The sequence below is a fragment of the Quercus lobata genome, chromosome 3 (assembly GCF_001633185.2).
Source record: "Quercus lobata isolate SW786 chromosome 3, ValleyOak3.0 Primary Assembly, whole genome shotgun sequence".
NCBI lineage: Eukaryota > Viridiplantae > Streptophyta > Magnoliopsida > Fagales > Fagaceae > Quercus > Quercus lobata.
The window spans coordinates 1,236,612-1,299,142 of NC_044906.1; the positions used below are offsets into that span (position 1 = coordinate 1,236,612).

Genomic DNA, 62,531 nt, shown 5'->3' on the forward strand with positions numbered 1-62,531 from the left:
TTTCTTCTTCACAGACTCACTCCAATGGCCATTTTTTTCTTATTCTTCATTCTTTTTCTTTCTTTTCTTCTTCACAGAAACACCAAATATACTTTATCAAAAAAAAAAAAAAGAAACACATGGGTACCGATTTCTCAAACCCAGAAAATCAAACCCATAAACACATGAGTTAGATCATACACATTAACACAGAAACACAAAAAAACCCACAACATGTTCACCATGGGGTCTGACTCCTAGCCACGTGCTCAATATTTTCACAAACCCACAAGCATCCTTCGTGGCAGCCACCCTTTCTCTTGCACCGGCTGCTTATGATTTCACGAGCTCGACCTCCCTCGTCGAAGTTGTTTCTAGAGAAGATGAAGGGGAAAAGAGAAAAAAAAGAAAAAGAAAAAAAGGAGAGGAGGTTGATTTCACAAGCTCGACGCTCTTGATCCGTAGCTGTTCCACAAAGAAAAAAGAGAAGAGAAAAGTCTTTTTTGGGTCAATGTGTGGGGTCCACAAAACAGTAGAAATAATGAGTATGTTAAAGTAAAACAGTTGCCAAATGGGTGGGTATTAGGAAATTGGGGTAATTTTAAGTGATGAGTGACGAAAATTGTAAGTAAGGAGTGATGAGTGATAAAAAAAAAAAAAAAAACATAGGAACACAACCACAAACATGTTCACCATATGGATCTGACTCCATAGTCGCCTGTTGCTTTCATGATTTACATAACCCACAAACATCCTCCCGTGGCAACCACCCTCTCCCTCACCACCGCTGCTTTCATGATTTCACGAGCTTGACCTCCTTGTCGCAGCTGTTCTAGGAAAAGATGAAGGGAAAAAAAAGAAAAAAAGAAAAAAAAGGAGAGGTAGTTATTCACGAAGCTCACCTCTTTGATCCTGTAGATTGTTCCAGAGAGAGAAAAAAAAAAAAAAAAAAAAAAAAAAAAAAAAAAAAAAAAAAAGAGAAGTCTTCTTTGGGTCAATGTGTGGGTCCCACAAAACAGTAAAAATAATTGAGTAATGTTAAGTGAAAACAGTTGCCAAACGGGTGGGTATTAGGAAATTGGGGTATTTTAAGTGATGAGTGATGAGTGACGAGAATTGAGTGAGGAGTGATGAGTGATAAAAAAAAAAAAAAATTCAAACAGGGCCTTAATCTCCATGTAGGCATGCACAATATACCACCGAAAACCAAGGCTACTGACATATATGTCAACAAAAACAAACACTTTTGGCCGCTCAGGTTGACGTTAAGTTTGGCCTGGTTCGTGTTAAATCATAAATGATTGAGACCTAGCAAATAATGTGTTGAGATCTCAATCTATACCCAACCACCCAATTTTTTTCTACGCTAATTTACAATGGATTTGGCATCTATTCCATGCTAACACTTAGGGTTCGTTGGAGGAGTGGAATAATGGAAGCATAGAAAATGGTGAAATGATGAAAAAGTGAAAACTAAGGCTACGGATATATATGTCAAAGAAAACAAACACTTTTGGCCGCTCAGGTTGACGTTAAGTTTGGCCTAGTTCGAGTTAAATCATAAATGATTGAGACCTGGCAAATAATGTGTTGAGATCTCAATCTATACCCAACCACCCACTTTTTTCTCCGCTAATTTACAATGGATTTGGCATCTATTCCATGCTAACACTTAGGGTTTGTTGGAGGAGTGGAATAGTGAGAGCATAGAAAATGGTGAAATAATGAAAAAATTAGAGAATAGAAAAAAATTTTAATTTCTCTCATTTTTGTTTGGTTAAGAGTGGAAAAGTGAAGAGCTAGAAAAAGTAAGTTTGCATAAATTTACTCATATATCCTTGTTAAAAAATAATGGCCAATTAAAACAAATAAATGACAAACCACCAAAAAAAAAAATCACTCAATTCATTAAAAAATAAAAATCATGTAAAAAAAAATCATGTCTAGTTAAACAAAGAAAAGAAGAAGAAGAAGAAGAAGAAGAAGGCATTGCCTAAAAAAAAAAAAAAAGGGAGTCAACGTCCCCAAGACAGCACAAAAAAGAAAAAAAAAATGTTGTACATGGTCATTTTTGTCTATAGCCTCATTTTCTCTCCAATTTGAAGAGAAAATTTTTTGGTGGGCTTGGAGAGAAAACCTAGACCTTACCATTTATTTTCCTTCCTCCCTACTCAACCAAACACACTCCAAAAAGTTTTCCTTCCTATTTTCTCTCCAAAGTTTTTCATCCATTCTATTTCACCTTCAAACAAACACACCCTAAATTTAGGCCCAAAGCCCAATCCTGAAGACAATGGTTAAGGAGTTTTGAGTCTTTAGCTAGCGACTTCTTCCCTTCATCTTTCCTGTACATGTATCTGACCTAGTATTTACTCCAATACATTTTGGCTCATTTAATTACTACACTTATAAATAATAAATGAGCCTCTTTCATACTAATTCCCCCATATTTACATGTAAGTTGCCAAATTAGTTGCCAAATTTTTATTCATTTTAATTATTTAATATGAAAAAGGTACCACCACAAGTGAGGGTGGCATTACTTGGTGAAGGATGGATATGACCGAGATGAAGCATGAAACAGCCCAGTTCTTTGTTTTCCACTTTTATGCCTCTCTGCCTCCGACATCCCATTTTAGTATCTGTCATGAATTGGAACACCCCATAATGAGAGATAGCCTTTTCCCTTCTTTTTTTTTTTTTTTTTTTTTTTTTTTTTTTTTTTTCTCTCTCTGGAACAACTACAGGATCAAGAGGTCGAGCTTGTGAATCAACCTACCTCTCCTTTTTTTTCTTTTTTTCTTTTTTTCCCTTCATCTTTCTCTAGAACAGCTGCGACAAGGGAGGTCAAGCTCGTGAAATCATGAGCAGCGGTGGTGAGGGAGAGGGTGGTTGCCACGGAGGATGTTTGTGGGTTTGTGAAATCATGAAGCAACAGCGACTATGGAGTCAGATCCATGGTGAACATGTTTGTGGGTTTGTGTTTCTATGTTTTTTTTTTTTTTTTTTTTATCACTCATCACTCCTTACTCAATTTTCGTCACTCATCACTTAAAATACCCCAATTTCCTAATACCCACCCATTTGGCAACTGTTTTCACTTAACATTACTCAATTATTTCTACTGTTTTGTGGGACCCACACATTGACCCAAAGAAGACTTTTCTCTTCTTCTTTTTTTCTTTGGAACAGCTACGGGATCAAGAGGTCGAGCTTGTGAAATCAACCTACCTCTCCTTTTTTCTTTTTCTTTTTTTTCTTTTTTTCCCTTCATCTTTCTCTAGAACAACTGCGACGAGGGAGGTCGAGCTCGTGAAATCATAAGCAGCGGTGGCAAGAGAAAGGGTGGCTGCCACGAAGGATGCTTGTGGGTTTGTGAAATCATGAAGCAACAGTGGCTATGGAGTCAGACCCATGGTGAACATGTTTGTGGGTTTGTGTTTCTGTATTAGTGTGTTTGATCTAACTCATGTGTTTATGGGTTTGATTTTCTAGGCTTGAGAAATTGGTACCCATGTGTTTTTTTTTTTTTTTTTTTGATAAAGATATTTGGTGTTTCTGTGAAGAGGAAAAGAAAGAAAAAGAATGAAGAAGAAGAAAAAAAGGGCCATTGGAGTGAGTCTGTGAAGCAGAAAGAAAGAAAGAAAAAGAAAGAAGAAGAAAAAGGTGTGGCTGGTGTGACTTTGCACTAACAATGGGTCCCATGTATGTGGGTTTAATTACGAAAATGTCATTGAAAACTGAGTTATGGAAACTGAAAACACCTAACTCATCACTCAAAAATCAGAGAATTAAGTGACGAAAACAAAAACTAAACGGACTTCTCAGCCATGGGTTCCATCATTTTTGAGTTATGGGTGATGGAAACAGAGTTATGAGTTATAGAAACAGCAAATCCAAACAGCCCCTAAGGTACCTTTCATATATGAAGATAAAATCTTTTGGACCTTTATTTTTTTTTTTTTGAGAATCAAAATCTTTTGGACCTTTCACTTTTTTTTGAGAATCAAAATCTTTTGGACCTTTAATTTTTTTTTTTTGAGAATCAAAATCTTTTGGACCTAAATGGAACATTTCTGATTTCTCCATAAGCTATTTTTATTTAAAAAAAAAAAAACAATAGAAAACATGATTTTAATAACAAACCGCTTAATAATATTCCAGAAATAAAAATTTTAAAGAAAGGATGAGGCTGCTAGTACATCCACTTCTCTAAAATCAAAATTTCTAAGCAACAGACATATGCACACAATCTAAATAATAAAAAACAATCTATGTGAATAATAAGCAATATATATATATATATATATTTTTTTTTCATTAGAGATTTTTTACACAAGTATATGTCTTTTTTTTTTCCCTCGTGAAGTCAGGATTCCACTTATATATGAAAAAGGTTGCTAGTAGTTGGACTAACCTCAATTGCAACTTATGTCCTGAATTCTTTTTTTGCATGTGAGAATCTCACTCTAACCTAATTTAAATATATATATATATATATATATGTAACTTTCCTTCTTGGATACTTGAACTCTGACCCTTACCTCCCTCACCTCATAAAAATTTATATTTGTGGAGTGATTATCACGCTTAAAATGCATGGTAGTAATGTCATGAATTCTAATATGACACACTTTATAATTTTAATTCGTCTCATATGTACGTTTCTCGTACCAAACATAAAATTAACAAAATTTATGATCATTCACCAATCACTTTCATTCTTCTTTTAGATTCAATAGCAAATTGGCCTATCCTTTCTTTTATTTACCATTTTTGGCTACCAAAAGGTGATTTTTAAATAGTATTAAAGGTAATATTTTTCATACTTAAAAAATTCAACTTTTCAATGCAAAAATTTTCCGAAAAATATTGTTTCTTATTTTAAAAAAATTATTAGGCATTACTATTGAAGTGTAGATGATTTAATTAGTAAATTTAGTCTAGAGATTATATCCCCTGTTTTTTCTTAATAATTATAAAAAAAAAAAATATATATATATATATATATTTGGCAAAATAACCCTTTAAAAAAAACTTATTCGGCTAAGTATCCTTTTCGCCCTCTCATCTCTTCCACATAAGATTCCTATATGATTCTCAATCAGAATTGTATTTGGCAAAATTACCCTTTTTGTATTTAAAAAACATACAATTCTCAAGTTGGGACTCATCTTTTGAAGAGACAAATACCATGCTAATGTCTCGTTTGTTAAATATTTTGTTTATCACTCTATTTAGATATCGTCTCTTTAACCTGCTAGTAGCAACCCAAGGCTTCCCATGCATGTAGCAAGCTGCATGACTTATTGTTAGCATGCCATAGCTGCCCACATGTTGCAAGCCAAGGTTGATGACTGCCTGAAGGAAAGAGTCTAGAGAAAGATAATGAATCAATTGAAGCGATGCAGGATTGAATTTCAATGGATGGTAGGCTGGTAGTACCTACGGGTGAAGGTACGTTGTTGGATGGGGAGCCCCTAAAAATTTAAAATATTTCAATAATATGGGCTGAAACATTAGTTGGGCTCTTAAAATTTAATAGTTGGGACTCCAAAATTTAAAGGGTGACCCCTCCAAAATAATATTTTGAGTATCGGGTCTAGACTTTACATTTACATAGTACAAATTTTGTTTGTTGAAGTGATCCCAGCTAAATGACACTTTTACGGTTATACCATAAATCACTTGTTGGCTTTTCTTTTTTTCTTTTTTCTTTTTTTCTTTTTTTTTTTTATTTTATTTTAATACTTATGTGTGCAAAAGTGAAAGCATGCACTATGCAACAATAAAATTGTGGGGGGTAAAAGACCAGTAGGCCCATGTCGATGACTACATTGGGCCGAATGCCCAGCCTAAGGGAAAAAATCCCTCCTCGGTTACGGGGAGGAAAAGCCCCTCCTCGGCCACGGGAAGAGTCCTCCTCGGCAAAATGTAGCCGAGGATGAAGGAGATAACCTGCCACCGGTAGTGACCCTCCCTATCATCTCACGGAGCGGGAAAAGTACTAAAGTAGAAAAGGACAATGAAAGTGTTGAAAGGAAAGACTGTCATTATCGCATTCAATGTCTTGTGCCTGACACGACCATACCCCTCTCTCCTTACAACCACTCCCAACAATTGGAAAGAATGGCTGATGGGACAAGTACCTACCCTAGGGGCCCCATTCAGGAGGAAGGAAATTACTATAAAAAGGGAGTAAAGAGAGACAGAGAGGGGGGACAGGGCGGAGACCCCCCAACACGCCGGAGGCATCGAAAAAGGCTCCCTAGACTGTGACAAGGATCAGTCCTCTCTGATAAATCCAATCTGTCTCAACTTGATCGTAAAGAGCACCACGATGATCGTCGTTCATACGCTAAAACCTAGCTCTTTGACCAATTCTCTACAAATTTATTGTACCGGGCTCACAGGTCTAAAGTCTCATTCATTTTGGGCTTGGTCTGAAAAACGTGACCCTACAAAAACCTATGATGATGAGGTGGGTAGAAAAAAAGCTCACCCAAAACGTGTACTAGGCTTTAGTGATTTTTTATGTTCTCTCTCTCTTTTGTGCATGGTATTAAAAAAATAAACATTATTTGCTTAAATTTGCAATTTTTTGTTACTGGTTGATTAAGACTTAAGATAATTTTTTTAGTTGTGCTTAATGGCTCTTCTTCTATACAAGGTTTTCGAAATTAAATTTTATCTGTTTAAATTTGCAATTGTTTGTTTCTAGTTGATTAAGATTTAAGATAATTTTGTTATTATGCTTAATGCAATAGTTAAATATGGGAAGTGAAAGTCATACCATACAGGAATTATTAATTAAAATTAAAATTTTATGATTTTTTTTCAAGATTAATTTTTTAATCATTTTCTTAAAGACTAAGGAGATGATAATGGATGATTTTATTTAATGAAAGAACTTTTTCAAGCATTACTTTGGTGGGAGATGCTAAATTCTTCATTAATATATTTTGTACATCTTTATAGCAAAAAAATAATTTTTATATATTCATTGGAGTTTTAAAATATTATAATTTATTTAATTTGATAATATTATGACTAACATATGAATTCATAATTTGGCCCCTGTTGTGAAAATTTTTTACCATGCTCTTGGTGACAATAAAGTCCACTCTATTTGTTTCGATGGAAAACTTTATGTAAATATAGTTTTCCGTGTTTTCTAGTGTTTGGTAGTATAAAAAAAAAAAAAAAAATCAATGGAAAACTATCTTTGGTCAACAGAAAAATTATGGCTTATTTTTAGAGATTGTTTTCCACTAATTTTTTTTTTTTGGAGAACAATTCTATCTCATAGCAAACTAAATAAGGAAAATTAGGAGTTTTTTTTCAACTCATTTAAGGTTGTTACCAAATATAGGAAAATGAGATAGTTTTATAAAAAATATTTTTTGAAAAATGACTCATTTTCTAGAAAATATTAACGTCGAAACAAACAAAACCACATCACATATTTAAAACGTCTATGAAGTATTATACTCAAAGGTAGTAAATTTTCTATTAGTGTGTGGTTAGTCTTAAAATCTCAATAGTGTTAGCCAGAAGCAAACTTGTTGAAGTAGAAAAGCCAACACACATGAATTTTTGAAGGACGGTGAGAGATTAGCTGATTTTATTTTTTCAAAAAATGAGTTTCATGATTTGTTTAGGTGGAATTCACCTCTTCATTTAAATGAACAAAAAATTTTAAAATGACTACACAAGATTTAGTATTAAAGAACTAATCTCTTGTAGAGACAAGTGGGAATGGCAACGGGTTGGGTTCGGGCCGGGTTTTTCCATACCCGGACCCGACCCGCGGGCCAAGACCCACGGCCCGGACCCGACCCGTTTACTAAACGGGTTTTTTTTTGGGGCCCGGACCCGCCCCACCGAGCTCTGCGGGCCCCGTCCAGCTAGGCCAAATTTGAGCCTAATTCTAGGACCAAATCATGGCCCAATCACAATCAATTTTTTTTAAGGCCCAGATGCCAAAAATAGGCCCAACCAGCTTAAAATATGAAGGAAAAAAAAAAATCTCACACCAAATCAGCTTGTGTAAGATCTTGAGTATAAGTATATGCATTATGCCATAGTGTAAGATTTTTTTTCTTTTTTTTATTTTTTGTAAAAAAAAGAGGAAACAAATCAGTTCTTTTTTTTTTTTTCTCTTCTTTGTTAATACAGATTTTTCACCATAAAAAAATAAAAAATACAAATCACAATCCCAAACATAAACAAAAACACAAATCAGCTTGTTTTTTTTGGCTCTTCTCTGTTAATACATATTTTTTACTAAAAAAAAAAAAACACAAATCACAAACAGAAAACAAAATCAATAAATCTCTATTTCGATTCTTTCGTATCCAATATCGTCGTCGATGTCGCCAAGCGACATATGCGCCGCAGCGGTGTGCGCAGCTAAGGCTAGGTTGCATAGATCGTCGGAGGAAGACATTACTGTTTTGATTGACACCGATGACTAGATGAGTCTTACACAGATGACTAGATCGTTGAAGGATTTGGTGCGATCGGCTGTGCCTGGAGAGTGAGAGTGAGGCTGTGAGGGTGGGTGAGAGTGAGGCCGTGAGGGGGGCGACGACCATGCGTGAGACGGAGAATGAAAGGAAAGTGAGACGGAGTGTGACTGCTTGAGGTGTGAGGCCGTGAGACGGAGCGTGGCTACGTGAGGTGTGAGGCCATGTGCTGTGTGAGGCAGTGAGGGACGAGGGTGATGACTGAAGAGCTGTGAGCAGAAATGAGGGAGTGAGGGTGAAGAGGCTGGAGGCGTGAGCTGAAAAATAAGGGAGTTAGGGTTAGTCTTTATAGCTATATATATATAGGGGGGGTTTTTTAGTAATTTCATGGTAACCGAGTCTTATCCGGGTCGAGTTTCGGATTTTTTTAATAAAACCCGGACCCGACCCGGACCTGCTTCGGGTTTTTTTTTTTAAAACCCATACCCGACCCTATTCTTTATCGGGCCGGGTAAAATCTGGCCCATTAGGGTTGGGCCAGACCGGGTATCCACGGGTCGGATCTAAATTGCCATCCTTAGAGACAAGATCTAGAAAGGGTGGGTTTGAAGTTGGCTGGTTGGAAAGGGAAATTACTCTCTTCGAGTGGGAAGGAAATTCTCATTAAGGCGGTGGCCCAAGCCATCGCCACCTACATCATGAGCTATTTCCAACTTCCGAAAAGCCTTTGTGATGAGCTTGAAAGAATGATGAGGAATTTTTGGTGGGGGCAAAAAAAACAAGAGTCGAAAATTGCTTGGATTAGTTGGAGGAAGATGTGCAAGCCAAAATCTCTTGGGGGTTTGGGGTTTTGAAATTTGTAGGCTTTCAATCTAGCCCTTCTAGCTAAGCAAGCTTGGAGAATTCTCACAAATCCAAGCTCACTGGCAGCACGCATTCTCAGGGCAAAATATTTTCCCTATTGTGATGTGATTAGTGCTAACTTAGGCAGCAACCCCTCCTATACATGGAGAAGTATTCATAATAGCCTTGAGGTCCTTAGAAGGGGCACACGCTGGAGAGCCGAGAATGGTCGAAGGATACATATCTGGGATGATAAGTGGCTCGCAACCCCCTCGACCTTTAAAGTCATTTCCCCCTCTCGGATCACTGAAGACTTCCCCATGGTCTCCCTTCTCATTGACTCGGACATAAGGTGGTGGAAGGCCAATTCTGTTAGAGCTCTCTTCCTGCCTTTTGAAGTAGATACTATTCTCAAGATTCCCTTGAGCTACAATATGCCTGACGACAAAATCATTTGAATTAGGAATAAAAAAGGAGAATTCTCTGTTAAAAGCACTTATTTTATTGCTGTCAATCTCCTAGAATCACTTGAGGTTGCAGAGTGCTCTTCGGGTGACCCTAATTCCCCACTGTGGAGGAATCTTTGGAAGTTAGAGCTCCCGGAAAAAGTCAAAATCTTCGCTTGGAGAGCTTGATTAAATGGCCTGCCAACATTGGACAATATGCAGATGAGGGGTCTGTGCTCCAACTACACTTGCTCGGTCTGTGATGAGGAAGTTGAGTGCTTAACACATAGCTTAATAACTTGTGACTTTGCCTTCTCAGTTTGGACCCTTTGACAGGGCTACCCACTTAGTTTGCTGCTGGAAACTCGAGACTTCAAAAACCTTGCCTTCCATTTTCTTGCAAATTCCCCATTGCAGCGCCTGTTGCTTTTCTTTGCCATCTCCTGGGCGATTTGGCATGATAGGAATTTGCGATTCCATAATGAATGATGCCTTTTGCCCCTTCAAACGTGGGAGATGGCTCAAAGATTAGTAGACGACTTCCGTGGCGCCATTAAGATGGATTTCCCCCCTAAACAGCTCAATCAAATGAGCTAGTCTTCCCTACCTCCTGGTGTTTTCAAAGTAAATATTAATGGGGCGTGTTCCCTTGAAATGGGAGTGAATTCTAGGGTTGGGGTGGTTATTAGAGATATGTTTGGCAGGGTTATTGCAGCTCTTTATAAGTCTCTTCCATCGCAATTCCCAGTTGATTGGACGAAGCTTTATGCTTTAGAGCAAGGCATTATGTTGGCGCAGGAAATGGAACTCTCCCAAGTCATCTTTGAATCAGATGCTCTCTTGGCTATCCATGCTATTCACCAAGGCATTACTGGGGGTGAAGCTGGGCACTTGGTAGAAGATATTTTGCAGGCCAAGGCTTCCTTCTCTTGCTACTCTTTCAATCACTTGAAAAGGGACTACAATAGGGTTGCTCATAAGCTTGCTCAGTTCGCTAAGATCAACCATTGTACTCAAGTTTGGAAAGGTGTTTCCCCACCTTTTGTATCTCATCTGATTCTATCAGATTTAGAGCCTCCCACTTTGTATCCCTGCTGGAGGCTCTCTGTTGTAATCCTTTTCTTGTTTAATGAAATTGTTTTCCTCTCCCAAAAAAAAAAAAAATCTAGAAGAAGTTATTTTGCAAAATAAGTTGCAAACAAATAATTATAAAAGAATTATTAAGTAATATGACAAAAAATTTTCTAAGAACATTCACAATGAGCTCAACTTCCTTTTTATTTTATTTTATTTTTTTGTGGTGAACAAAACTCAATGTTTCTTGCTCTAATGAACTAATAAATGCCTCATCAATATTTTGGGGAGCAAAACTCAATTTTGCTTTGAACAAAATCAAACTGTGAAGATTTGATATAAAAGGATTGTTTAAAAAAATAAAATAAAGAAAGAATATTTTAATATAGTGGAGAAAATAGAGGCTCGTTTGATACGTGTGTTTAAACAATAGTTTTCAGTTTTTTTAGAAATACGTATGGATAAAAAAGTGTGTAAAAATACGGATAATATTGTTTAAAAACTGAAAATATGTATTTAAAATGATATACCAAACAATCTCAAAAAGTTTGTTGAAGGGGTGTACTAAAAAAAGATAGGTAATTAAAATAAAACATTAAAAAAAGGTTTTTTTTTTAAAATTTTTTTTTTATAGAAAAAATAAAAATAGGATTGGTAACAAAACTAACCTTGATAAATAATAGTAAATCCCATTAGATTGGACACGCTACAAATGTACTGAAGTTACCATTATACCCAAAATGAGTAGGTGTTGGAAAAGTCTAGAAGACCACACTGCCCTCATCACTACTACTCTGTCACTATAAATAGGATCATACCCATAAATACGGTCCACCAGATAGTCTCATTTGATTTGTGATCTCTCATCTCTACAATCTGATCATTTTCCACCGTTTCTAAGGGGTGTTCTGAGGTGAGCTCCTCTCATTTCCACTCCTAGTTTCTGAACATGGGCTTAGATTGTTCTTTCATGATCTGGGTTTTGGTTCTTTCATCTGTTTCATAAGGAAAAAAAGGATGCACATTTTCTTTTTTGTTTATAAAAAGGTTGTATTTTTCAGTTATTTCTCAAATTTGGCTTGATTTTTTTGCTTTAGATTTTGAAGATCTGCTCTTTGTTCTTACTTGTAAACCGGTTGATCTTTGTTTTGTTAAAAGATTTCTCTTTTGGTCAATGCTGTTGAGGAAGTTATATTTAAGGATCCTGTACTTAAATTTGGTGTCTTTTTTGTGGTTTTTTTTGTCCATGTTTGCGAATTTTTATGATGGTTCACAGATCGCTTCAGTTTTTGGTTTTGGTGAGTTAGATAATGATTTATGATGTTTTGATTATCTGTTTTGTTCTCTTAATTTTTAGTTAGATTATGTGTGTATGTGTGTGTGTGTATATTATACACTTTGTTGGGATGTTGAGAGATGAGAAGTTGAGAAAAATTAAGAGAATTTAAGATGGGTATTCTTATTTTGACCTAATATTTTAGCTTGTATCTACTTCATCCACTGTATCCATGGAAGTTTTTGTTGTCTACGGTTTAGGGTGTGGATGTAATAGAAATTGGACTAGATAAAGTAATCCATATGTGTAATATTTGTGCTCTACTGGGTTTTGAGAAGTAAAGAAAAACAGTGATTGTTCACCTCAAACGAGCCATATAATAGTTATTTGAGCTAAGTTTAGTTTTTGTTTTGTAATGCTATTTGTTGTATATATCAGCTTATTTGAGTTTATGGTTGTTCTGATTCTGCGAAAGCAAGTTGCTTTAGTTTCTAGAATACATGCAATAAACCTGTTTTCTATCTTTGAAAATATGTAACAAACTTTTAATTTTTATGAGACCATCAAATATTTTGTTTTATGTTTCATATGAAATCAGCGGCCAAGAAATAGATTATCAATTGCTGTTACCAATTACCAATGCTAAGCTGTCCGCCAATTTTGTTCTGGTGGCTACATATTATTTGATCCTTTAGGCATACATGTGGGTTTTATTTCCCTCAAGTAATTGGACATCATTACATAACCTGAACATGGTTAGAGTTGTCTAATATCTTTTTGAATGTTATTTTCCATTTCCTTGTGAAGGCATATAGTAATCAATTAAACATAGTCTTATTATTTCCCACAAGTAGTTGGCCCTCACTACATAACCTGGATGTAGTTGGAATAGTCTGATATCATTTTGACTCTTTTAATCTTTTTTTTTTTCCTTATCTTTAAGAAGGCATACTGTGACCAATTAAACATCTTTATCTTACATTACATCGATCCTTTTCTTTATTACTTGTAATATCTTTGCATATCTTCTGTGTTCCTTTTCTTTTCAATGGTTTTTGTATGTTTAATATCATATAGTTTTGATAAACTGTTTCATTTAGATCACATAGAACGATGGTGAAGGCTGTGGCTGTTCTTGGAGCTAGTCCAAATGTTTCTGGCACTATCTACTTCACCCAGGAAGGAGATGGTAACTTGAAATTCCTGTATTATTAATAAGGAAATGAAATTGCTATTTTCCTATTTAAATTAATAATTTTCATTCAAAATTTTTTCAGGACCAACTACAGTAACTGGAAATATTTCTGGTCTTAAACCTGGACTCCATGGCTTCCATGTGCACGCTCTTGGAGACACAACAAACGGTTGCATGTCAACTGGTATATTCCAATGATCATAATGTTTGTATATTTGTTTAGGGGAAAAGTAGAGGGATTACACTTTGTTCTGATCAAATGCCCTTGCGTGTTTATTTTTATTAATTTTTTTTTAATCTATCTGCTTGTAGGACCACATTTCAATCCTGCTAGCAAAGAGCATGGCGCTCCTGAAGATGAGAATCGTCATGCTGGTGATCTGGGAAACGTCAATGTTGGTGCTGATGGTATGTCTTGTACTTAATTCTTCAGTCTTAAAGTTGTTTATTGGGGGCTTGAAGTTCCATTAGATTCTGTGTTTTTAACTGATAAGAAGGGTTGAGATAGGAATGTATTTTGTATGACACATTTGGGGTACTAACATTCTCACTACATTGTTGTGGTACAGGCACAGTAAATTTCACAATCATTGACAAGCAGGTATGCTTCATTTTTCTAGTTGATTTTAGTGTGTGTATATATATATATATTTTTTATAGTTCCTGTTGACTTATGTATTTTATATCTTTGCAGATTCCCCTTTCTGGACCAAATTCCATTATTGGAAGGGCTGTTGTTGTCCACGCAGATCCAGATGATCTTGGCAAGGGTAACTATTTACTCACCTTGGAAACCATCCTAAGTGTTTTTTTCCCTCCTAGATAACCATTGATGACTTGACTGAGCTTTAATGACTTAGTGACTGTCAATTAAAAACTTGATCTGTGTATAAATTGTATCTTTCTGGAGTAAATAAGAAGTATGAATAGGTGCTTTTGTTTTCGTTTTGGGTTAATGGTTGCTATGTCAAGCAAGACATCTAAAAATTTTGGGTAAATATTAGGAACCTGAAGTTTTGATAATCCCTTTGCCCATCCTCTCTTTCAAACTGAAAGTTAAATAATACTACTCTCAAGTTATATCTGAAGAAAAGGAGACTACTCTCAAGTTATTGACATTCAAGTAAAAATTAGCATTGAGCTGGACATGGAAACATGTTCCAGAGAGGAGGGTAGGTGACGCTGATAACCCACCTCTTAATGATTTTATTTGAAACCTCTGAATTGTTTTCTGATATTGACTTTTGTAAATGAAGTTTTGCCTTTCCCCTAGTGCTTTTGAGTTTTGACCTTAATGATCATATTTTTTAAGTTTTTTTTTTTTTTTTTTTTGACTTTAATAATCTTATTCGAAAGGTCTGAATTGTTTTCTGTTTATTTTAATGGTTGATCATAAAATTTTGTGATTTTGCTAGCTAACCCTCTCTATAATTATTATTACTTTTTTAAATGTTGTCTGCTTTTACTGGTCAAAAATAGTTTCCTTGTGTGCTTTTACTTGCCATGATAGGTATTGTTATCTATAAACTTACGTTAAACTTTTCTCCTATCTAATCCTTTTTTTATAATATATATCCAGGAGGACATGAACTTAGCAAGAGCACTGGAAATGCAGGTGGCCGAGAAGCTTGTGGTATGTAAAATTGTCTGATTACATTGAAATAAAATCAATGCATATATTTAAACATGCTATACAACCAAATTGATATATTGCTTAGTAGCTTAGGGTCCTCTTTATAGTATTTCTAGATTTTAATCATATATATGGTGATACCTCCCTTAAAAAAAAATATATATATATATATATATATATATATAAAATCGGGTTGTGCAAAACTGAGTAAAATTTTGATAGTTGTACCAAACCCAGGTACTTGATGCTCCCTAACTAGTTTTTTGATAAAATTGCTTGGAACTTATGAAAAGGATTTCTAGTTATATTCATTGCTCTCCTTTTCTGAAAACAACATATTATCTTTGACAAATGTAAATATTTGTTTGTTTCTCATCTTATCTTGGATTCCATCTCTTTTGTTTTAACTTTGATGTTATAGTTATTGTACTTATGTCTTTGTTTCTTGTGCAGGTATCATTGGTCTCCAAGGATGAACTGCATCTTCTAATCCATACTCTGCTGTATGCTTTGCAAAGGACTTGTCGAGAACTCTTCTAAATAAATAACAAACTTTTGTCCACTCTCTTCAGGTCTATTTTTGTGATCCTAAATTAGGTACTGTACTCTGTCGTATGCTTTGCGAAGGACTTGTCGAGAACTCAACAAACTTTTGTCCACTCTCTTCAGGTCTGTTTTTGTGATCGTAAATTAGGTACTGTACTCTGTTGTATGCTTTGCGAAGGACTTGTCGAGAACTCTTCTAAATAAATAACAAACTCTTGTCCACTCTCTTCAGGTCTATTTTTGTGATCGTAAATTGGGTACTGTGTGTCCTTTTGATGTAATATCAACCTTTAATTATCAGTGTTGCATAAAGACACTGCTTTCATCCACCTAACCTAAATGCTTTTGGTTCATCTTCTTTCTATTAGAGATTTAACTTGCCCTTCTTACTCAAAGACGTGATATCATATGGTCATGAATGCCCATAGAATTTTCAGAGTTAGAACTTATGCTTGCTTTGTGGCATCGTCTAGTGTTTCAAGGACACACACTCCCATTTCATTGTTGGGCATGCACATATGGTCCTAACCAAAAATGCATTCTCTTGGAATAGGCAACTCTCTAAATCAATTATCTAAATATCTAAAGAATGTGAAATTGAGTTGCCTTCGGGGCTTCTCAAAAGTCTTGTAAGTTGGAGATAATGCAAACGAATCAAAGTGAGAGCAATTGATAAAGTAGATGCTTTGATGCTTGTTCTCAAGGAGAGATACAAGAGAGGGACGACGTATACATCAAGATGAATCTGTACATTTTTTTCAAATGTTTGGTGGGCTAGAAAAATGTGAATATTAGTAGTTGTCAGGTTAGAGAATCTCTAGCTATATGTACAAGATAGAAAATATTTTTTTGGACAGGTACAAGATAGAAATTTGGTCCAACAGAAAAGACAGAAAGAATGACAAACATCACAATTTAAATTAGATTTTTTTTTTGATTAATTTCCAACTTTGTGGGTTCCTGACCAAAATAAAATAGAAGAAAACGGTCAAATCCAAATGAACCCATAAACATCTTTATGCCAGAAATATCACAACATTTTGTCATAAATGGAAACTCAATATTAATTAGACAAAATGATGATTAGACTTTTCCACTCTGGTCTCTTTCAGGAGTCATGGGCAATGTCATGAATGGATCCATAAACAACTTTAAGCAGGATACATTCCAACATTTTTTTGTCATAAATAGAAACTCAATCAATGTGAACTAAATCCTTCTGTGACATGACAAATATGATCCAATTTTAAAGATAGTAAAACAAAATGCTAATCTACATAAAACCAATGCAATATATTGTACCTCCAAATTTGTAATTCAGATCTGGAACTCAACCATAGTTCTTTAGAGCATTCCCATAAAAGGGAAGTAAAATTTTTAACATATACCACCTCAAAACCCAAAATTTTAGCTTTTAACAACTCATTTTACAATACACTCAACATCAAAGATTCTATATTTTTTACTGTTTCATTTAAATTTTTTTATTATTATTTCCTTATTCTTCAATTATATTTCTCTCTCTCTCTCTTCCTCTCTATCACTCTCAACCCAGCAAACTTGACTTTCTCAACGCAACAAACCCATCCCCACCCCATCCACCACCACCGGAAAAAAACACCAACCACCCATACCCACCTATCTATCCAACAAACTCACACTCTTCCATCTCAACCTAGCAAACCCTATCCATCCCAGCCACCAACACTGAAAAAAAAAAAAAAAACACACACACACACACACACACACACACACGCAAATGCATAAAACCCACAGAGATTCACCGTAAAACCCAGAAAACAACAACATCCACCACCAGAGATTCGAAAACAACACCACAAAACCCAAAATCGGACCAAATCTCAGCCACGATCTTAGCCACCATCGGAGATTCTAGAGAAGAAATCAAATCGAATCTCAGCCACAATCCACCAAATCAGTCCAACAACATCCATCAAATTGGAGCAAATCTTAGTCATGATCCACGATCCACCACCACCACGATCCATCGATGAGAAGAAGGAGAGAGAACCAGTGAGAAGAGAGGGAAAAAAAGAAGAGAGAGAGAGAGAGAGAGAGAGAGAGAGAGAGAGAGAAACTTGGGTGAGATGGTGAGAGGGAGAGGAAGTAGCTTGGGTGAGAATTGTGAGATGGTGTGACAGAGGAGAAGTGAGAGAGGAGAAAGAAGAGACTTGGGAAGGAGACAAACACAGAAGAGAGAGGGAAAGATATTAATAAAAAATGATAGCATTGTGCTATAATGCGCGCACTGTAGCAATATTGCAATTTTTTTAGCATATGCAATCTTTGATGGAATATGTTTTTGGGTTATAAATGCTAAAAAAAACATCTTTTAGCATATGCAATCCTTAATGGGAATGCTCTTAGAAATTAGTACTTTTTGTTTTTCAAATTGGGATTTAAGTTTTGGGATGTTTGAGGTGCACCATGAAATTAGGAAAATTATTAGGTACTCCCAGAGTACCATAAATACGTACTCTCTCCTCTCACATGAATGGTGGGTCCCACTAATTAACCCACTATTCATGTGAAAGGAGGGAGTACGCATTTATGGTACTCCAGGAGTATACAATAATTTCCCATGAAATTATTACAAATAGTGAGTCAAAGATCAGAGTGAGCCATTTATTTTATATAAAGTAGATATGACATTATAGGAAGGTGGAACATGATTGATAGGAATTGAAACTTTGTAAATGGTGCAAAATTCTTAACTTTTAAAACTGTTTCTTCCTATTTTATTCAACAATCAAAATTATTTAGTGATTCTTCCTTCGTCTTGTAAAAAAGTTGAAATTAAAATCACCTTTTATTTTCCCTATTTAATTCGGACTAATTTCCATTTTCATGTCAAAGTCATAACAAATTATTATTGTCTGCTGCTACAAAATCATTCATTCCAAAACATTAAAACATGACATAATATGTCAATGGCTTGGTAATTCTTGCCTCAATATTCTTTTGTCTAGAGATGAACTTGTATTATAGAGAAAAAAACATATTAAATAGTTCTTAAACGCCCCTAATTTAGGTGAATATCATAAAGAGTACGTTTTGTATAATGGTTTGCTTTCCCTTTTTTCCCACTAGGTTTGAAATTTAGTGCCCATTAGATATAGTTTAAGTGTATTGGTTCATTTGACTTGAACATATAGTTTTGTAAGGAATGCCAAATGTTTCACTGACTTTTACTGTTTTACACATCTTACTCACATAGCAATTAAAAAAGCACTTGATTGGACTAATAGTACAACTCAAAAACACAAAGGAGGGCATGACAAAATTTAATGAATTATTTGGTGTCGAGAGACTTTTCCCTTCAACCTATCATAACATGAAATTGTTAGATTTATAACATAAAAGGACCAGAGAGTAGAAATGCTTAATTTGGAGAGAAAAAAACATTGTAGTTATTACTTGAAAAGAAGTTAGAGGAATATTAACTCGAACACACACATGGTCAATCCAACGCCTCATTTTGTTGTTGGTGAACTTTTGACCTCTGATTAGGATTTATGTTATCCTTAAATTCCTTAACTTGATAGTTTGAGGAAAGAAAAGAAAAAAGACATCCAAGGTTCTAGCAATTTCCATAAACTGCATGCCGTTTAGCACACGTATAGTGAAGTTGATCACTCACAAAAAGCAAAAGTCGTTACACAAATCCCCTCTTCTCCTACCAACCCTGTTGTCTAGTCTAGGAATTCTCACTTTCCTCCATGTCCTCCTCGTCCACTTCCTCCTCACTTCCAGACCTTCCTCCACTTCCACAACTACCACACAACCTTCGCAAATCATTCAAACTTCTCAAAACTCATGCTGCTGCTGTTGCCAATTTCACTCTCCAATGGCAGGACCTAGAGGACCACTTCCATTCCATTCACAATTCAATCCAATCAAAACTCCAAGAATTCCAATCCCAGCAAAAAACCCATTTGGATTCTAAAGAAACCATTTTGATTCCAACCCATGAATCACAAGTCAATTCCAAAGAAACCCAATTGAGTCCAGCTCTTGAATCCCAAGAAAAATCTGAGGAAACCCAATTCTCAAACCAACAAGACCAAGCGGATTCTGAGGGAACTCTGCCTGAAAACAATGGGAATTCTTATGAGATTCCAATAAATGAAGGTTGGAAGGCAGTGTTGTTGTATTTGAATGATCATTCGAAAGAGCATGAATCTATGCACAATGATTTATATAATGCGCTTAAGGATTATGTGGATCCTGGGAAGCTAGTGTTTGAGGCAGTGAAATGGATTCACTCACAGGAATTGGAGAAGGGGAATACAGATAAAGAAATTCGTGTTTCAAGGTGGAGTTGTGCGCTTTTGTTGGAGGAGTTGCTGAGAGTTAAACCAGTGGTTAAAGCAGAAGTGAGAGAAGAGGCACTGAAACTAGCCCTTGAATTGAAGGGAAATATAAAAGAAGACGATATTGAGAATTCTTGGGAGGTTTTGGGGTTTTTGCTGCTTGTGGGTGCATTTGGATTGGTGGCTGAGTTTGATGAGGATGAGGTTTTGGAGCTTTTGAAATATAGTTTGCATCGTAAAGAGACTCCGGAGTTGGTTCGGGCTCTTGGTTTTGCTAACAAGGCCCTTGGTAAGTTTCAACGAATTTTTTATGCTTGTTATTTATAATTTATATATGTGGTAATGTGGTATTATTATTGCACTATTTGGAGTGGTAACTCAGTGGCCTTACTAGTTACTAATTACTACTATTTCCTGTACTTTGTATGGTCAGTTGTTCTTATATAATGCAAAAAATGTAATGGCTGAAAGCTTGAGGGGTTCTTACTCTTTAGCTGGTTTGGTTAGTTTGAATGCTTTGATATGAACATGCATTTGATGCTCTGACAAATAAAAATTCTTCTTCATTTATGGGATTTCTTCTAGGACAGTGAGTCCCATATTTGATCGCATTGTTTATCAGCATTAGTAACATCAAATCTTGGTATTGACCATTCAATATTCATTTCGAATCATTATGTTTGAAAGTTGTTTTTTTGATAAGTGATTATGTTTGAAAGTTGTTGAAATGACCATGTCAATTACCAAAATGTAACCTTTCATGGCTGAATGACTTTTTATGTCTTACACTCAATATCTACTTTTATTCATTTTTTTTAAAAAACTTTATTACTTGTCTACTTCTAAGATTAAATTAGACTGTTTCAATCTTATTTATTATATGATTATGGTGCTCAGCCACTAGAATTATATAACCATCTTAAAATAGTCACAGTTCTCTTACTTTTTTGACGTATAATGTTCCTTATTGATGCTTTAAGATTTAGATATAGTAGTCCATAGCTCTTTGGCTCTCTATGGCATTTTATTTTTTCTGCTGTACTTACACTGCATTTTAATTGAATCTGGAACTTTTCCTCTGTTCTAGTATGAATTTTTGAAATGTTGTACCATGTAATGTAGAAAAAGAAACGTTTCTGGGTGTCACAAAAAAGAAAAAAAGAAAGAGATGTATCCTGGTTGGAAATCAGTGTACTTCTGGATCATAGATTTTGATACATTCAGATTTGTGCCAATTCATGAGGGCTCTGGGTAGCCCTTGTGGTTTTGACTGCCTCATGGTAAGACTTGATTGCTTTATGTGTAAATTATTTTTATTAAGTGGACTCTGCAAAGGGAATTTATGGTAACTGTGCTCTTGCTGTCTTTGTATTGTATTCAGTGCTAGGGGGTTTATTTCTTAGTAAATTATACAATTTTACTTTATTGTTCACATTTTTTACCCTCTATTCTTCCCTTCCACAAGTGGAATCTCTTCTTGCTGCATCTGTCACTGTTATTGCCTTGATTTTTAGTCAGGATATTGCTTATTTTGTTGTTACCATATTTTACTCCTCTTTTCCCAAACCCTGATGAAGGTCCTTCATTTGTGTTTTACATGTCCTAGATTTTATCCAAAAACTCCTTACAAAGAATAAGCGACTCGATGCTATCAGATTTATATATGCATTCGAATTAGATGACAAGTTCCCTCCAGGACCCCTGCTCAAAGCCCATTTGAAGCATTCCAAGAAGAAAATATGGAGGAGTATCAGTAGAAACTATGGTTCTATACAACCTGACCAAAAGGTATATTTGCCTCTTGCTTTTCTTTATCACAGTTGCTTTCGATAACTAGTATCAAATGGCTGCTTTGCTTAAACTACAATTCATTAAATTCCTCACAGAATGAGATGGCAAATAGAGAAATAGCTGTTCTAAAATCGATGTTACGATGCATTGATAAGTACAATCTTGGATCCCATTATGATCCTAGGAACCTTGTAAATCGCATCGAGCTTCTGAAAAGGCAGAATCAAGAGAGGAAGGCAATGAAAGCAGCTTCTAAATCCAAGGCTCAGGTGCAACAGAAGAACACAAATAAACGTACTGCCAATTACCACAAAGCTGGCCGGGATCAGCAGAGCAGATTTAAGCGTCCTCAGACAGATGAATCTCGTGCATCTGTGAATGCAGCTTTCTCAATCCACTCAGTACAGCCATCTTATCCTCAGCGAGAAGGTTCTTTTGTGGGTCAAGGTGCAGAATACTTAAACCCACCTGCTGGAATGGCTGTGGCAGCAGCTATTCCAAATGTTTCCGTTGGTACGATCCACTCGAGGCAACTAACTCATTATCAGCCAGAAAGCTCATTCACAGCTCAAGATTTACAATACTTAACCCCATCTGCTGGACAGTATGGTTTGGCGCGCTCCTCCCCTGATCCCACACGTGTGAGTTTATCAGGTGCACCATATGGTTTCCCTTACTCCAGTCCTGTCCCCCAATATGCAAACTCGTCTGTTGGATACAATGGAATGGTGGGCTCCCAAACTGGCACCCCATGGAGCTCATCATCTGGTCAGTATGGAGCAAATATTATTGCAAATGGGAGCACTGAGCAGATTGGATCAGCTGGAACCCAAATAGCTGTAGGCATTGCTTCTAATTCACATCCAGACAGATCAATTTCTTATTACCCAGGGAATCGACTTAGGAGCCCTAATTATCATGATGATAGGTCAGTGTCTCAAACTCACAGTAGAGATAAGCAGTCTCAGTGCCCACCACCAGCTATTTATCATCTTTAGATTTTGCTTTTTTTTTTTAAGTTACATCATAGTCATTACTCTTACAGTTTTACTTTCATTCTGTCTTCCCTCTCAATGAAATTTAGCTTGTCCATGAATGAACATTTTTGTATATGGCTTGAAGATAAAAAGAACTATTGTTTCAGTTTAGGCAATCTGAATGTCTTGATGATTGCTCATATCTCTCACTGGCAAATTCGTGATGTGTCATCTTATGCTTTCCGTCTATACGAAGCCTTTGATGCTTGTCCTGTGTTTTTCAATAAATTCACTCATATTCATAATTCATCTAAAAAAAGGGTCTCCAGTACTTTTTTTAATTGAGTTCAGTCGTCCCACCACTTGAGCTTAAGCTCTGGCCGAATCTCTGTAGACTAGCTCAGTTCGACCACATTAATAAACTTGTTAGTCCTCCCAGTTACAATGGATTCCCTAATTTGCTTGGTAAAAAATAAATTATAAAACAGCCTTCGAGTACTAGTTGGAAGAGGCAATCATACATTGTGAGTTTATATTAAGGGATAGGAATCAGAGACACTAATGTGGACTGATTAAAAATTTTCTGTCCCATTTTTCAAGTTTCACTTTATATTTCTACCAATTATATCATTTTTTTTTTTTTTTTTTACTTTGGGTATTTTATGAGAAAATTAATATATATATATATGTGTGTGTGACAAGTTGAGATTGATGGAACAAAATGTAAAACACAAAAAGTGAGATGAAGGATTTATATTCTACAAATTTTACCATGTAAAAGATTGATATTAAGTTTGCATTTGACATTGGCTTAAAAAACCAACTTTTTTTTACTATTTAGTTTATTTTTGCTACTATTCATGAGTCTCATTGCACTTTTTGATACTATTCATGGTCATGCTGTACTATTTTAACTACTTTTTAGCTTTATTTACTGTACTTTTAGCAAAAAGTTTTCACTTTTAGCTAAATAAGCTGTTTTCAAACGAATTATAAAGAGTATTAAAAATTTTATTATATATGCTTTCAAAATAATAACTTTTTTTTATTAAAAAAAATAAATTATAATTCAACAATTACAATGGAAGGAGGAAGGAGAATTTGAATTCTAAATATTGCTATTAGAAATGCTAAGATGTGCCAACTAGTTGAATTACATTATTCTTAGCTAAGATGTGCCAATTAGTTGAACTACATGGTTCTTAGCTGATAAGTCAATTTTTAGATACAACAAAAGAGTAAATAATCAAATTATTTATTATATTGTTGATGGGACACCAATTGCATTAAATGTCATATCAGTTTTGCAACCATGTATGCATTTTATAAAATCAAACATGGAAGGCCACATTATACATGTTTCTACCTATCTTATTTATCTATATAATATCTAAAACATGAATCATAGTATTTATTGTTACTATGATCTTGCTAAGCTATATCAGCGAAACATTTCAATCTATTAGATCAATTTTAGTCCATTTGGTCCACTTTGATCCACTTTGTCCATTTCAGTCCATTTTGGTCTACTTCGATTCATTTTGGACTAAGTGGGCCTTGAATTGGTTCTTTTTGTAGTTTTCTCTTTTCAATTTTGGGCTCAAAATTATTATTTTTCTCCTTAATTTTTGGGTTGAAAAGTATGAAATTTTATCTTATTTGGGCCAAACTTTTTTAGTTTTAGGCTAAAAAATACAAACAAAATAAGCATTCGAAATTAGAGATCATACCCTAAAAAAGCAATAAAATGAAAAATATTTAAAAGATTACCTTAAAATTCAGGTTTTAATAATATAGCCATTATATTTATATTTGAAAAAAAAATGTTATTATTTTAAACTTATATAATAATTTAAACTTAATATAACATGTTAAATGTGTTCCATGGAATGTGGGTGTACATTTAAAAATGAAAAAAAAAAAAAAATCTTGAATGTGTTCAAATTAGTTAACCAATTACGATATATTTAAAATTTTTTTTCATAACATCTTCTCCATTTATTTAAAACAATATTATAATTATGTGATTTAAATATTTTTTTTATTAAATTACATTTTTCATATATATATATATATATATTGTTGTTGTTTTTGTTAAATGCAAAATACATTATATGTTTCATTATATAAAACTTATAAAAATAGAAAATACTTTAAAATAACACGCACTATTAAATTACAAATTTTACATTATATTCTTCTAAAATAATTATATTATATTTTCTCATGTAATGTGTGAATTTGCGACTACTATATATAACTGTAGGGTCACGATTTGGGGTCCAAGTCCAAAATGTATGAAGTCTTGATCCAATGAGCCCAATACAATGAATTTGTAGAGAATGGATCAAAGAACTAGGTCCTAGTGAATTGGACAACGGCTAGTATTGGATTAAATGACAATCAAGCACAGATAAGAGATATTGATATCAATGGACTTTCAGTCCGAGGAGGCCACAATTATTGTATATTGATTACAGTTAGATACTAAGACAGTTTAGATTGCTACAGTGTTCCTCTCTATTTTTTCAATCTCTATCTCATGGGGATTTCTCACATTATATAGCATTCTTTGAGCCATCTTGATCCTACACTTGTTAATCATCCGAATTCTCACTTGAGTGCCCGTCTCATCAAACACCCCCCTTCAGCCTTTTTTTTTTTTTTTTTTAGAGAGAGTTTCAACTTATGACATCCGTTCCTGATAATAGCTCTTTTATCATCAGACCAAGACACCAATCAATTTTTAGTGTAGGCAAAGATTGAGCCTCAAATCTCTTATATAACCATCAGAGACTTTACCAGTTGAGCTAAGGCAACACTGTTCAGAGGTCCTCTTCACATAAATGCGACTAGAAAAGTAACTGCAATACATTTAATACGGTGGTAGCGGCTTTTCCCTAGATATTTTGTGTTTCCTTCTTCCTCGTATGTTTATATGTCACACTCCTATCACTAGGGCCTTTCGGAGAGGCCCTCTAATTTATAGAGTTACACATTTGAGCTACATCGATCGCATCCGAGGAGATATTCCTCCTCAGATCATCTTTCATGCATTTCCTATTTATGAGACTTTAACTGTGAGCCCCTTTTACAACCATTTGCCTCTCCTAGGATTTGTCAATTGTCCCGGGTAAAGCCCAAAGCCCACTACATGATTTTGGGCCTTTGTTCCTACAATAACTTATACATGAATTGTGTCTATAAGATTATTTAATTTATATCAAGTAAATCTTTATGTTAAACCACCAATTTAGTTTACGCATTTTGTTAACAATGACCATTTTTTACATCATATTGATTAGAATTAATAATCTCTAAACATTTAAATTCATATTTTTTGTTAAATAAATTAAAGATTACACTGTCAAAATATACTAATAGTTTTAAAAATTATGAAACATATAAAAATTCAATCAAAATTTAAATAGTTTAAATAAAAACGTCCCTTTACATGTCTAAAAACAAGTCAATATAAGAAAAATATAAAAAAAAAAAATAAACTAAAAAGAAAGCTTTAATTTTCATAGACAAATACAATAAAAAACTCTAACTTTGAACCACTTACTAAGATTAAAGTTGCAGTTGTCCTTTCTTAACGAAAATAAAAGAATACAAACACAGCTTCATATCTCACTTATCGAATTGTAAATATTTAGAAAAAAAAAAAAAAAAATCGAAAATAAGGATAGTTTCAATTAAAGAGAATTATTTTTTATAAAATATTTTTATTTATCTATTTTTAGAAACATATATCATGAATATACTTTAATTTAATTTAATGAGCTAGTTTAAGATAATAAGGAAAAAACTTACCTAGAATAAGGAAAAAACTTGGTGCTCCAGGAGCAATACTCCCTCCTCTCATATGAGGGGTGAGCTCTACGTGTGGGTCCCACCCCTCATGTGAGAGGAGGGAGCATTGCTCCCGGAGCATGTAAGAATTATCCTAAGAATAATAAGATGATGAAAAATAATGCAGTGAAGCAATAACCATGAGGATGATTATGTTCCACTGTTAATTTAGTGAGGGTACCGAGGGGAGGCACAGCGTAATTAAGGCAATCATTCGTCCCTCATGTTTTCTTGCACCTACAACAGTGAAGCTACTACATGTTTGAGGCACATTCTCTAAGGCAACATCATATATTTGTAATTTAGGCAGTGATATTACACACATTTCTTTTTTTGAACTGGGATAAGTCACAATTTCAGTTCAAAAAATAAATTGTGCAAGATATGTACAATAAAATGTGTGAACTAACAATTACTCTTGTAAGTTGGGTCCAATGTAGTCATTTACACACTGAGAGAGCCGATAAAAATCACATAAAGTCATTTAATAGGAAAATATTATTTTGTGCGTGTTCTAATAAATATTACTGTTTATTAAAAAAAAAATTAGAAAATTTATTCCACTTTGGTTGTGTGTGTCTAGCGTCCGTTATTTATAACCCAATTTACAACTACAATGGTTAGACCCTTTTGTAGTTGTACTCTGGTTATTTAATGTATTATAAACCCGGTTTAAAACATTAGTATTACTGATTATTCAAAAAAAAAGGTAAGAAAATATTAAAGTAACATCTATTCACTGTTTGAAATGGGGACCAAATATATATATATATATATATATATATATATTTTGATAAGAAAGAATTTTATTACTAAAGAGCTACCTCATGAAATGAACACACAAGGTAGCCTAAAAAATACATCAAGTATTACATGCAAACGAAAGTGAATCAATGAAATCTGTGACAGTACTACTAGAACTAAGACCCATTAAATTTGACTATTCATCAAATTGTCCAACCAGGTAACTGAATGTGAGAATGTTTATTCATTGGCAGGTCTGTTGGACCAATTAAGTGCCATTAATTAGTTTCATACTGTACAAAATAACCAAACTTTTGGTTGGAATAACTCCACTTGGGATCTCAAATTTCTAGTGGATACGGCTTAATTAACTCCACAACTTTGACTACGAGATTGCCAAAGGAAAGATGTATTTCCTATAAAGCAAACAGAACATCCAGTCATAACCCGTTTGAATGTGAGCATGGAACAAAAAGTCCGGCAATCACAGTGCTTGGGAGTAAGGCTCCAGTCCATACAACAATGTCTGAAGTCATCAAGCCAAGATATTATACTTCACCAAGATTAAGCGTAACATAATTTTTATTTAAAACAAAAATTGCTGATATGACATTAACATCAGCTGGATATTGCTTTTCCAACCGTGACACCAGTAGCACCTTAGCTGTTGCCTCACCTGACAAACGGGGGGGATGTCTTATCAATCATCAAATATATGAAAGGAAAAAGAAATCGGGAGCAAAAAATCTCCTGCTTGTCATGCTCGCAATAGCAGGTTGATCAGAGGCCAAATGCCATCACATCTAAATTGTTGAAAATTGAAGTTTATTTACATAAAGCAGAGTGTTTTGAAGGATGGAGAGCTAGTAACAACAACTTAATTTAATGATGGGAAGCTTAGAACACATAAGGGACACATAGGGTGTAGTTGATCCACTACGGGTTTGAAAAATTGCATATACAAAATTGCTCAATTTACAGTGGCATAACTTAATCCTCTCTCTCTTGATATATATATATATATATATATATTAGGTGTGCAATTATGTATGAGCGTATCTATACTTGTATATATGAGCTTTGTAATTGACATTGACCTGTTATTATTAAATAGTGGTAATCGAACATGACAGAAGTTTTTATTAAATACTGGTAATATGTAGTAGGAGGGAGCATCTTCTCAAAGGCTAACTATAACAATGAAACCATTCTATAGATAACAGCATAAGGTCTTGAAGAACAATTATAGAACTACAAACATAACAAAGGAAATCATAAAAAAGTGAAATTTTGCAACTAACCTGACCTTCCATTTGCAGACAACTTTTTCATATTGGATATCACTTCCGTTATCATCTATTTGCCATGAGTTGGATGAAAATTGACAGCGAAACAGACTTTACTTTTTCCTCCCCATCCTGCTCATCAATATGCAAGATGGTCTTGCAACTGCACTACCAACCAACTCTAATATCTCAAGAACAGTACAAAGCACACCCTTATGCTCATAGGAAGGCAATAGCAATTTGCTCCAAGTAAATGATTTTGAGTTTAAAAGTCATCAATATGTGTGCATGCATAGAATATAAGTAAGCTTTAGCTCAGCTACTAGGGATTACAAAATCTTCTACTACAGTGGTCATCTCTTACACTTCATATATTTATAAGATCACATCCTTTGCGCCTCAAAATAGTACAATCAAAGGGAGAAAATTTTGGGGACCTGGAAGCAGAGAGAGAAAGGTTCCTGATTAATTAATTTTCAATCCATCAACTTCCTTTCTTGTTTGTCATATAACCTCCTGGGAGCAAATTATTATCCACAAATTCATTCATTAAATCAGTTCTCAAGGTTCCACTGCTCTGTTTCTTCTTCTGTCTCTTGTAGCCATTCTCTGCCCATACCTGTCAAATATATCTGCCAAATCAACTGACCCTACCTCTCTCAGTTTCTTTGCCACCTCCTCAAACATAACAACACCCTCCTCATTTGAATAATACTTCAAAAAATTATTGTAATCAAATCTGGGAACCTCAAGCCCTTTCCTTAAACTCCTCTCCACATACTTTGTGGCTTCTAAAGACTTTCCTGCCTTAACCAAACCACCAACAAAAATAGTTTCGAAATTCACAAGTGGGTCAGTTCCCTTCCTCCCTCTCTTCCCTAGATGCCCTTGCAATAACATTATGTAGGTATGCATTGTAGGCTCACACCCTCTCTTTATCATCTCTCTAAACACTTGTGTTGCTTCTCTTGCCCTTCTTAACTTCAAAAGTCCTTTTATCAACCCATGGTACACATTGATATCCGGTTTCTCAATCCCTTCCACAATCCTAAAAGCCTCTCTAACTCTCCCTCTCACCAAAAGCCCATATATAAGCGATCCCAATGTTAGGTTATCAGCCTGAGCCCCTCTCTCACGCATTTCTTCAAACAACATGTACGCTTGTGCAATCTTACCCCTTTTGCACATCCACTCAATCACAAGCCTATAAGTTGAAAGACCCAAATCATCAATTCTCTTTGTCCTCATCATCTGAAATAACTTCAATGCCTCATCATACCTATTAATCTTGAAGAGGGATTCCATCATTTTCTCAACCGCATCAATATCAGGCTGGAACCCCTCATCCACCATCAAATTCCAAACCTTTGAAGCCTCAACCAAATCACCCACATCACAAAAACCTTGTATCAAACACTTATAAGTAACCCCACTTGGTTTTATCCATTCTTTCAACTTGGACACAACAAACTTGGCCTCCTCAACAAGTCCATTCCCACACAAAGTCTCAACCACCTTATTCAAAGTCTCCAAGCTATACTCATACCCACATGCATTCATAGAGTGAAAAAACTCCACACACCTTTTCAACTCCCTCGCTATTGCCAAGGTGTTGAGCGCAATCCTAAAAGTCTTCTCATTGACAAGACGACGTCGTCCCATCTCATGGAGAAGCTCCCAGAAAAGCTCAATGTTGCGTGATTTGCCAATCACGTCAAGCAACTTGTTGAAGGAGACAGAGGTGTGAGTGAAATGTGAATGTGAATTGGCTTCTGTGTATTGAAAGAAGCGGTAGACAGGTCGCCATGAGTAAGGGAACTTGTTGCAGACTTGGAGGAAGAACTCATGGGTGAGGTGGTTGTCTTGGTCGAATTGTGACTGGCAAGCGTGGAGCTTGGAGTGGAGTCTTGGGTCTGGTGAGTCTTGTTGCTGGTAGAGGATGGTGCAGACTCGGAGTAGGTGATCCGGGTTGGGTGGCGAAATGGTGGTAATGGGCTTGGAAGGTTGTGGTGGGTGAGTATGGTTGGTGCTTAATAGATGAAGGTGGTGGTGGTGGTGGTGATGGATGAGGTTTATGATGGGTTTAGTGGGTGCTATTCGTTTCACTATCATTGAGAGAGACTGATCTTGTTCACGATTTGCTTAAGCAGACTGCATTGAAATCACATTTTGTAGTGTCAAAATGGAAATTTTATCAAACCAATTATAACATAAACTGAAATTGACTTATTAAAAACACATATTGATGTTTGTTACACATAACATTAAGCTGTAAAGTTTCTATGCAAAAGTCACCTTAATATAATTCATGGTAAAAAAACCCTTCTACAAACTAGCATTTCAATTTGTAGAAGCTTCCCTAAAAAAAAGGGGGCCTAATGGACATCACAATGCCTATCAGCAGTCTAAGCTTCCAGTGAGTTTTCAGACCTTGAATACTTGGAATTGAAAAAAGCCACAGATGGAATCGGACTGAAAACAATAACGCATAAAACTCTTTCAAATTCAAGGCACTTCAATTGGCACACCATTATTAATAACAAAGAGAATGAAAACCCTTTAAAATTACCACCATAAGCAAAGTTTGGAAGCTTTTCTTATTGATTTTCCTGTGGTTTCTGAGCAACCAAACAAAGGAAACAAATGAGAAAGAGATAGAGGCAGATTAGTACCTGGAAGTAGAACGAGCTTAAAGTGATGGTAGTTCCATCAACCAATGTATGGGGGTTTGACGGTGCACAAAGAGAGAAAGAGAGAGAAGCGGTAGTTAATTTTTTGCTGGTGGAGGTGGTGGTGCAAGGTGTTGGAGCTTTGACTGGTTTATGATTTGGGTTGAGTTTTGTTGGGTTGCATCTGTAGATGCTGGTTTGCATTCCTTTTACTCATTCTAGGTTTGAAGGTGCATAAGTTGAGTGAGGAAGAGTGTGAATGCTTCAGATATGAGGACAAGATTCCATTCTTTTCATTGAATAAAAAAAAAAAAATCTTCTTCCTTTTGTTTTCACAGGGCTTTGTTCCTGGTACAAAAATCATACCCTATGCTTCTACTAAAGAAAAAAAAGGCTACAACTATAAATTTTCACTACCAAAGTTTCTCATAGTCATTTCTTCAAACACATTGCATTCAACTTACAGCCTAAAAAAAATTGAACAAGTTATCGTAACACCACAAAATTTATAACTCCCAATACCAAAGTTTCTCATAGTAACTTGTTAGGACACAAAGAAACAATCAACAAACACTCACCTCGCAGTAGCTTCCCGATTCTGCATACTACTTTTGCGACTTCTGCACTGCGAAGGTGAAGAAGACTGAAGAGAGAGCAATCGGAAATACACATAAAATCAGAATTTCTAAACGTCTAGCATTTGATACGTCATTTAAAACTAACAGCAATTTAACCTAGCTTGTACCAAGGTTAACGTTAGTTTAGTTTTTATATCGTTAATAACTCTAATTGTCGAAGTTAAGGAGGGAAGGAAGAGAAATCTTTGACAATAAATTGTTACTGATTTACTGGTTTTAATCGAACATACCACTGATATTATTGCACTTAAAATTTGTTATTAAATTATTGTGATATATTGTAGTATTTTTATCCAAGTAAATATTCTAAATTAATGTTGTCAAAAAATTTGTAACTCTATAACATTTTCCTACCAAATTTATTCTTTTTTTTTTTTTTTTTTGTGATTTAATGATTTTTTTGAAGCTTTGTCAAGTTTTATTGTTGTGCATACATGACTAGAGAGAGTCGATAACGCAAGTGGACACATCTTTCTTGAGTGCATATTTTATTTCATATTGAAATGATGGACTTATAATCAGGATCGACTCAATAACTTTGAGAGTTTTAGGTGAAAATTTTAAGTGGAGTATTTTTTATATTTAAATATTAATTAAATAATATTTATTAAATTTTTTTATTTAAAATCTATTTAAAATAATATTAATTATTATAATACAAATAAGTTGATATGATATAATACAAATGGGTTGCATAAAAAAAAGTGGTAAGAGATACGGTGGGTGTGTGTGCATATATTAAGTGTGGGTGTGATTGGCTTAGTGTGCGGCTGTGTGGTGTGTTGGGCCAGCTGTGAAGCGTGAACTATGGACTTATGGCCTTGTGCAGAATCAAGATGTGCAGTGATGTGGCTTGTGGGCAAACTGTACAGTGCTGTGGGCTGTGCAAGACCAACATAATGTCCTATCAATCAAGCAGATTAAAAAATATAATTTAAAATATTTAAATTGAATAAAAAGCAAACTCTTCGATCTTAAATATCGAAAAGACAAAGAGTGAGAGAGGACCAAAAGGGTTACCTCTGTTATACCCACAAGTTATAATCATGGGTTCAATCTGTGGACTATAATGCAAATAATTATAAATATAGTAATTGTAATTTTGTAAGCAAAACAGCAAACATATTACAAATTATAGTAAATTACTTGAATAACTTTTACCCAAGCATAATTTAATTAACCACACACATCCAAGCCCAACCCAACTTAACCTGGGTGTGTGTGTGAGAGAGCCTCACTTGGGTAGGCCCTCCCTTGAGGCAATACCCAAAGCCCAACGTCTTGATATTTAAACCCACAAAATGTTTATAATCTTTTCAATGTGAGAATGCATTTTCACATCTTCTACAATGTTTAAGTGCATCTTAGGTGTCAATTTTTTCATTGACTCCTTGACGGTTTTGAGCAAGTGGCTAGAAATTAGTTGCAATTTCCGATGACTTTTACGCTACTCCTCTCTACTCTCCCTCTATCCAATTAGACCATTAAAATTACTTAGAAATTTTTATAAAATATATTTATTGACTTATTCAGTTTGGTTTAGTCTAGACGATCTGATTTATTTTCTTCAAGATTGAAATAGGGATCGAAATTGATTATTATTTTTTAAATGAAGAAACAGATTTTTTTTTTTTACATTGATAGTACAATGTAAACTAATAATTTTCTTTAAAAGTAATTATGAAATACCTTTATTCTTTTTTCTTTTTATTTTGTAATTTTTTTTTGAAACATGCCAGAAAGCCTTTATTAATGAATAATAATCAATGAACATCTCAAAGAACAACAAATAAAACATCAAGTGGAATATCTTCTAACTTAGCTTTTCTTGCTAATTGTAAAGTGGTGGGCTGTGCTAGTAGTGTTGGGCTGCTTCCTACTGCACTAGGCCCAAGTTTTCTGAATAAGAGAGTTGAGACTGGTTCAGCTGCAACTCAAGTTGGTCCGACTTGTGCGCAAACTATGCCTGGTTTGCCAGGAACGTGCTTGCGGCAGGCAGAGCTGTTTCAGACAAGTTGTGGCAGACAGACATAATAATAAAATAAAATATTTGGCTACTCAGTAGGAAATGATCAAATAATCCCCAAACACAATCATAGTAATAATAATCACTTTTACAAAAAGAAAAGACAGAACAAAAGGGGACAAATAGTAATATGTATGGGTTAATCGGAAGATGAAGAAATCAATTAAAATCTAGTCCGCAAGAGCAAAACCAAAGACGAAAGAACGTTCCTTCTCAATGCAATTAATCTCTTAAGAAAAGTCCTACCGTGGAGATTAACTGCCCTGAGAGAAACGAACTTGAATGGTTCATGCACAGAGGCCCCTTTTGGTTTTAACAGAAAGCAGGATTTCGTGAAGGAGAGAGGGAATCAATCTACCGGTGCATGCCTGCCGTTCTAATTCTCATTTTATTTTCTTTCTGGTTGTTTTCTTTCTTTCCCTCCCACTCATTTCTTTTCTATTTCTTGGTCTTTCTTTTCGAATTCCTATTTCTTAGTTATGGTTCCCGTTGTTGCTCTATTTTTCTGTTCACGGTAAGATCCTCTTTTTATAGTGTCTGCCGTGACCGGATTTTAATATTTTAGCCCTTAACCTCCTTTGTCTGGTCTGGGTGTACTGGCCGACCACTACTGATCCGTCTGTGTGCCACTCTCTCATCACCAGACAAAGAAGGGTATTTTGTTTGTTTGTCTGCCGTGACACCCTTTCCTGCTACGGTCTGGGTTCTTTCTCTCTCCCTATCCCTCATGGCATGCACCTAGTGGTTCCAACTCAGCTTGCTTCTTTTGGATAGTAAGTCATCCCAGCAAGACACTTCCCCGAAAGAACCTAAGCTGGAACCTCAAAAATAGATTTTTCCCCTCTCCCCACCACCAAACCATGCCCTCTGAATCTCTGACCCCCCGATCTCACCATGCCCTGTATTGGCTGGGTACAGGCTGGTGGTATCTGGGCCTTGCGCGTGTCTTCCTTCCTTATGTGTCTAAAATCTGTCTGCTACTCATTCGTCTGCTGTGGTCTAGAGGTTTGCTTGCATAGCCTATCATCCGTTTTCTTTGACCTTTTATGTGGGCTGCTTTTCGATTTCCCGCTCCTCTTAGGAGCTGGGTCTTATTTGATAATGGGCCTTATATTTCTTCAGCCCATTTCTTGATTGTCCTCATTTCTTGCCATATTATTCTGTTATTCCTGCTGTAATGACTCAATCCTGCTGGGCCTCTTTAGGCCAGCCGTTTACTCTTTCCCCAAGTGGCTTGGTATGACCATTGGTTTTCCTACTTATGGACTCCTGTATCCCTTTTGTCTTTCTCTTGAGCATTCTTGGCTCACTTACTTTCTTTGGGCTTCCTCGGCCCTTTTACTAACTCTGCATTTCCATGGGTTTTTACTAACTTCATTAGGCTTCCCTGACCCAATAACCTTATTCTCATCCTTAGAGTTCATGGGTCTGCCATTAACCTCTTACTTTCTTTGTTTGCATTACTTTAGGTCTGCGGCAGCCCTTTCTCACTTTTCTACATCATATACTACCCATGAGTATGCTATTTCTCTCTTTCCGGGCTTCTTTAAGCCCACTTGCCTCTTCAAGGCCCATTTGTTTATTTCATGGGCCTATGATCCATTATTCCTGCCACTTGGGCTTAATGGTTTTGCCATCTGCTTGCCAATTCTTTGTTACCCTTGTCATTGGGCTTTTCTTCTTTCTATTTGGATTCTCACAAATGACCCTCAACACTAATCATGTGCAATGACATTATTGCTGCGTTGTAATTAATCCCATCAAATCATGCCATTGCACAATACATAATTATAGCAAAGCATGATATACCTTTGAATGCTCATAAATTTCCCAACAACAAATATTTTTAATATTCTAGTAAAAGCAATGCAATATTGTACTTGTTCAACTCCTTATATATGGTATATACGTTTTAAGCTAGCTGTTAAAGCCCTCAAATATTATTCACCAAACGAAATGAAGATACAACTCAATATTATCTCATTGGATTATTCCAATAGTTATTTCGATCTCTCTAAGAAATTGTGTGATGAGGGAATTTCCGTGAGGGTGGGAATATCCAACCAGGGGCGGAGCTAGAGGGGGGCGAGGGGGGCACCTGCCCCCTCTGACTCCTCCTAAAATTTTCTTGTCCATGTAATCTTAAATAGTTACTCATTGGCATTGAGAAAAAACAAAAAAAATGACTCTCACTTGGTTGAAACTTGAGTGACTTTGATAGGAAAAAGAAAGTAAAAAATAGTTTTCTCAAATATCAAACCATGTCATATTTTCACCTATTTCACTGTTCTTGTATGTAGCTTTTGTCTTGCTCCACGTTTGACACCTATTTCACAACTGTTTTCTTTTTTCTTTTCTATTATTATTTTTACCATTTTCACTATAAATGATACTTTTCATAGTATTTTATTGTTGAGTGATGTTAGAGATGTTACAAATTTTCCTACTTATATTTTACAAATTATCACGTCACCAATCACAAAAAATAATTCTAAACATCTATTCATTATATTGTTTTTCATAGTATTTTATTGTTGAGTGATGCTAAAAATGTTACAAATTTTACTATTTATATCTTACAAATTGGCACGTCACCAATCACAAAAAATAATTCTAAACATTTATTCATTATATTGTTTGAGTAACACTAATCACATTTTTACCACATCAATTTATAAACTTTTTGTTGTAAATTTTGTAGTAACTATGAATTGGTTATTTTTGTTTATTTATTTTAATGATATGAAATATATTTATTTTCTTATAATTGTTTATTTATTTTGTTATTATTATCTATTAATATTTTGTAGATTAATTTCACTTTAACTATTGTCTTTCAATTTTGCCCCCTCTGAACCAAAATCCTGGCTCCGCCACTGTATCCGACACTCATTCTCCACCATATAAGTATACTAAAACAAAATTCTCTACGAGAGACAATTATGAAAGCAATATCTTAATGTGGAACTTCCCAATGGAGTTTGAACTTTTAGGAGGATCACACAATAAGATGCTATATTTTGAATTCCAACGCCTAAAACGTAACCAAGTTATTGAACAAGCTTTCGAATTGGTACCTAATCTTTTCTTCGAGAATATCCCACAACAGTGGAAAATCGACTATGGACTTACAAAGCCTGCTGATCCACTTTCATTTAGACAGCCAGAGTTCATGCAAATCGATGAACCTTTCAAAGAAATAATGAGACTGACTGATATAGGGTGGTTTAAGTTCTCGTATAGGTTTACTGCAAATTGAACAAGTGTAATATTGTCAAACCCCTAATATTTATCAGGAATTATTTGGTGTTGTTTAGGGGATCGATTAATTTGGATGAATAAAATTATATATTTTTCTAGTTATTTCTCTTAAATTCTGTTTAAGTTTTATTGTTAAGTCATTGCTTTTGTTGCTCCTTAATTTCATACCAAGTTTTCCAATTGAAGTGATAGTTCTTACAATTTGACCTTGCTGTGTACTCACAAATGCAAGATATTATTTGTGTGTTATAGTGCATCAAATGTGAAACTCTATAGAATTTTTGTTGTGAAAAAAAAGAAAAAGAAAAAGAAAAAATGCCACAAGAAATATTGAATAAACTCACACACTAGATACTAGAACACATACAATTAATAAAAAGTTAGGATTTAAACATTTACCTTTAGACACACTAGCAAACTTGAACGGATTATTAATCAACACCAAATAGAGATGCATGCAATTTTCTTTTTATTATACGACATAAGTTTTAAACTCAATTATTTATAATCCATCAAAATTTAATTTAAAGTTCTTATAAGTTTCAAAATTATTTATTTATGATTTAATTTTGTACTAAATTTTATAGAATTTTCCTTTTTCCTACACAATATAAGATTTTGTGTGAAAATTGTCTTCCATGTTATTATTATTATTATTATTTATATAAGATATAATTTCTACTCTAACCTAATCTAAGTGTATATATGTGTAAAGCTCCCTTCTAGAAACTTGAATCTCGGCCCTTACCCCCCACACCCTATAAACACTTTATACTTGTAGAGTGACCATCGCACCAAGGGTGTGCGGTGATGTCTTCCATATTATTTTTAAGTTAGTTCACTTCGGACAATATTTATGGTTGCATGTTGAAAAAATTCCAAACCTCCACCGTCCCACCAAATTTTTTTTTTTTTGAGAATAACCGTCCCACCAAATTGGACGCATTGGCTTTAATTATTTTTTTTATACTAAACTTATAATTTTATTTTATCACATTTATGATTAAGTTTAAAAAGTACTCCCTATTAGTCTTATAACCCATACAAGAACTTGCAACAAAAATATAAACCATGAAAGTAAATTATAGAAAGTGTCCACTTATAACCCATACAAGAACTTGCAACAAAAATATAAACCATGAAAGTAAATTATAGAAAGTGTCCACTTAAGTGGACACTTTCTATAATTTACTTTCATGGTTTATACTTTCTATAATTTACTTTCATGGTTTATACTTTCTATAATTTACTTTCTATAAGTCGTGTGTACTTTTGATCTATGAGAAAGCTTACTAACCATTGACAATTCATAATAATTTAATAATTTTTAAAGTAGGGGTGTTGAACTATATATATTTGGGAGAGAGTGACCAAATTTGGGCTAGTTATAATTTTCTTCCTAATACTTTTAAATCTTATATATTGATTTTTATATATAATTAAAAAAAAAATAGAATTATAGGGGGTCACTCATGGCCCCCTTGTTTAGTTTAGGCTTTAGCTTTGGCTTCCCATATTTGCTTGGTAAAAACTAAAACATAAAAGATCCTAAAAGCATCTTCAATAGACTAGCCAAAGTCATTTTTTGGAGAGCAAAGAAGGATGGACGAAAGCTGGTTCACTGGTGTCTCAATATCTGGATGAATATATATATCTGTTGTGAATTGTGACAGGGAAACCCTCATCCCATCCTACTGTGATTCTGACTCAAAAAACGTCTGGCATGGGGTTTGTTATTTGAAACGAGAGGCAATCTGATAGCAGCCCTTAGTAAGAAGCTTAACGCACCCTTGGGAGCTATTGAAGTGGAAGCAAAGGCCTTTGGAGTAGGTTTCCAGTTTGCTAAAGATATGGGCATTCAGGAAATATTTGTTATGGAGGGTGATTCCCTTACAATGATACATGTCTTGAATGAGCAATCTCCACCTTCATTGTCTGTGACTTCGGTTGTTTATGGTATTTTGTCGTTCCTTCTTGACTTTTGTAGAGTTGCCTTTTTCCCATGTTCGCATGCAAGATAACAAATCTGTACACTTTTTAGCTAAAAATGTTCTTGACATTGATAATTTTTATGTTTGGATTGAAGAAAATTCTTATTTTTTAGAATACATTTTTTTCTATGATATTATAAGTTTTAACTGATTCTTCATAGTTGAATGATATCCATAGTCTTCCAATATATAAAAAAAAAACATATCTCATGCAAGTAAGTTCCGTCAACTGTTATGTTCCTAAATCAATGTATCAAATTTTAAACATAATAATAATAATAATAATAATAATAATAATAATAATAATAAAATAAATAAATCACTTTTTAAATTTTCGGTGTGACACCAATTATGTTGTCATATCACTTTTGGTAAATATTTGTAGAAAAATTGATATATGGCACATATAATATTTTGGAAGAGCACAATTATATACATGAATTTAATTATCTTTGCGCAATATTCAAAATCGGTTGCAATTAGGGATTAATCAAAAGTAATTAAAGGGAATCAATTTTTTATTGATTGATTTGGGATTACAGCCTTGAATGTCAGGCATAAAAAATCCGAGCAATCATTGAGCCAAGTTATAAATACCTTCTAAGATTGAGTTGGAAATAGAAGAAATAGTAATGACACAGAGAGTGTTTCTTTATGTTAACGTATATTATGTTATGGGCTTTAGGCCCAACTAGGTTACTTGTATAGTACACTTGTACTTGTACTACACTTTACTTGTACCGCACACATAGGTCTCCTATATTAAGACACTGATGTATATTCTTTGATTGATGAAATACAATACATTCATTCAGTATTTCTAACATGGTATCAGAGCCACTGCTCTGACCTTTTCTTAGCAGTCTTGTCTTCATTGTGTGACTTCCTTTCTTTTACTAACGCTTCCGCCATCACAACTGCCGCCGCAGCCTATCGCCGTTGAACCTCCGACGTCATCCAGCCGTCGTCCTTGGGTTCCGAACCTGCAGCCGCCGTCATTCTAGAGTTTCACACTACACAGACCACTGCTCTTTGCATTACCGCTGCGAATATTGCTCCGATTTCATTTTTGAAGGTACCACTGAGATCGTCCTGCGCCGCTCTACACATCCGTGGAAGCCTCGTCGTCATCGGAGATCTCACGCGCCTTCACGCGCCGCTCAAAGTTGCTGCTTCGACGATCACGCGCCACACGCGCCGCCACGCGCCGAAATTTCAAGCCACGTGCTTCCCACGCGCCGTCACGCGCCGTCCACTTGCTGCCACGCGCCTGCACGCGCCTTCACGCGCCCTCACTGGTCTGCTGACGTCATCTCACCTGCCACGTCAGCCCTAGCTGCGTCAGCATCCACTATTCTGCTGACGTCATCGCCACGTCATCCCGTGACGTCATCTTCTGGCCGTTGACTGAGCGTTGACCTTTGACCGAGCGTTGACCGTTGACCACCGTTGACCGTTGACTTTTCTGGTGTTGACTTTTTCTGTCCAGGTGCTCCTTACCCAGTTTTTCGCGTAGATTTCGTTTTTGCAGTCTATTTTTACATATTTTGCTTCAAAATGAAGAATAAGGACAAGTCTTCTTCCTTTTGCAACAATCGTCGCCGACAATCCAACAAACGTTTTTGCAATTTTTGCAAACGTTTTGGCCATAATATTGAGACTTGCTATCAACGCAACAAATCAGTTGTTTCCATTTCTGCTGCTACTGTTGCTAACACTGAGAGTGTCTAACCTATGGCTCCCGTCTCTGCAAAGTCTCAGTCTTCTGGATCCACTTTCACCATTTCCAGAGATGACCTTATAAATATCATCGCCAATGTCATTCGTATGGTTGGTAATGCATCTTATTCCTCTTCTCTCTCAGTTTTATCTGGTATGTCTCCTACCTCTTGGCTTATGGATTCTGCTTGTTGCAATCACATGACACCTCACTCGTCCTTATTTTCTGAACTTAAACCTGCACCACACCCTCTTAATATTCGCACAGCAAATGGTTCCACAATGTCTGGTCATAATATAGGTTCCGTTGCGACCCCCAATCTCTCGGTTCCTGGAGTCTTTAATGTTCCTGACCTTTCTTATAATTTGTTTTCTGTTGGACAATTAGCTGAGTTGGGTTATCGCATTATCTTTGATTATTCTGGGTGTATTGTGCAGGATCCGAGGACGGGACAGGAGCTTGGGACTGGTCCCAGAATTGGGCGTATGTTTCCCGTGGACAACCTTCGTCTTCCACTTGTTGCTCCTGTTTCTGTTGCTGCAGCTGCTACAGCTTCTTCAATTCCTTCCCTTGCACTTTGGCATGCTCGACTTGGTCATGCATCTTCCTCTCGGGTACAACAATTAGCTTCTAGAGGTTTGTTAGGTTCAGTGTCTACAAAAAATTTTGATTGTGTTTCGTGCCAATTAGGAAAACAACCAGCTTTGCCTTTCAATACTAGTGAATCAATATCCACTGATATCTTTGACCTTATTCATTCTGATGTTTGGGGCCCTTCCTCTGTCTCTAGTATTGGTGGGTCTCGATATTTTGTTGTCTTTGTTGATGATTACTCTCGCTATAGCTGGATTTTTAATATGAAACATCGTTCTGAATTATTGCAAGTATATTCTAATTTTGCAAAAATGGTTGAAACTCAGTTTTCCAAACGCATCAAAATTTTTCGATCTGATAATGCTCTTGAATATACTCAATATGCTTTCCAAGCTGTTTTGCATTCCTATGGCACTGTTCATCAACTAACTTGTCCAGGTACCTCTCAGCAAAATGGTAGAGCCGAACGGAAACTTCGTCATATTCTTGACACTGTTCGTGCTCTCCTTCTCTCTGCCAAAGTTCCTGCTCCTTTTTGGGGCGAAGCTGCTCTTCATGCTGTTCATGCTATTAATCGCATTCCGAGTCCGGTTATCCAAAATCAAACTCCATATGAGCGCCTTTTTGGGTCATCTCCAGACTATCACCACCTTCGCTCCTTTGGTTCTGCTTGTTTCGTTCTTCTTCAGCCACATGAGCATAACAAACTTGAGCCTCGGTCAAGGCTTTGTTGTTTTCTTGGCTATGGCGAAACTCAAAAGGGGTATCGGTGTTATGACCCTGTCTCTCATCGCCTTCGTGTTTCCCGCAATGTTGTCTTTTGGGAACATCGCCTCTTTGTCGAGCTCTCTCACTTTCGTGCCTCCCTATCTTCCTCCTCTGTTTTAGATCTTTTTCCAGATGAGGCACATATTCCTTCTGTAGCTGCTCCTGATCCTCCTGTTGTTGCTCCTGATTCTCTTGTAGACTTCTCTGTCCAACCACCAGATATCACTGATCCCTTTCCTAGTTCACCCTTTAATGAACAGGTGGAAGATGAACAGGTTGAAGACGAGCTACTCAACCCCAACCCTGAGCTTGGGTCCCCTGCTCCTGCTCCGCCTGAAGATCTTGCACAAGACATTCCACCTCGTCACTCAACTCGAGTAAGATCTATTCCTGCACATTTACTTGACTATCATTGTTACACTGCTCTTGCTACACTACATGAGCCTCACACCTATCGTGAGGCTTCCACTGACCCTTTATGGCAGATTGCAATGAAAGAGGAACTTGATGCATTATCTAAAAATCATACTTGGGATTTGGTGACACTCCCTCCCGGGAAATCTGTGGTTGGTTGTAAGTGGATCTACAAGATTAAGACTCGCTCTGATGGGTCCATTGAGCGCTACAAAGCTCGTCTTGTTGCAAAAGGTTTTACACAGGAGTATGGGATTGATTATGAAGAGACCTTTGCTCCGGTTGCTCGTATCTCATCTGTCCGTGCCCTCTTAGCTGTTGCTGCTGCCCGTAAATGGGATCTTTTTCAGATGGATGTCAAAAATGCATTCCTTAATGGGGATTTAAATGAAGAAGTTTATATGCAACCTCCTCCTGGTCTCTCTGTTGACTCAAACAAGGTTTGTTACCTTCGACGTGCACTTTATGGCCTTAAACAAGCTCCACGAGCTTGGTTTGCCAAATTCAGCTCTACCATCTCTCATTTGGGTTACATGGCCAGTCATTATGATTCTGCCTTATTTCTTCGTCGCACTGACAAAGGCACTATTTTACTTCTCCTGTATGTGGAAGATATGATTATAACTGGTGATGACCTCAGTGGCATTTAAGAACTCAAGGGTTTTCTCAGTCAGCAATTTGAGATGAAAGATCTTGGACATCTCAGCTACTTCTTGGGTCTTGAAATCACTCATTCTACAGATGGACTTTATCTTACTCAAACTAAGTATGCTTCTGAACTCTTGTCTCGAGCTGGACTCACTGATAGCAAGACTGTTGACACTCCAGTTGAGCTTAATGCGCATCTGACTCCCTCAGGGGGGAAACCATTGTCTAATCCCTCTCTTTACAGACGATTGATTGGCAGCCTAGTTTATCTCACAGTTACTCGTCCAGACATCTCCTATGCTGTCCATCAGGTGAGCCAGTATCTGTCTGCTCCACGATCAACTCACTATGCTGCTGTTCTGCGCATTCTTCGATACCTGAAGGGCACCCTCTTCCATGGCCTTTTCTACTCAGCTCAGTCTCCTCTTGTACTCCGTGCATTCTTTGATGCTGATTGGGCAGGAGATCCCATTGATCGCAGGTCCACTACAGGTTATTGCTTTCTCCTTGGTTCTTCTTTGATTTCTTGGCGAAGTAAGAAACAAACCTTTGTGGCCCGCTCTAGTACTGAAGCAGAATATCGTGCCCTTGCTGATACCACATCTGAGCTCCTTTGGCTACGATGGCTTCTTAAGGATTTAGGTGTGTCCACATCCTCTGCTACTCCCCTTTATTGTGACAACCAGAGTGCCATTCATATTGCTCACAATGATGTCTTCCATGAATGGACTAAACACATCGAGATTGATTGTCATTTTATCCGTTATCATCTTGTCCATGGTGCTCTCAAGCTTTTCTCCGTCTCCTCCAAAGATCAACTTGCAGATATCTTCACCAAGTCACTTCCTAAGGGACGCACTCGTGATTTGGTTGACAACCTCAAGCTGGTCTCACATCCACCTTGAGTTTGAGGGGGGCTGTTAACGTATATTATGTTATGGGCTTTAGGCCCAACTAGGTTACTTGTATAGTACACTTGTACTTGTACTACACTTTACTTGTACCGCACACATAGGTCTCCTATATTAAGACACTGATGTATATTCTTTGATTGATGAAATACAATACATTCATTCAGTATTTCTAACACTTTATATTGGCAAAAATAAAACTATAACGGATAGGAAAATTTTGTAATATGCTAAATTCATATATTATATATTACTAGTAATTTTTTTATGAGAATCATATTATTAATAATTCAATTAGTACGCAGAGAAATAATTATACTAGGTTTTGACTTTTATTATAAATTCTCACACATACACACACACATATATATATATATTATACACTAGTATTTGAGAATTTAATTTGTCTGATTAAAAAAGAAAGAAAATATTTATTCCCAGCTTTCACGTGACTCCCCCACAAAATAGTGAAATACCCGCAAACTCTTCTCCCATATATATATATATTTTTACATTTACGGTCATAAAGTCTGTGTTTTTGGTAATTCTCTTACATATACGGCTAGAAGCAAAGACATGGTCTTTTGTCTTTAGGGTTTATAAGAATCTAAATTTGGAACAGATACGCATGCAAGAGAGATGTGGAAAAAATTTGGTTTTGTTTTAATTGATTTTAAAGAAAGGTGTTTCAGTTTTTTAAGTTTGTTTCACCTCTGTGTTTTTGGTAATCCTCTTACATATGCGGCTAGAAGCAAAGACATGGTCTTGTGTCTTTAGGGTTTATAAGAATCTAAATTTGGAACGGATACGCATGCAATAGAGATGTGGAAAAAATTTGGTTTTGTTTTAATTGATTTTAAAGAAAGGTGTTTCAGTTTTTTAAGTTTGTTTCACCTAAGAAAGAAACATGTACTTCTCACGTGCAGTAGGATATTAATTAACAAAAACATAAAAAAAGGATTCAATAAAAAGTTTGTTTCGGTTTTTTAAGTTTGTTTCACCTAAGAAAGAAACATAAAAAAGAAAAAAAAAAGATTCAATAAATCAATTCAAGATATTAATTAATTTTTAGTGTAATTAAGTATATTCAAACATAAATCTCTTATTTTATAATGGAAGATTTTACCAGTTAAACTAATTGGAACCTACTAAAAAAATCCTAAGTTAAAGATATAAATAACCAAATACGAAATCCTATTTAATTTGAAAGAAAATCTTTTTATATAAGGATTTATCATTTGGACATCTCAATTAAGTCCTCCATAATTTTTCATAATAAAAAAGTCTAATGCACCACGTGGCCCTCGCGAGGGAAGCGTGAGGTCATACACACACACACTTTTGCCTAGAAAGGTCTTCCAATTGGCCACATTGCTCAGAATCCCTATCAAAAAATGCAATTTTACAAAAAACTGACAACACCACCAGATTGATCTTAATCTCACTTTCCATTATCTTTGCAACTCTACCTTTATGTGTGGTGACCAAAATTCTACTACTTAGGGCACCATTCTAGACCATAAATTAAATTCTACAATCCACACATTATCAAAGACAATAAAAACTTTGTAGATTTGCTGAATCAATTCACAATTTTTTGCCATTAGATTTGGAAATTCAGTAATGTTGGGCGATCACCATCAAAAACTTCAATGATTGCGTTGACAACCTACACTGATCAAAAGGTTTGGAAACCCAAATTCCTTTTCCAAAATGGGCATGCACACTAGGACAACTGTAGGCAACTTGGGCTAGAGCCGTTTTGCCAATACCACCCATGCCCACTTTGAAGATGACATGGAGGTTTCTTTATGGCACATCTCTACTATTACCCTCGCCCAAAAGGTTGCTCACTAGATCATCCCTATCCTTATCACGTTCAAGAATTTCGACTCCTCAACTAAAAATATAGTTATATATTGGTTGCTCCTCAAAGGTAGGACTTCCATTCAACTGAAATCTATACATCTCTCTCTTTCTCTCTCTCTCTCTTTAGTAATTTTATCTAATTTTCAATTCATTTCTTCTATTTTGTGAGCAATGTCATGACGCAGAACAAGTTTACCAACTTGATGTAAACAACATGAAGTAACAAACTAACAACATCAATTAATTGAACTTATATATACTAAAAGTTAAAAAATATTTATTACAATGAAAAAAAAAATTGCAATAACATCAAAGTCATTGCAATAGTTGATGCAAGATATTGCAATAAAATTTAAAGTAATAGGTTTGTGCAACAAAAAAATAAATAAATAAATCATTGTAATAAAGTTTAGATATTTTAATGACAGCGTTGATACAATGATATATTTGTTGTTTAACAAACAATTTACTAGTTTGAATATCTTGTAGCAATAGGTTATTACTTTACAAATTTTATTACAATAGATTGCAAATAATTTACCAAAATAATTTGGGTCAAGTTATTGCAACGATAATTTTGTTGTATAAGATAATTGTTTTATATTTGTTATTGTAATAAATTGTAAAATAATTGATATCGGATTATTGCAATAATATTTTTGTTGCAATTTCATATTTGTCATTGCAATGACAAATATAAAACTGCAATAGATTGTAAAATAATTGATATTTTGTTATTGCAATGACATCTTTATTGCAATAACCTATTACTTTGAAATTTCAATTGTAATAGATTGTAAAAATAATTGATATCAAATTATTGCAACAATTTCTTTGATTTAAGTTATTGCAACAAATTTTTCTATTGTAGTTTTATATTAAAGAGAAAGATTTTTCAATTTGGTCAAGGAAATCAACCAAGGAGACAGTATGAGGCCCTATTACTCTCCAATGCATAAACCTTCCAAGCTTGGAGGCTACTCTAAGTCATTCAAAATTAATACATCACTCCTCATTCTTTCATCGTCCGACTCTAAGGCATCCCCAAATAATCCATTCCTCTATCTTCTCTATCCTTCCCTTTCTCAAAAAAGAGAGACAAATCATGGAGGTGTGTCTTTTTCTCGAGTTGTGCATTCTTGGCTTCACTTACATTACGTTGTTCAAAACTTTCAATTCTCCAAGGTTATATCCTCCAGTGTCCTTATCATTTATGCTGAAAATTTCTAATGTTCTAAGAGATACCAATCTTCCAAATCCTCCAAAGAGAATAAGATATCTTAAGTTAATTAGTTTGCCTATCCCCTACGGTAATTCTATGTACTCAAAAATATTAAGCCAAGTAATCTTCAAAAATTATAATTTGCACATATTACAAATGGTTTCAGGCAATTTACCATAGTAGTCAACTAGATAGAGATACTTTAAATGTATTAAATTATCTATTGTATTCGAAAGTTCTACTGAATTCTTCAAAGTTAATGCTCGTAATTGTCTAAAATTTTGAAATAAATCAGTGAGGCAACCCATTTAAAAGAAAGTGCATAGATTTTTAGCACTTTCAACATACACATTAAATGGAGCTTATATTTGACTGTCTAAAAACAAATGCAAAGCCTTTGTATAATCCGATTCCATCCAATTGTTACTATCTTTTGTGATGCATTCCTTTTTTGTGATTGACTATGCATAGTCATGCACAATATCATATGTTTTTAATCATAAGAACTTAGTATTAGCCTTCACGAATTTTATTGCAATAAATTGCAAATAATTTACTAAAATAATTTGGATCAAGTTATTGCAACAATATCTTTGTTGTAATAAATAATTTTTTTATGGTTGTTATTGCAATAGATTATAAAATAATTGATATCAGATTATTGCAATAATACTTTCGTTGCAATTTCATATTTGTTATTGTAATAGATTGTAAAATAATTGATATTTAGTTATTGCAATAATTGCTTTATTGTAATAATCTATCACTTTGAAATTTTCATTGTAGCATATTGCAAAAATAATTGATATCAAGTTATTGTAATGATTTTTCAATTTAAGTTATTGCAACAAATTTTTGGTACCACTATTACACATACAAGAGTTACATACACGTTTCTTACACATAGAATAAAAGAAGTATAGTATAATGGTGGTACCAAAAATTTGTTGCAATAACTTAAATTGAAAAATCATTGCAATAACTTGATACTAATTATTTTTGCAACAAATTTTTGGTACCACCATTATATAAGTTATTGCAACAAATTTTGGTACCAACATTATATCATATACCTTATTACACACAGAAGTTACATACACCTCATTTTTGAATTAAAATTGTGATTTAACACCCCTTGTGTTTTTATCAAACTCACAGACACTTTGGCCACTCTCACCACTTGAAATTGCTAACCCTAGCTCCATCTCCAACCAACCACACATTGACTTAGCTCACAATTCTCTTTACTCAAACCCCACTCTCTCTTTTAGCTTTAACTTAGCTAACTCTTTTGGCCTTTAGAGTAGCTTCAAAATGGGCTGAGATACTGTTTTTTTTTTTCCAAGCATATGACTTTTGACGTTGGTGATGGTGTTTGAGTTAGGTTTTGGCAATGGCTCGTGGTGTGCACAAAATCCTTTAAAGGAGTTGTATTTGGACTTGTTTACTTACTCGGTTAACAAGGAAGCCTCGGTTTCTAATTTGCTGATTACCATTTACCATGCAAGTGGAGAAGGAATGAGTTGGAATGTTTCCTTTTACAGGTTGTTGCATGATTGGGAACTAGATTCAGGGACATCCATCTTTACCCTATGGCGGGAGGGGGTCTTTAATTGGGAATGATATTTAATTTTGATGCTTGTTCATTCTATAAGGCTCTTTGTGGTACGGGTGGCATTCCTTTCCTTGAAATAGGTTTTTTTTTTTTTTTTGGTGAGGACTAGCACTTGGGCTAAAATCCTTATTATTGATAATCTCATTAATAAGGACTTCTCTTAATGGGTTGGTGTGATTTGTGTAGGGGCAACTGTGATTTCATTTATGTGTGATGTGAAGTTTCCTTAATGTTTAGAGTTTAATGGATAATGCTAGTGATAGTTTATCCTTATTATTTGCGTGGAAGAATTAGTTTGGAAAACATTCCTCAATAGTTTAGAATTTGGTGTCATCGAATTTGATGTGGTTAGTGTGAAGGGAGAGTGCAATTTTTTGCATGTTTCAAAATGTAGAGACAGTGGCTGAGCCTGGAAGATATGATTTGGGGGGCAAATAAAAATTTGATGAATAAGTAAATCCTTTTAAATTCCATGTTCCTATACATATAGTAATATAAAGGAGGATATAGATTAATTTAAAATATAAAGTATAACACTAATATGTCTACTACAATTTTAAAAAAATTAATAATTAAATTTGATTCGTGCTTTACCGACTGGGATTAATTTCCTTATGCAAATAGGATTCGGTCAAGGCTTAACCGACTAAGGGCGCGCAACATATAGTGGCAATCCAAGCCACACTTGGGAAGCCACTCACTTAACACTATTCAATACCGAAAAGGAGTAGGATTCTCTTCTTATATAATTTGAATTTCATACACATTCATTCACGCTATTTTGCTTCTCAATATCTCTATCTCTCTCGTTCCAACGTTGTTTTGCTGTTCTTCTCTCTCTGGAAGTCATGACAGACCTTATGTTAAGGTGGGCTGAACACGAATGGATTGAAGGGAAAGATAAGAATGCCTATGAACTGGCAAAGACGGCGAAATATTTTGACCCATACTTTGAAGGGGTGGACAGATACGTCACTGCGTTATCTATCCACCACGCGGGCGAGTTTGACAAGAACAAGCTTGGTTATACCGACCTCTATGCACTCCTTGGCTTCAAGACTGCTGATCACCCATCAATCACTCATAACTCCATCAAAGAAAGGTATACTGAGTATGCAATGTTGGTTCATCCCAACGAGTTTTCCTCCCCAATGGCGCATGGGGCTCTCAGACTCATGGACAAGGCGTGGGCGGTGCTGGGTAACGAGCAAAGGAGAGAAGACTATGACGTTTGTGTTGGTCTACGTAGACCAAAGCCAAAGAATATTGATAAGCCAGAGTCCACTGCTGAGACCTCAATTGCTGCTGCTACTGCCCAAACTGATGATCAGAGGCCAAAGGTTGGGATGAAAAGATGTGCTCCTCTTACGGCTACGGCTGACGAAAACATGGGTCGGATGGTGCGTCATAGAAGGGTTTAGACTAAGGCCAACTGCGGCCGACGACAACATGGGTTGCTGGGGCGTCCTAGAAGGGTTTAGCCTAAGGCCAACCCTAGTCCATGATTCATTCTTTTAGTTTTCTTGCAAAAGAAACGAGTTTCTTGGTTTCTTGGTTTTAGTTTACTATGAAGAATATATAGGACTTGAGGGGTTTCATTACGTGTCTGAAAGATCTGAATATTTTGTAAATTTCCTTTTGAAATCAATGGAATTGTATAATGTTTCAAGTTTCATTTATGTTTTTCTTATATAGAATAGATTTGCCATGGTTTTAATTGCATCATTAAAGTGCTGCAATTAATATTGAGTTTATTTAGATCATATTCTCCATTATGGAACGGAATAACGGTATAATTTGTCAATGGCCTTGAAATTCAGCTGTACTTTTCTTCAATGTAAAGATGTAGAGATATTGGATTGTGAAAGCACACTTGGTGTGTAAAACACTTGTGAATGTTTAGATCTCTAATTACAAAATAACCAACATAAGCTTATATTCAAACAATGTATGTGCGAAATATGAAATATATGCAATACCCAATTAAACAAACTACTTTAACACATAATTAATCACAAACACACTAGCAAGTGTTATCAAAAAGGAAACCAAAGAACTCGATGAAAAACCTCTCCACCACGCTCTAAACGGTAAAATGATCTACTAAAAAATTAGTTGGGATACATGAATAACAATAGACATTCCAAGCCTAATCTATCTAATGCACCTAACCCCTCCAAGGTTCTTGCTCCAATAGGGTTACGCCTAATCTTATCTTCTCTAGGTTTCCGGATCCCGCAATAAGCTCCATATTGCATCCGCTATCCTTAGCATCTTCCAATGCTTCCCAAGCTCCAAAAACACTCTCAACACTCTAAATGTGTGTGGGTTGTGTTTGGGTATAAATCTCCTCTCAATGGGTATAACAATAAGAAAATGAAGGAGAAGAGACTACAAAGATTTCTCTTTAAGAATGAGTAGCTCTCTTTGTAATAAGGTGGGTGTGTTATAGAAACCTTTTTTAGGGTTTTTCTCTCAATAGTTTCCTCACAATTTCTGTGGGTAATGATGGTATATATAGTATGAGTGATCAGAATATGAAAAGTCACTATTTTTAGTAAAATAGGGGAATTTCGCGGGTCACTTGCGACTAGTGCAAGTCGCGAGTTGACCTCCTTAACAGGCTGTACTGAATTGGACACCTGGCCGTTCACCTTCTTCCATGTGCTTCTCATGTGACCTTTAGCTGTCTTGATCAAATCTTCACCACTTAATACTAAACTTATTACAAATAAATCCCACAAAAATACAAGGAAATAAATTTGTTCAATAACAACACTATTTGTCTTGGAATAAGCTAACACTAATGTTATGAAAAAAACCATAACTTAATCCCCTCATAAATTATTTTCCTTGTTTATCATCGTTTATGGTATCCAACATCCAGCAAAGGATAACAGTCTTGTTTTTCGTTAGTAAAATACGTATCTTGGTTACTTCCAAAGATGAGGTGCATCCTCCAGATCAATGAGAGATTGAGTTTCAATATTTTGGATGTGTCAACATCCAGCAAAGGATAAAGGTCTTGTTTTTCGTTAGTAAAATACATATATTAGTTACTTCCAAAGATGAGGTGCATCCTCCAGATCAATGAGAGATTGAGTTTCAATATTTTGGATGTGCCAAAATGAATATGTTAATCAATCAAATTTGGGCACAGCTTCGATCGGATCAATCCTTGAAAAAGGACCATCCTTCTACTCTTAAATGGGCCATATGTAATGTGAAACACATCAGCCTTAAGATATCAGATATCGCATATCAAAAGATAGGTGGCTTACATTTTAAATCCTAGTGGGCGACAAAAATTACATAAACAATCACAGCAACCATACATTACAATACATTAAACCCTAAGTTCTTTTGTTGACAGCAAAATAATTATGATATCAAAAAATACCCCTCTGGCTTGGGGCATATGCAATCAGCTATACATGGTACATGCAGTTTACATTATGGTACACAGCCTTCTCACTACCCTAAAGTCTGAAAACAACTTTCACAAGTCGGTTCAAAGGCCTGCGGTGCTTGATCTTCTGGAAGATGTATACAATTTACAATATAATATTGTACATCTTTGCTTGGCTGCCTTCTCATTCCCCTTCCCCTTGTACGAAACTCCGTTCAGTTGGTGATCCAGGAACAAATGGAACAAAACCCCGGCCACCAAATACAGGTCGCATGAAGGCATTATCAAACTTACGCCAGTAATAGTGAACTGTGTGTGTAGGGGTGGCCAGGAGTGCACGTATGCTGCCCGGTCGTGGTATATCAAGCTCAGAATCCAGCCCCTCCCCAAGAAGTGGCACAGAGACTGATTTTGGAGTTGATGGATCTGACATCACCATGCTGGTTGTTTGTTTTGAACGAGCCAAGAACCGTATAAGAGGTTTAGTCATCAACCCAAACACCTGACCAGAATTATACATGAAGAGTGATTACCATCATTAAGAAATATTTCCTAGATAAAACCCATTCATATAAAGTAGCTAACATGACTTTTGTAAATAAAACCTAAACTCTAATCAATACAACTGCCACAAAAGCTAAAGGGGAGGGGCTGTTGGTTTTCTGGTTCCCCTCAGGAGCATTATAACTAAGACAACAACATAGAAAAAGAGGACGCGGCCAATGACACTGATTTGAACTAAATGGAGCAATTATATTCTTCGTACACAAGGATAGTTAACACACTTATAAGTTCTTAACCAAAAGATGAAATAAAAGAACAACCAAAATGGCAAGCATCATCATATTCTCTCAAATTTTCTTTTCATTGTAGACCTAGTCAGCTACTTCACAGCAAATTACAAATCCTTGCCATATCAAGAGGTCAAATCACTATATTAACATGAATTCATATATAACCAAACTCTGAGTACATAAACAAGTTTGAAAATCGAGGGGCCAACCAGATACGCACAAAATTAGTGCAGCAGAACAAATGGCTTAAATAATATTTACCGTTAGAGAACCCGTTAAATCCAGTAAGAGCAATTTCATAATCACAAGATAGGCAGAAGATGTTTAGCAAAAAAATAGGGAGGAGATGTCTCACCACTGTGCTGAAGAGAACAACAGTTATGGTGCTGGTGATCAAGATTGCATTCACTCGCAATTGAGTATGCCCTAATCGTGTGAACTGCATTTTGAAAAGTAAATTTTTTACTGAACAATTTCATCTGCACTATCATCTCTCTCTATCTCAAAAGTATGCACTGTTTTACATGAAATTGTAAGCATGTTCTTATTTTACTGAGGATAGTGTAAAGACGAACTGAAATTTCCCACAGTTCATATTATTCTTAACTTTTTTGTGTGACTTCTTATTTAAATTCAAGGTCTTTTGGCCACAAATAAAACAGCATGTCCATATCTTACCTGATTATAAGCGAGTGCCATAGACACAGCACCTCTCATGAGACCAGCCCACCATATTACCACCTACAAAAAGAAAATTGTTGGCATGTCTTGGTAGATCAATAAAGTAGGAAAGGAAGAAAATAATACTGTGACAGAAACAGAACACATACTTGCTTCCTGAGGCTGAGTTTCTCACTTTGATTTTTTTTAAATAGGTTGATTAAGAATGATAGGGGGAAAACAAAAGCTGCTCTTCCAACCATTATCAGAACTATCAGTATTGAACTCACTGCCACTGATGTTCCGGGACTGCAAAAGGAAAAATCAAGCATGCATGCTTTTACATTTTGTTTGAAAAATACATACTATTATTCCTAATAGCTATTATGGTTCAATAAATCAAGAAATCATAATTGCAAGGACTTGCTAGTATTTAGATAGTACCTGTCACTAACAAATCTCCACTTTTCAATGTCCAAGGCATCCATTCCAACATAAAGGAATATAAAAGTCTCAGCAACAAATGACAGGGTTGCAAAAGCATGCCTGCAATAATTTTTAGACAAAACTGAAGTATTAGGTATATGACAAATTGACCTTTCTATACACAGACAAATGGGTTCAAATGGTCAGAATAACTTCTAAGATCACATACTTGGTAGTAACTCTTGAACCTTCAGTTACATTGTGCCAGGTGTAATGGGACATCACAATCCCACAAAAGAACACAGTGAGAATGCCACTTAAATAGAACAACTGCAGAACAGATCAAATATACCAGCGTCTTAGTCATATGACCAATAATTAGCAATCTATCAAATCTACATAGAGCACTTGAAACTTGGAAAGTCAGGGAAGAAAACAAAGAAATGCCATAAAGCTATTAGAAACCTTACTTCAGCCAACATATATGAAAGGTATGCCATGAGCATCATTAGAGCAACTTCTCGATCAGTTGAGTGCCTGAATGTCAGATAAAAAATTATTTTAGTCAAATATTATACATGATTCTAACATACTCCTTACCTACAGCAGTTTTTTTTTTTTTTTGGGAGGGTGGAGGCCGGGAAGGGGGAGGGGAGGGGGATCAGGCTGAAAACTAGGGCACCATTCTACGGATTAGTTATCAGTCACCATAGTCTTTGTCATGAAACAGTTTCAATAAAATTCTTATTTTATGTTTGATTAACTCAACCACTGATCCAACTGACATAGACAAGAAGGCACCTCGTTAGTTTGACCAGTTCCCTTTCAACATAGAAAAGTCAAATGAATGATATAAAGATCAGAAAAGGCATCTTCATACTATGAGACTTGGCCCAGTTTCAGGATTAACAAACAATGAACTACTATTATCAGAATACTAGTAAATGCAGCATGCCAATGAGCTCTAGCTCAACTAGGACATCCTCCCCAACATCAGGAATTCAAGACCCACCATGTGTGTAAGTTACCAATTAAGCATAATTAAATACAAGTAAATGCAGCATGAGATCATTCCAATTCAGACAACATACCTGCCAAAATATAGCTTTTTGATGATGTAAGCACTTAATAGCCCAGTCTGCAAAGGGAAAGAAGTATGTCATACCATAGTAGAATAGCACATTAGCAGAACAGTCTTAGTTACTCACCCATACAAGACTGTGTGTGTGTGTGTGTGAGAGAGAGAGAGAGAGAGAGAGAGAGAGAGTTACCATCGCCCCTAGCAATGTGCTTGTGGCAAACAAATAAAGGAGGTTTCCAGTGAAATGCAAAGCAATACTGGGGTCAATTTTAGTGACGTCAAAGCTCTGGATCGCATTGAAAAGCACCACAGATGTGGCATCATTTACAACACCCTCCCCGAATACAAGACTGTAAAGTAAAGGTGTCTCATCCTGATTAAGCACCTGCACCATTACACGAGAGGGGTTAAGTTTTTAAGAGTCAGTGCCTTCAACTGTTTGAAAAATCTACTACAATGACAACATCTTCCATACCTGCAATGTGCATACAGAATCCGTTGCAGCAAATATTGCACCAATGGCTGAAAGAATAAATGAATATAATAAGGACCAAATAGAGAACAAAGTTCATAGAAACAGAAAGGAATGACAGAGGCAGTACCTAGATAATCCCCTATGTCCAATGAACCAATATCCATTTTTTTGAAGATCTGAATAACACCTGAGAGAAGATTCAGAATTTTACAGTCAGAAAAAGATAATCAAATTTTAAATCACTTAAACTATGTGCTTTTTTGGCTAGGACAAACATACTTTAGCCATATCAAATATGTACTTGCAACAAACAGGGGGGAAGATAAATAAACTTGAAAGAAAAAGAATGTATGTATTTATGCTAAGATACTCATCCATTTTGTCCTAAGCAGCTCACTTAGATAAATTGAACTTTTAAATGTAAATACATCACACTCTTTTCACCCTTTCAAACAAAATGAATTACTGACATAGTGCTTCCATAAACCATCTCTGAATATAAAGACAAAGTGCCTAGACCAAATCAAACACAAAGATTGCAGAATAAACTGTAAGGATATGAGAATTGCACTTCTTACAAAGTGAAATTTGATAATCCAACAATTGAAACACATTCAAATTTATTAATTCCAATAAATAAGCAATGATACTAGTTACCAAGAACCTCCCCAAATGTCCCTAGTTAATTCAACTTAACAAGACTATTTAAAGACAGCTAGACATACATTGTTTCTTCTGCTAATATCTTAGCAGCACATTCTCCAAAATCATAAGGTATTGGAATGTGATTATTTGCAGACTTGTACCTTCTGGGACATTAGTCTTGCAAATATCAATAAAATTGATCAGTGGCTATCTCCCTTGGCAGGGGATTACTGCTTATGTGACATAGAGAGTGAGTCAGAAGCTTCAATGGGGAACAGAAAGACATCAAATGCTAGCATGCAGTTACTCTTCAAGAAAATGTTAGTATGCAGTAGGAAAAGTTTCTAAAATGAATCATTTATTTTCACTTGTTGATTTGAAAGACCATATTAAAGAATTGCAAAATTGCTAGAGGACTGTTAACTAGAGAGCAAGAAATAGAGTGAATGACAGATCATCATAGATGACTGATTTGATTGAGTAAGAAAAGCAGCCTTTGCAGCCACAATCTATCCTACAATAGAAAGGAATAAACAGCATTTTTTGTAACTGATTTCTGCATATAAATGATATATCTTAAAAGAATATAAAAGACAAAAATGAGTGAAATGTATCAGCACCAAAAATCTGGCTGATTGTGCTTGAGACACAGATTTGTGCTGAGTGGGCTTGCCGGTTAGGTTCAAAGCAAGTTATAATTCATTCCAAGTAGATGCTTCCTCCAATAGATTGGTTAATATTGAATACAGGTGCCTCTCTTACCACTGAAAAAGGGGGTTCAGGTGGTGCTTTGAGGAGACCATGATGGCAGCTGCTCATGAATTTGCAGCCACATTTGGGGCTAGAATTGTATGACAGCATGACTTGGAAGTTCAACACTGGTTAGGTTTTAACTGCTCAGAGAAGCATAAGAAGGTACATACTACTGACTCCATGAATGCCAGCCATATTTTGAATGTGATAAGATGCCTAGCCTAAGAAATTGTACAGGAACTATTGGCTCCCTTAGTAATCTTGTAGATTAGCAATGTTGCCATCTATCAGAGAAGTCATAGCTTGGCGGATATACAGCCAATAAATATTACTGTATAGAAAGTAGGATAGACAATTTGTGTTTTATAGAGATTCCAAGAAAGCTTTAGTCATCTTTTTTTTTTTTTTTTTGAGAAAAGAAAGCTTTAGTCATCTATGTGAAGATATTAGTCTATGGGCAAAAAATATAGGTACAATTCCTTAGGTACAATGCATTAGGTTCCCCAGTTAAATTCAAACACATGGTTATCTTGACCAATAAAACACAAATAATGTTATCTTTTCCAAGAATACTTATATCCAATGGAACTATGTATTTAACTTTTTTAGAAGAACTATGTATTAAAATTTAATTGGAGAAACTGATGTATTGCATCAAATTCAAAACTTCTTTTTTTCATCCCTAAACTTTTAAAACATTACACTTTCTGTCCTTCTGTCCACTTTTGTGAATTTTTATCGTACCTGTCTAACTAGGTAGCACTATTTTTAGCATTAGAGAATCTAACAAGATCATTACAGTGAAAAATAGTAATAATAATATGTACACACAAGGTGAAAACATATGTATTTAAATTTGTTTCTGTCCCTAAAGTTTGCATCACATCCAAAAGTTCTTTTAATACCTAAACTATTAAAACATTAGACTTTCTCTCCTTTCGTCCACTTTTGTTAACTTTTATCCTACCTTTCTAACTATGCATCACTATTTTTAGCAGTACAGAATCTCACATATCTAACATGATCATTACATTAATAAATAAATAAAAAAGCACACACATGAGGTGAAAACATATGTATTTAAGTTTGCTTATGTCCCTAAAGTTTGAATCAAATTCAAAAGTTCATTTTTAATCCATAAACTATTAAAATGTTACACTTTCTGTCCTTTCGTCCACTTTTATCCTACATTTCTAACTAGGTAGGATTAGAGAATCTGACATGTCTAAAATGATTATTACATTTTTTTTTTTTAAATAGTACATGCATGAGGTGGAAACATATGTATTTAAATTTGTTTGTGCCTAAAGTTTGAATCAAATTCAAAAGTTCTTTTTTCATCCGTAAACTAATAATACGTTACGCTTTCTGTCCTTTGGTCCACTTTTATCCTATCTTTCTAACTAGTTAGCACTATTTTTAGCATTAGAGAATCTGACATTCTAACATGATCATTAATTTTTTTCTTTTAGAAAAAAAAAAATAAAAATAAAAACACCCATGAGGTGAACAATTGGCATGAAACCATTGGTCACATGCACGACATAAATGATTTAAAGTTTAGGAACAAAAGAGAAATTTTTTCAATAGTGCAGTGGTGAAAAAAGATTTTTAAAGTTTTAAGGACAAAAAGTGCAAGGCTTTCAATAGTTTAGGGATGAAAAATGAACTTCATGCAAACTTTAAGGTCGAAAAAAATGTTTAGCTATATATACATTCTTCTAACTTCTCATCACTGTATCAATGTCTCTTCTAATAAGATGATGGAACCAAGAAAGTCAACAATTTGAAGAACCCAGACCTCTATAATTACCTCCCTGTGCATGCAACTCTCAGGCAGAAGGCTCAAAACCATCTGTCCCAGGCCCTACAAGGTAACATCTTACAGTTATCAGAAAACTTTACTCTGTTGTATCCAGCACCACAATAGGAACTATTTGTTCAGTCATAAGGGTCTAGGAATCAATGGGTGACCTATAGGTTACCACCAGTCTAGCTTCAGAAGCATTGCTGAAAAGCATGACATAAAATTAAAAATATTGATAATAAGTCCACATAATTTAGATGTTATCGTCCTTACAAACATCTAATGCAGCAACCAAATCATTTGAGATATGCCACCGTATCCACAAAATCATCTGATTATTATTTAAGATTCTATTACCAATATGCATACATATGGAAAAGATTATTAATCAAATTATTGTCAAAGGTAAGTAATCCAAAAATAGTAACGTAGAATGACATAACAATACATATCAAACAATTTATTTGGAGATAAAACCATTGCCAACACATGAGAGTGCTGTCGAACAGAAAAAGGATGCAGTTTAGCAAACTTGACACATACCTTCTCTTGCCTCTATACTACTAGAAGGAAAAAATTTAAGTAATAAAAAAACACAAATATAATGTTGCTAGATGTACCTAATGATATGATGCCACAGGATATTAATGTACCAACAGCACCAAAGAGAATGATAGTCATAAAGTTTTCAAAAAATCGCTTCTTTTTCACCTGAAACCTGGTAAAAATAACAGAGATCAAGATCATATATCAGAAAGGCTGGAAAAAATATATTAAAAGAATCCATCATTAATATGAGATTAATGGAAGTCATGTGAAGATATAAATTTCAACCATAACACACACACACGCACATATGGCACTTAGCTTAATGAAAACATATTGCAACTATGCGTTATTTTCTTATCCTGTTGGGTCAACAAATCGATTGTTTTAGAATCTTTATTCATCAGATAAGAACAGAATGGAGAAAAAGAAGGAATTTGTGTGAGCAGGTCAGAAACAATGAGATTGGTAAAGTTAACTGGAACTCATACAGCTCCGAATGATTGGTAAACAGAAACTGTCTGCATGATCCTAAAATCCTAGACTTCTTGAGTTTCTATCATTGCTCAGCCAACATATTTCCTTGTCTATAAATCTTAATTTGATGAAGTTGCCTAATTCAATACCACAAGAATCAATATGTACTGAGAACTAGTTTCAGATAATGGACATATCGAAGCTGGAACCTGTTAGACATTACATCCTTCTTAATAATCAGTTAAGCATTTGTGTCTAAAATAACTTCTAATTATCAAAAATATCCAATATTCTGATTCTTGTTTCTAACCTTTTATAAAAAAAATAAATAAATAAATAAAAAATCTGACATTCCTTTCTACTTTCTACAAAGCATATTCCTCAATTAGATCATTTCCCACAGTGAAATTTAATTGACATCATCCATGATCTTATCTTCTACTTATAATAAGTCTTTCACTTCAATGTATTTTGGAAAATCAAACTTGATGAGTCAAGTTAAGAGAACCTGACTCACAGTCTCAAACTAAGGCAGTGAAAATGCTGAAACAAGTTTTTTGGGTTCCCGAATGCCATAGCACCCAAAGATAAGCAAGCTTGAAAGTCACTTGAGTTCTTTCAGAGAAAAAAAATGGCAACTGTAAATGAAATAATTAGCAATATAAGCTACCCACCACAATTTCAAAGGCAACCATAGTCAAACACACTTGTAATCTACAATTTCCCCCCCCCTCAAATCACTCGAAAGCAACAATTGATGCATAAGAAAAAGCATATCACTCATATTAAACAACAAATTAAGATGCAAGCATTGAATATAAATTAAGAGACTAAAATTTTACCCAGCATTGAATATGATAGGCGGCAGAAGGTATATGAAGAAAAGATCTTCACTAAACACTAAAAGATGCGAGCTTTTCCCCCCGCTCACGAGCAAAATAACAATTCCAGTACACACACCCTGCAACCAATACAACATAAAACAAAAAAAACAAAAAATCAGATTAAACACTTGCATAACTAACTCTACCAATGCCTAAACTAACATTATAACTAACTCAAAAGCCAATATCTCTATAAAACTCACAATAAAAAGGGCAGTGATCGACTCGTTAACCCAACGATTCTCCTCTAGAAGATGGCCGATCACAATACACGCGCAGAGGAGCGCCACGAAGAGGTTCATGGAGACCACAGAGGCGTGATCAGACGTAGATAGAGATTGCAACTTTGACACAGCATAGCTCAATTCGATCCCCATTGTTTGTTCCACCAATTTAGTACACAATCAATCTAAGTTATATTATATATATATATATATATACTTAATTTCAATTATAGAAGATTTTGATTTCCTTTAATAGCCAATAATTAATAGTATCTATGTCTCCGAGCTGTCCATATCATCAGAATTTCGGATCTCAGTAATCAAACAAGCTCTGCATTCAAATAAACCAAACAAATTAAGCGAACTTCTTTGTATATTCAGTCTCAGAATTGAAAAATACGAATTGCTTCAACGCGGTAAAAAAAAAAAAAAAAAAAAAAAAAATAAGAAAAGAAATGAAGATTACAACAGTGAATTGTTTGGTTGCTGAGAAAATGTAGGAAACATAGCGATCTCTGCCTAAGTTTAGGTGAAAGCTTTCTACCGTCCAAAAAAACAACAGAAAAATTCAAAAAAAAAAAAAAAAAAACTCCAAAATTGAAAATTCGTTTTCTTTTGCTTCTCTCAGGAACCAAACAACCGCGAAGGATCGTTTCTGTCTAAGTTTAGGTGAAACCTTTCTACTGTCCGAATAAACAAAAACAACAGAAAAAAAATTCAAAAAAAAAAAACTCCAAAATTTATTTTCTTTTGCTTTTCTCAGGAACCAAACAACGGCGAAGAATCGTATCGTTTCGATAACGTAGTTGAGAAAGGTAAAACGCTTACCGAAAGCGCTTGGGAGGTACATGCAGAGAGAAGAGAAGGCAACGAAGCTTTGGAAATCGGTAAACGAAGACAGAGGATTCGAATAACAGAGAAAGAGAGAGAGAGAGCACGCAATCAATCAATCAATCAATCTCTGGTTCGAAATCCTCGCTGAATGCAAGCAAAAGATCTACGGCTCTACTATTTTCGTTTCCACAAAAAATAAGAAAATGCCACAAAATTTTTCAGTATAGCTCCTCGAAGCTCAGGCTCGCCAAAATTTATACGTCTGTGTCTCTCTGTGTGTGTGTTTATATATATAGAGAGAGAGAAAGAGAGAGAGAGAGAGAGAGACACGGAGATTCACGAATCTATTGTAACTGCAAGGCTAGATGATAAGCAAAGTTTCTTAGAGAGAGAGAGAGAGAGGAAATCTCTGGAAAGAGAGATAATTGAAGAAAGTGGTTAGAGAGAGAGAGTGAGAGAATCACGGAACTGGAAGATGAAAAAGCGAATGAGGGGACAGAGATGAAGAGAGAGGCAGTGATATGAAATAGTGGTAATAATTGAATATACTATGATACGGCGATCGTAATCGGAGCCTACGCTGTATCTTTCTTCCTGACCGTTGGATTTGCCAGATGTCATCTTCGTCTCTGTTCCCTGTTCCCTGACCATTACTATTATTTTCGCGCTACACTACGTATGGTACGTAGAAACGTAGAAAAAAAAAATTATATATATATATTA

The 62,531-nt window shown here is 35.3% G+C and overlaps 4 protein-coding genes across 8 annotated transcripts; 2 read left to right on the forward strand and 2 right to left on the reverse strand.

The window, feature by feature from the left end:
• Positions 1–11,612: 11,612 nt before the first annotated feature.
• Positions 11,613–15,794, forward strand: LOC115981494 (superoxide dismutase [Cu-Zn] 4A). 2 transcript variants are annotated; one of them, XM_031103674.1, is made up of 8 exons: positions 11,613–11,723; positions 13,187–13,275; positions 13,364–13,465; positions 13,594–13,689; positions 13,851–13,882; positions 13,976–14,051; positions 14,861–14,914; positions 15,368–15,794. In XM_031103674.1, exons 2-8 carry the CDS (start codon positions 13,200–13,202, stop codon positions 15,388–15,390), a joined length of 459 nt encoding a protein of 152 aa, XP_030959534.1. In that variant the 5' UTR covers positions 11,613–11,723; positions 13,187–13,199; the 3' UTR covers positions 15,391–15,794. The 2 variants fall into 2 exon arrangements, with proteins under 2 accessions (XP_030959534.1, XP_030959535.1); XM_031103675.1 differs by having other exon boundaries at positions 11,625–11,723; positions 13,196–13,275.
• Positions 15,795–19,099: 3,305 nt separating this feature from the next.
• Positions 19,100–22,733, forward strand: LOC115978973 (FRIGIDA-like protein 4a). Its single transcript, XM_031100903.1, has 3 exons — positions 19,100–20,083; positions 21,401–21,582; positions 21,681–22,733. The coding sequence occupies exons 1-3, from the start codon at positions 19,201–19,203 to the stop codon at positions 22,581–22,583; spliced, it is 1,968 nt and encodes a 655-aa protein (XP_030956763.1). The 5' UTR covers positions 19,100–19,200; the 3' UTR covers positions 22,584–22,733.
• A 3,900-nt stretch (positions 22,734–26,633) lies between these two features.
• On the reverse strand, positions 26,634–31,885 carry LOC115978821 (putative pentatricopeptide repeat-containing protein At1g26500). Of its 4 annotated transcripts, none has more exons than XM_031100701.1 (3): positions 31,695–31,885; positions 28,468–30,598; positions 26,634–26,654 (listed from the first exon to the last, which is right to left on the reverse strand). In XM_031100701.1, exon 2 carries the CDS (start codon positions 30,557–30,559, stop codon positions 29,009–29,011), a length of 1,551 nt encoding a protein of 516 aa, XP_030956561.1. In that variant the 5' UTR covers positions 30,560–30,598; positions 31,695–31,885; the 3' UTR covers positions 26,634–26,654; positions 28,468–29,008. The 4 variants fall into 4 exon arrangements, with proteins under 4 accessions (XP_030956561.1, XP_030956560.1, XP_030956559.1 ...); XM_031100700.1 differs by lacking the exon at positions 26,634–26,654 and adding an exon at positions 27,383–27,837; XM_031100699.1 differs by lacking the exon at positions 26,634–26,654 and adding an exon at positions 27,383–27,837 and having other exon boundaries at positions 28,463–30,598.
• A 20,127-nt stretch (positions 31,886–52,012) lies between these two features.
• LOC115979807 (sodium/hydrogen exchanger 2-like) lies at positions 52,013–62,316 on the reverse strand. The gene is made up of 15 exons (XM_031101863.1): positions 61,803–62,316; positions 60,954–61,305; positions 60,709–60,827; positions 59,464–59,561; positions 55,766–55,825; positions 55,639–55,685; positions 55,354–55,548; positions 55,174–55,220; positions 54,553–54,619; positions 54,312–54,412; positions 54,101–54,202; positions 53,827–53,965; positions 53,675–53,737; positions 53,352–53,435; positions 52,013–52,704 (listed from the first exon to the last, which is right to left on the reverse strand). The coding sequence occupies exons 2-15, from the start codon at positions 61,125–61,127 to the stop codon at positions 52,387–52,389; spliced, it is 1,614 nt and encodes a 537-aa protein (XP_030957723.1). The 5' UTR covers positions 61,128–61,305; positions 61,803–62,316; the 3' UTR covers positions 52,013–52,386.
• Between the last annotated feature and the right edge of the window lie 215 nt (positions 62,317–62,531).

Bases quoted from the DNA above. Each gene is read 5' to 3' on its own strand.
- LOC115979807 (XM_031101863.1), bottom strand. From the start codon at position 61,127: ATGGGGATCGAATTGAGCTATGCTGTGTCAAAGTTGCAATCTCTATCT. The intron at 55,549-55,638 runs GTATGGAAGATG...GTAATGGTGCAG, and splicing joins ATTCTGTATGCACATTGCAG to GTGCTTAATCAGGATGAGAC. The intron at 53,966-54,100 runs GTACTATCTAAA...TTCCTTTTGCAG, and splicing joins TGGAGATTTGTTAGTGACAG to TCCCGGAACATCAGTGGCAG.
- LOC115978821 (XM_031100701.1), bottom strand. From the start codon at position 30,559: ATGATAGTGAAACGAATAGCACCCACTAAACCCATCATAAACCTCATC.
- LOC115981494 (XM_031103674.1), top strand. From the start codon at position 13,200: ATGGTGAAGGCTGTGGCTGTTCTTGGAGCTAGTCCAAATGTTTCTGGC. The intron at 13,276-13,363 runs GTAACTTGAAAT...AAATTTTTTCAG, and splicing joins CTTCACCCAGGAAGGAGATG to GACCAACTACAGTAACTGGA. The intron at 13,466-13,593 runs GTATATTCCAAT...ATCTGCTTGTAG, and splicing joins AAACGGTTGCATGTCAACTG to GACCACATTTCAATCCTGCT.
- LOC115978973 (XM_031100903.1), top strand. From the start codon at position 19,201: ATGTCCTCCTCGTCCACTTCCTCCTCACTTCCAGACCTTCCTCCACTT. The intron at 20,084-21,400 runs GTAAGTTTCAAC...TACATGTCCTAG, and splicing joins TTTTGCTAACAAGGCCCTTG to ATTTTATCCAAAAACTCCTT. The intron at 21,583-21,680 runs GTATATTTGCCT...AATTCCTCACAG, and splicing joins CTATACAACCTGACCAAAAG to AATGAGATGGCAAATAGAGA.